This window comes from Solea senegalensis, linkage group LG14, assembly GCF_019176455.1.
Source record: "Solea senegalensis isolate Sse05_10M linkage group LG14, IFAPA_SoseM_1, whole genome shotgun sequence".
Classification (NCBI taxonomy): domain Eukaryota; kingdom Metazoa; phylum Chordata; class Actinopteri; order Pleuronectiformes; family Soleidae; genus Solea; species Solea senegalensis.
In genome coordinates this window covers 18,611,604-18,683,692 of record NC_058034.1, presented here as the reverse complement: position 1 = coordinate 18,683,692, position 72,089 = coordinate 18,611,604, and positions in this window count along the sequence as shown.

The window sequence follows — 72,089 nt, the reverse complement described above, 5'->3', positions numbered from 1 at the left end:
GCAGCCTCTGACAGCCTAGAAGCGGTGGGTGAAAAGTCAAAGGGGTCACCAAAGTAGATGAGGTTTGTCCACTGGGGGACATTTACATCTGCACCAAATTTCATGCCCATCCATCATCTGTTCAGGGTCCACAGAATGGCATCACCCTCCTGATGGCCGAGCAAGTAACATGGCTCAAAATCAAATTGTGTGTCATTGTGCGTCAACCACGACACCCTCATCTGTACCACCTCACCCTTCTAAAGTCTGTCTCACCCACTTCATGGCAAGAGGAGAATCAATGAGGCATCACACGCATGATTCTCTGGTGCATGTGAATAAACAGAGTCTGTAGGCAAGGTGTGTCTGCTTCCTGTGTCTAGTATGACCAGTCACGTTTGAGCAGGCTTTGAATGCCCGCAGGTAAACAGGCTGCACTAAGGGCGACAGTGATTGAAATCAACTATCGGCTTTTTAAATGTACACTATATGAAACAAATACCAGCTTCCATTATTCTTGGAAAATTTTCCCTAAGATTTTGAAGTGTTTCTATAGTGAATTTGTGTCCCTTCATGCTGTATTTCATTTATGAGGTCAGGCACTGATGGGTTGGACAAGAAGGCCAGGCTCACAATCTCTATTCCAGTTCGTCCCAAAGGTGCTCGATGGGGTTGAGGTCAGAGCTCTGTGCGGGCCAGTCAAGTTCTTCCACACCAAACTCAAAAGTCAAACCACGTCTTTATAGTCCTTGCTTTGTGCACTGGGGGACACAGTCATGTTGGAATAGAGAAGGATCTTCCTCAAACTGTTGTCCAAAATGTCTTGGCATGCTGAAGCGTTACGATTGCGATAAGGGGCCTGGACCAAAGCCTGATTGAAACACCTGAATTAAATACTGGCCAAATGCTTTTGTCCATATGTGTGATGAATTCACATGCAGACAGCTGTAACCTGTAAATCTCCCAAGTCCAACTCCATTCACACTTCTAGTCCGACTGTAAAAAGTGAAATGTTAACTGGAAATGTCTTTGCCTGCATATCTTCCATCTAATTTGGATGCCCGTAATACTGGCTGTTGCCCCCACAGGCTAATTTATCATCAGACAATAGAGAATGGACTCTCAAGCAACAACATTATTCAAGTCTTTAATGTTGTCTGCAAATGGACAGACTGCATATAAGAGTGGCTGGAAACGGAAGCCCTCTGAGCAGCCTCATGCTCCACTGTCTCCACACTACTCAACATTGTGTTTCTGCCTGCCACATCTGCGCTCAAACCTCCGTGGCTCTTGACTGTCCAACAGTTATTGATGACCATGTTTGGCAATATTGCAAAAAAAAAGTGTTTACAACACGTTTTTTTCCCATATTATTGATAAATTATACTTTTTTCTTTGCTGTTGGAGCCAGTTCAAAGAGCTGACTGAAGCCTGGCTGAAGCTTAATTATTAAGACTTTTAGAATAATGCACTACGTGGTGACGGATGTCTTCTACTCTCACAGGAACATGAAAAACATAGAGGGGGCGAATATGGTGATAGAGAAGGAATAAGGAAAAAGCAGTAATAGAACATTACAGGTACTGATTGCCATAAAACACCAAATTCATAGATTATTAACATAATAAAGAGTTCATAACAGCTGATCAACTAATGCTCTGGACCAAATTTGTTGGCTATATGTGTGTGTGTGTGTGTGTGTGTGAGGAGTGAGGCGGGAACATTGAGTCTGTTCTCAACGGGATGGTAAGACAGATTTGTGAACATGTCACATGTCCTTGTTGGCATCAACTGCCGAAATAGATCTGCTCCTCAACAATAAATCAAATTAAAGTCACTAACCAATATCCTCAGGTTAGGACATATCTACATTTGTTTTTTTCACAACTCACACACTTGGAAGTGGGTGTACCCTGCATGTAAGCCAAATGGGGAGTCTTATTCCTGCTGAGTGTTGCTGGGTAAATATGTCCAAAGTTTGTGATCGTTATTGAGCTAATTTTAATCATGATCCACTTTCAAGATTGTTTTATTGCCCAGCCAGATCTCCCCATTTCTCTCTCTCTCTCATTTTTCAAATGAGTGGGACTGGGAGTAATTACTTAACCACAGCAGCTCATCCTCCTGTCCACTGGTGGAAAGCGTTCTGTTCCCATTAAATAAACCAAAGAGAATCACACACACACACACACACAGAGCATCCCCACTCCTGCTGCATTTCCTACACTTTCCCCTTCATCTTGCACTCATCTTTGTCACAGTGTTCATGTTCTCTTTTCATTAGGCACTGACATCACGTGAAAGCCAGGCCTGGGATCTGCAGGCTGGCAGACAGGAACTTAGAGAGGAGAGTACAGGGAGGAACATTTACTCATTCTGTTTGCAGCAAAGGGGATGGGCTTCCTGCTCTGGCTCCCTTTGACTTGTAATCCTATCTAGGCCAGCACATGACACTGGAGATTTCATCCAATGAATCTCCATTAGCATGGATAAACAGGAGATGGGGTCCAACAGTGTGCCATGTTTTTAGCCTTTCAGCAAATTTTGCCTGCTTTGCAGCTCCTTTACATCAACTTTACACAATAAGTTGTTGTATTAAAATCAAATTGTTGCTTTGGGGTTTGGTGTTGTGAAGCATTATGATTCTTCCTCTGCTCCCAAAAACACCGTCTTTAGATAATTGGTCGGAACAAGTTGTTGCTGTACTGACGCAACTGGCACTAATGCCCTTGAAGAAATATAAATACACATCGTCATGCTCCCATCTACACATAAGCTCAAAGCCTATAGGGAAGAAAAACTCTGATATCCTTACCCAGAATCAATTAAAAGTTGTCCCCCCCCTCCCCCGTGGGACGATTGTGCCAAAATTCTGCTCTCATATTTTGTGAGACAGTTTGATTTAATTTGTTTGCAGCATTCGCAGATTTCAATCAAATCCAAAACCACAACAGTGTGAAATGAAAGTATGAATTATTCATAAATATACACTTGAGGATCACAGAAGGCTCCTGTGGCTCGGAGCCTATGCCGGTTCCCCCACTACTCCCGCTCACCACCGGCATTACAGCCTCTCCAGCAGCTCAACATACTGGTCTGCAGTCGTCTGGGATTTTTTTCCTTTTTTTCCCCACTAGATCTTAAGAAGTTCAAATATTTTTAACATTACAGTGCTCGCTGTCAGTCAGTAAAAGGCCGAGCAAGTGTTGTGGTCGCTGTTGCGTTTAGCCTGTGGAGCCCAGAGACTTGGCAGAAACATGCATGCAGCGTCTTTCCTCCACTCTACTGTGAAGTCATTTAAAAAGTAATGAAGACACACACAACTCTCTCTCGCTCAGCAAGCAAGAACACCGTAGCATGGGCCCATCATCCATCATGCATACGTAGCCCTCATGTATAATATATCCAGTTCTCTCTTTGCACTGCCTTAAGGAGGTGTCTTCATGGTGACCGTTGGGATGACATTGCGCGTGTGGCATGACATGACATGACCTGGTTTCATTATGTGTTAGGAGTTTGATGATTGATGATGACGTGAAGCAGCAACAGAATGTGCAGCAAAGTTATCATCAGGAGACTTCGGTGATCGCCATAAAATGCAGAAACAAAAAGCTGACACACTGGCTAAATAGTAGTGTTGAGGTGCTTCTTTGGCGGTAGCCCTTAAAGTTTACAAATGAGGTTGTGCATCTGCTACGTGCTTTAGTAGACACAGAGGCAACTGGAAGTCAGGCAGCTAGTGGGGTGCTGTCGGAGAGTTGAGTGTGTGCGCGCGCTGCACATGTTGTTGCCTGCGCAACACTCACGGATTCAGTCATAGTTCTGCGAAGCCTTCATGGTATTTTCATAATAGCAGAGACGAGTGAAACCGTATATTACCTTAAATCAGATTATGGACTTTGATGGGCTACAAAATGACTATCATGAATCTTGCCATTTATAGATATGTGGATGCAGAAATACTACATACATCTTTCAGCCTAGTGACCAAGGGAGAAGGATACGAAGGATAACACATATGCCAACTTTCCCACCTCCCATCCCACGTGTAAAACAAAATTAAAAGCTAAACTTACAGTAAACTGAAAATGTGCATAGTCTTACTCAGCAACACCATAAAGTTATATAACATCCTAGTTTTAAGAACATTATGATTCCCTCAGTTAGGTCAGTTTCATAAATGACAGATTGCAATACATGAGTAGATAAAGAAGACTGTCCCCCTCTGTACTAACATCTCGTTTGGGTTTGTTTAGGTTAAAAAAAAAAAAAAGCTGATTATACTACTTTTAAAATGACGAATAAGTTGTTGTTTTTTGTGTGGAAATTACCTGGAGCAGTTTTTAAGCTTTAAATATATTAATGTTGTCATTATCAGCAACATTTTAATCTAAAACTGCATATGCAGTATCTTTCAGGGCTTTGAGGAAGTGTGGGAGAAGGGCTTACACTGCATCAACACTAAGTCTGAGGGCAAATTAAGAGGTCAGAGCGGGACCAATGAGCAGAGGCTAGTGTTACAGCACAGTGCTTCCAAAAATGTGAATGTGAGATAAAAGACATAAACAGTTAAATTCTGGTGGTCACTTAGGTTTACTGTCACATTGAGCTCTTTTTGGATTTGTATAATCCAGTTTCAGTGGGGACCAAACTTGATGAGTGACAGGCCATTTTTTAGCACCAGCAGGGCCGAGGTGGTGTGAAACCAACGTGAAAGAGAGAGGCCTTATTTTATATGTAACTGTGTCACAGAGTGCTTCTGCAACATTCATCTCTTCTTCATGACTATTGTGAGTGACAGCGACCTGTGGTACAAAGAAAGAAAGAGGAAAAGCAAAGTTAAAGCATGTGCACTCTGGAGAACATTGGAGCAGCAGATGAGAGCCGAGCTGTGAGGGGTGTCATGATCGCAGGAATAAAGTTATGTGGAAAACAGCTCAATAACATATCGACACCATCCTTTAATGCCTTTCAGCGAGCAAACAAGTGGTGCAGCCGTGAGGTCTCACTGCTGTGGCCCATGTTAAGTGGGATGATGTGACATTTTTCACTTTCAGTGTTGCTTCACACCCGGCAGTAAATGCATCCCTCTACAGCTATGCATGTCACCATTGAGGCTTAAATACTTACTCTAACGCTGCTCCTTTATGGTATATATATCCATATATACTACATTTGATGTATTTTATTGATACTTAGCATTGCATGTGCATGATTAAACTATTAATGAAGACAGCCGACTGTTGATGAGGTCAGAGGAAAGTGATCAGACAGAATTAAAATGATTGAAAGGAATGGCAACTCACAACAGTGACTCAAAAAAATTAGAACCAAGGTAAGACGCGTGTTGAATGCACAACACAATGAACCTTTATAGCAGCTGAAGATCCCGTTAGGAGCCTATTATTCTGCCACTCTATTAGGTTTCCTGTGTACCTAATAAAGTGGCCAGTAAATTTGATCCATACGTGGTCGTATATACATTCGACGCTGTTGCAACTGTTGCAACATGGAAACCAAAACAAACTTGCACATGCATTGCATCATAGACTGTGTATATAGATGGATAACATGAGAGCCCCTCTATGTTAGTGGATTGAGTAAAAATCATACATTTTTAATATTCGGTGCTAGTTTAAAATGTGTTCCATGAAGTGGAACCTTGCCAGAAGCACGGTGGGATTACAGCTACCCAAACTCAGGCTCCAAATAACATCACCATGTCATGTGAGTACAGTCGGAGGATGTTTGGCTGTGCTGACCACCTTTATATTCAGGCAATCATGTTCATTATGGGGGTCTGTAAATACTTATCGTGCTGCATTTACATCAAGGTAAGCTTCAGTTTGAAATGGTAAAGTCCTGGGTCAGGCTTGAGTTTGGATGGAGAGCAGTAACTTTACTTGAGGGTGACGTCGTACCGGTGAGACGACAATGAACGCTGATAGTTTTGTATGAGAATAGACTGCAGGTGCCTCGACTTCCATGGGATATTGACTCCGATCCCAAGGGAGTGACACTTTTCTACAGCCGTAGCAGCTGACTGTCATGGGTGGAGCCACCCTGACCATACTGCAGCATTTTACTCTGGTACCGCAATTATTGGGTGCCAAATATTTAACGGTTTGGGGGTGGTTATTTTTGTACTACCAAACTGAACCATTCAGCTCAGTGGAAACACGTGGTTTCTGTTTAGTCGTCTTTTGTACTATAAAAATGTGGATTTATGCATCACTGAGTGTATTTTAGCTCGTTTTAAGGCTATTCTGGGCTTATTATGTTACTATAATTATAATGAATTAAACCTGCGCTGTTCAGGTCCTAAATTAGTGCTTTGGAATTAAGGGATTAATTAAAAAAATAAAAAATAAAAGATAAAAAAATAGTCCGTCTTAATGATGTTTTTGGGATTCTCAGCCTGTGGTGACTGCAGCTTCCTTGGCTGGTAAGTAGACACTTTCTTGAGGTACTTTAATTGCTTCTGTGCTGCTTATTTGATACTTTGAACTTTTCGTTTTTCCTGCACAACACCTCAGTTGAAGGAAAAAGTAAAAGCAGCTCAATCCGGGGGAGGGGACAAACATTTGTGGCAAAGTGGAATGCATTATCAAGAATCCTGCGAACCATTTTTATCTTATACTCCTGACTCATTTTTGACTGTTTTTTTTTTCTCTATGTATTTCCAGTGTGACAAATACAAGCAGTACTGAAATTAATAAAAAGGCGAACGTGACAATGAAGACACATTTAAAACAATAATGTCCTCCTAACTGTCCTTTTACATTAAAGAACCATTTAAATAGTCATATCTATTTCACAGCGGTATTAACGTACATATTAACGCTAAGTGCCACAGTGTTTCAAGTGTTTAATGTGACTTATTTGAGGAAGAAAAACTAATTGATCGGCAGAATAAATCAAAAGCATATTATGCAGAGCACTAACACGGCACTGAGTTGGGAAATGACTTGTGCTATTTACTCACTTGCTGCATGTACACAGTAACAATTAGCGGGGGGAAAATCATTGTGTAGTCCCCACATTAAATACCTCTTTCAGCGACGCAATATGTGCCTGTTTATTTCAGCCCCGGAAATGACTTGCCATCAATATCGCTGTAATTAAAACATTAATATAACACCTTAATAGCCACATCAGCGGAGGGATTGTGGGGACAAATCATGAAGTTCCTGCTGTGACCAACAATTTACGGGAGCGGTGTCTTCATGAAGGCAACAAAATGATGTGCTTCAAGACTCCCAGCTGTTTCAACGCCGAGCAATAGTGGGTGTTTTAGAACCTCGCACATCTTTTACTCGTTCTTCCCGCAGCTTTACCATCAAATTTCACATATAGTGTTCTTTTTGTCACTTTTTATCAATAACTACAATTGGAAAAACTGACTAGATGGGATAAGTTAGTAAAATATAATGTTTTTTTTAGGAAAATTGATTATTCTTTAAGTAGAAGTAAGAAAAACATTGGGCATAAAGAAAACTGCATTGAATAGGTGAAATTAAGGATTCACTGAGTAGAACAGCCAGTCAGCTCTTTCTCAGTGGCTGCCTCCAGTGTCGATTCACTATGTTCAATTACCCAAACTGCTGCTAATGAGGCTAACAACCGCAAAGGTTGTCAGACATACTACAGAAAGCCGGTGATCCCTCAGCCAATGGGCAGCTGCATACACCATAAGAATATGTATAGTATAACAAAAAGTACAACTTTCCAACATCGCTTCGCGTCTTTAAAATTTACTTTTATTAAGTCCCTGTTTTCACTGGACAAGTAACAGCCAATGTCCCAGCACTTCTCTAGGCCTTTTGATATGCAGTGTGCCACTACCTTTCAAATTTCCTGTGCTACAATATGGCAACTTTAATTTAAAATTAAGGGAGGTGAAGAGCTCTGCGTCAAGAGATAGCAGTATTTGAATGAGAACACCTGATTAAACAGAAGACAGAAAATGCAGCTATCATCTCAAGAGGATTTAAGAGCACCCAGCCCTTCATTCTCTCAATCGAAGTAAATGACCCTTTTTTTTCTAATGATATGGAGGAGCCTTCTCCTTTTAGGCAATTTCATTGCAAATACAGCATAGTATTATTATGAGACAATGGAGTCTGATCTGAATTCGGGTAAGGTTATCAGACGGGCAAAACTCGGCAGCCCCATTTCAGACATGAATCATTCTGATTATTTCTCAACAAAGACTTGAGGTGGCGCAGGGAGGTTGCCTCTCATTAGCCAAGGAGAAATGATGTCTGCTGTGGTGGAAAAAAGAAAGGAAAGATCCTTTCTCTCTCTTGGTGAACCTGCATGAACGTCTGGACCGTGAAAATTGAGCAACAACAATAGTCCTCCCTGCCAAAAGTCCACATTTGTTCGGCTGCACAACATTGAGCTGGTGATTTCTGTCCATCTGTTCCCCAGCACAGGCCGATCACCAAGCTAATCACCATGACTGCTGCTCATCAGCGCTGGTCAATGACTTTCACACAAAGTGAAGAACTATCTATACACAAGCAAGATGGGAAAAATAAATAAATAAATCAATTAAAATAGAAAATAAAGCAATGTGGAGCAGCGGCGGCAGCAGCCGCAGCAGCCGCAGCAGCACTGTTTCTCTGGGGTCTAATCACATCATCCTGAATGTCTGTTGGACACAGCAACAGATTGTATATCACTGCATTTGCCTGAAAACAAATTTCAATCTCACATTTCAATATTCATGAATTAACTAAGGTTACCATATGGGAAGTTACACACACTGATAAACAGGATTCTAGCTTGGAGTTAGATGAAGGGAAACTCTGCCGTGCACCACATTATCGCATGTAAATGTGACTAAAACTGAATTCATTACACGTAAAACTTAGTGATTGCACTGAGATATTGCGCAGACTGGAAGTTGTGGCTTGTAGATGCTCGAAAGACCAAATTCTGTCCCTTAAAGGAAATTTATCCGCTTAAAGGGAAAAAAAAAGAACTGTGATGACAATCAGAATTTAGACAATACACATTTGCAGATAAACAACGCCATATTGTTTTGCCAAGTGTCACTAATATACAGTAAGCAGTGCATGCTAGCACCAGCTGCCACCTTTCCTTGCAGGATCTTCCACAACTTGTCCTGACTTGATTTGCATATTTAAACTTTTTGAACAATTTAGATTAAAATATTTCAAACATAAACAACTACTTTACAACAAGGCACAGTTAAGAGCTCATAGTTTATCAAGTCACGAGAGCAAACAGAAGGTTTCTACCTTCTGTTTGTAAGTGTATTTAGGTGAGACAATTATTGCCTAAATGCCTCTAACGCTGTATAATCACAGTGAGAATTAAATAGGTGAATGAGATGTAAAGAGCGATGAGTAGTTGAAAATTGCTATAAATGTTGTCAATTTACAAAGCATTCTCTTTCTGACACCGAAATCACTGAGAAATCCCTTTCTTTCCTTTTAGCTCATATTTCAAAGGGAGTGAGACCGTTCAGATGTCTGAGGCAAAGGGTTTTCAAACAGAATTTCTTACCGTACAGGTCTGATACCAACCACTTACCAGCACACATTACTGCTCCTCCTCTTATCTGTCATTCTAATCTGGCCATCTGTCAAATTTTAATCCCGCTTCCTTTTGCATGACAACTAAATGGGTTTGATGTCACTGCTGCCCTTTAGAAACCAAACTTTCTAAATGTAGCTGATGTGCAGAACCCCCATAAACCTGAATGGTGAGGGCTGCAGACATGTCAGACCCTAGCAGAGTTCAGTATCACCTTTTGTTCTTCTTTTTCATCACAGGTTCCTTTGTATTGGCTTTTGCGAAGACCTCTGGGTGAACTGTAGCCAATTTGTATTACACTCTTGTTCACACTATAAGCATGTTTGATATGGTGGTAAACTCAGCTACCTGCTACTTGGCTATAAAGATTATTATTTATTTCCTCATTAAAAGCTCCAGTGTGTAAATTCTGTTGTCAAAACAGTGCACACATAGTTGACATAGTTGATATCAGACGGATTAACTACCGTGCCAATGAGGATCTCGCAGAATGAGCAGGGCAGTAAATCAAATACAATAAAAGTAGATTGTTTCTACTGCAGGAGCGACAGGAAGTAAACACGGAAATGAACTGAGCTTCTGTAGTGAGTGACAGAGATGCTGCTGTGAGACAGACCCACACAGGCTGTCTGTATGAGTCAGGACTATGAGGATTAGGAGGGAACATTTTGGCCTGCTTTACATCTGGCATTAAAATGTGTTTTCTGTAATCATATAGCGATTGGATTGCTCTTAACCACATGTGTTTACACCTCTGTTAACATGCATCTCTGGTGTCCACATATAGATCAGATCGCTATCCAATCACAGTCATCCCCCCTTAGTCACCTCCTTCTCTGTGTTTGGTATCGTATGGACTCCTCTTTAATTTTCAAAGCAGGGGAAGATGTCATGCTTTGACAAGTGGAAAAAGCAACAAAAGCAGACAAGACTGTGCAGTTTTGTCACTGCTGTCGCGTTAGCTGTGCTCGGAGCCACCAAGTGCCTCCGCTCAGTTGTTTTGGTGGTTTGGTGGTTTGGCAGATCGGCTAACAATCCATCCACAGGTGGGTGTATTCACACCTGTACTTACAAGTGGTCAGGCAGTATCAGATGCTGTCTGATCACAGATTTTAATACCAGGTGTAAAGGGGGCCTTAGTGGATCCTTCTTGGCAGGCAGTGACATCAGACCTTCCCCACTCCTTATGTTGAAGCGGTTTTCTGTAAAGGACAAGTCTTCTTCCATATTCCAACCATTCACAGCCATCTTGTCTCCTTTCTGTATAGCTGCTGTGCCTTGGTTTCTGTAAAACCAAAAGCAGATTCCAACAGCGTTGCTGTGTGGTCATTAAAGAATGTGGACCTGAATATTGGTGGCAACAGGTGTGAAGACTTGTCATGTCTGGTCTCCAGCTGTATAATTGAATGTTGGCAGGTTGAAGACAAGTACATGAGCTCAGTGACTGGAGAGGAAGCCTTTTTCAGCCACTCTGCCACTTTGACTTTAACAACCTACGATAGTGAGCTAATTACAGTGTCGCTCATCTTTCTGTTGATAAATCTTTTTATTGCAGAGTACAGTTGCATGTACAGTTTCCCATATGCATATGCACATTTGTGCAATACATGTTAAAATTAAAGTTATTATGTCAATGTTTGCACCTTAAATATGAATTGCAGTTAAATAGTGCACGTCATTGTGGTAGATTCAAGGTTCTGACTGGAGCCACAAACCCAGCAGAAAACTCATGATTGCAATCAGATGTAGTAGTTTCAAAGCATGTTGTGAAGGTGATGAAAGAAAAAGACAGAATACAGATTTGTTTACCAACCAACCCTAAATCCAGCCTTTGAAGGGCGAATATCAGCACATCAGAGGAACATAAATCATTCGAAAATGCAATTAGCAACTTCTCACTTCATTATTTTATTGACAAAATAGCTCAGAAATTAGTCATTAATCTTCATTATCATTTTATAAACACATCATAATAAATAGACCATAATAGGTAGATTAAAGTAAAGGTACTTAGAGGTAATTCAAGAGACACATGGTACATGGTAGACAAACACTGATTCAAGGAGCAAGTTGACCTTCTTCTTCTTCTTCTTCTTCTTCTTTGTGGTTTCTGGTGGCTGACAAACAACAATTTGGTGCATTACCACCAACAACTGGTACAGAGTGTGGAACAGAATTTTAACTCATTGGTAGTTTCCAACAACACACTTTTCATTTTCACACCCAGTGCCTCAAAGTGACCTCAGAAGGTAAAGGGTAAAAAAGTAAGATGAAGTACTCTTCATCCCCACACATACTGCCTCCTTGAGATAAGGAGTGGATTCTTTCCTTTCTCTCTTTCTGTGTCCTCATCTTGCAGGTTGCAGGAACCAGATCCAGTTTTGTATTTTTAGTATTATTATTATTATTATTATTATTACTATTATTATTATCACCATCACCATATTATATCACCATTATTATTATTATTATGCTATAATTAAAAGTCGATGTTGGTATAATTGTTATCAACAATTTCTGCTGCAGCTTATATAAATGACATTGTAGTTCTATAATCATGTCATCACTGACTCAGAACTGTCTTGTATAAACTTTTAACTTGATACAATTGTTGTATATCTGCTCCTGGTCCATGTCTTCGGTCTCCACCTCATCTCCCTCTTGCCCTTTCTCTCCCCCACCTCTCCTCTGTCCCCCATTTTTCCTTTCACCCCAACCTGTCGAAGCAGATGGCCGCACATCTTTGAGTCTGGTTCTTTTTAAAGGGAGTTTTTTTCTCTCCACTGATGCCTAGTGTTTGCTCATTGTGTGAATTGTTGAGTGTCCCTGCTCTCCATGATGTTGTCTATGTGCAGTGCCTTGAGATAATGTACTTTATGATTTGCTGCTATACAAATAAAATGGAATTGAATTGAGTGTAAATCTGTAGTGTTTTTTCATGTATAAATGTTTTAGTTTTATACATTTATAAATATACATCACATATTGTTATTTCTCTTATTACAAAATACAGCAGATATTAGCCTAGTAATTATTACTCCATGTCCACTTAAAAATCAACACAGTTACTGTGTTTATTTGGTGTTTACTGTGCGCTTAAACAGTACACAGAAAATGCAAAGGAAGTCATGTGACTATTTGCATGCATTTTAGTGCCGCTGATGCAATTAAGAGATAATGTAGTGGCCTGCAGAACAAGATTGGCTCACACTCCCTAATGATGGCCATTTTATTTTAATTAAAACCCCATTAAATCAATGCTTTATTGTGTTTTATTTAATGGTAAAATGGAAAAAAGAAAAAAACACACTGCAGCCCAAAGGCAACTGGGTCCATGAGAAAAGACTTGTATGATCATCTCCTTTGGAATGAATTCTGCTTTGCTATTATACCACATGTATTTGATTTTGTCAGCCCGTTGTCATTTTTCATTTTCTTGTTGGCTGGCACGTTACAGGTTTTTTCTACTCCTATCCAACTGTGAGCTGTTTGGCAGGTGCAATCAGCATATGTTATCCTTCTATCTGATGTTGCATAATATCGTACCAGTATTACTTTCCTCTCAGTGACTGCCTGCAAAACACACACACCTTTTTTTCTAAAAAGTTAACTTTTTTTCATTAAAAAAGAGAGGGAAACATTGATTTAGCCTATCAGTCGCACGGTTCAGGTCCAATGTTTCAAAACCTTTCCCGTGCATGGAAGATAATGTCAGCTGTCGACAGCAATAGAAAGGAAATAAACTGCCAAAAATGTGAGATGACAGGTTTTTGCAGGACACCGGCAATGATGAGTGGGCCTGTTTGTAATCTTCCTCTGTGAGCCTTTCAAGCCATTATTCATCGGCACAGTTCTATGGCTCGAAAGAAATTGCAAGTTATTAACTCTGTTCCCAGAGAAATAAAAGTGTCTTGCTAAGCCATTAGAAATGTATTATATGAAATCACAGTTTAATCCTCTTCCCTGATGTAATCAGTCGAATGGCACACATCTGAAATCTGATGCTGCAATTGGGCTGTCTCCAAAGTACACTCAATGCTCTGGACCACTGATGCCAGCCAGCCCGGCAGCCAGCTGTGTGTTCTGCACTTTGTGCCAGATGCTCAGCACACGGTGGCCCTGGATAACGCTGGATATGGAGGATTGATTAGGTCTGAGCACACTGCACCATAGTACAGGCACACAGCCTGATTTAGATTTCAAAGCCCCTTTCCCCTGCTGAATTATACCCATGTTGGAAGATTTCAGCTCTTCAATGTGCTCCCTTTGACCCCATCCAGTCATGAAATTTGGCAGTTTAAGGCCTCCGACTGGCCTGAATTTCTCTGCAGCAAGTATTTCACAGGGTCTCCGCTATTAGGCACACCGTTTGTCTTCAGGGCAAGATGAGGCTTAACTGATACTTTTGCACAATTTGCACATGTTCTCATTCCTGTCTGTGTGTCAGTATAATGAGAGGTCAAAGTGACTTTTAATGGGAATATCACTAAATGGAAGAGGGGTACAAGAAAATGACATGTAAGTGTGGAAACGGATTTCTACAAGACAAAAGAAATAAAAAGATGTTAAAATAAAAATAATGTACTTTTGCATTTGTGTTTTTGGAATTTGTAAAACTAAAAGCACGTTTTCAAACACTAGCAAGCCAGATGTCACATAGACAAAGATTTAAAAGGGTCAATTATCCTCTGATAGGCTGTCATGTATCAGCAGTCTGTGGTTTTTATCTTACTCCCAAAGATATTTAGTGAGGCAGTTTTGACTGACCTTTTCTGTGTCCTAGTGAGTAATGCCCACAATGCATTGGTGGCTCCGGCAACTGTCAGGAGCCAGAAATCCACAAAGGGGCGGTGAGGTTTTCAGTTGGTGAATAAATGTTCCCACTCACCACACACAGTCATAAAAATAACATACATGTAGGTCGGTGAAAATGAAATGCTACACAAACAAAACACAAATGTTGCCTCAGCTATGCTGATCTGTCTCAGTGTGTATTGAGTAGTTTTCATTGTTTACCAAGCTACACTATATCCTGAATCCTATATCCAACATGCAGCAGTTTTCCCCCAGTTATAAATTACGTGGAAATAGCAAGTCAGCAATAAACATGCATAGGATCTCAGAGCATGCCTCACGTTTGACATTGCACACTTGTGTCGGTATAAGTTCACGAGATTGCCAAAACCTGGTATGTTGCTCTCCAATTCTATGTGCTGAGAAAAACAACATTTGAGATGGCAGTGAACAGTGTGGCACCATGCCTGGATTAGGCTGTGGTATGCAATTGCCAGCTAAATGAAGAAGGTATCACATAAACACATTAGACATAATTTTCATGAATTCTGTTAACAAAATGTGTTAATAATCTGTATCAGTGAGCACCTCGACTGTGCTAAGATAATTACTCCATGTGGCAGGTAAGGCATATCAAGATGCTGATTAAATAGTATGATTTTTACACATAATTGCCTTCCAGTTGGCAATAAATCATATTTTTGTTGATTGTAAGTACTTTTTTTCCAAAAAGATTTAATTACCGACAGAATTTTATTTATTATTTATTATTTTATAACAATCAATAATTAAATCATGTGCCTAAAATCTTCAGTTTCACATGGGGTCACATGTGCATGTATGTCCTCTCAAGATAGTGTATATCCTCAGCACCTGGGGTTTCCATATGTGTGACATTTTGATTTTAACAACTGTCCAGTGTAATCTCAATTAGATCCTGTCACGAAGCAGTATGGAACGAGAGAATATTCACAACCACTGGGTTTGTCGTCAGTTTCTATAGTAACCACAGAAACACAGTACCTGCTATATTGCAGGTACAGCATCTTTTTTTGGATATTCAAAAAAATAAATCTGACAAGATCATTACTTTGCATTGACCGCCATTATAATCTCATCAGTTTCATTCCACAAATGTCGACATATATATATATATATATATTTCAAACACTATGTGTATATACATATATATATATATATATAGAGAGAGAGAGAGAGAGAGAGATAAGCCTTTTTAGTGAACACCTGGAAGACAGTCACACTGCAGGCTCTGTTGGTGCAGAGATTTATCTAATGAAAATCACACCCACAAACTTACGATCAGAATTACTTTGGTAAATATGCAAATGAACTGTGGAAAATTAGCCCCAACGCCGAACATTTCAATTAGTTTCATTGTCAGTTGTATTACATTTGTCATCATAAATAGCACCATATGCTCTCTCTGCTTAATGTGAGTTGGGAAGAGATTATGAGCAGATGATTTAGCAATTGCACCGCTCCTTTACAGCGACGCGGTATTGGCTGATGTAAAGTGAAATGAAGCCAGACATTCGTATGAGTTGAGGGCACCGTTTCCTTCCCCTCTGATTAACTAAATAGTTAGCTGGGATATAATTGGCTTGATAACAAAGTTGACCATGGGGCTTGAATAAAATTGTAACAGCCCCTTGATCAGACTCTGAGGCAAACTGGCATCTCGAGCCTCCCAGGATGTGGCGAGCTGTCAGCATTGTTTGGTTGGTTGTCAAAAGCGGGCACAGAACCACAGAAGGTTCACTTGCCTCACTGTGCCAGCCTTTTTTTCCCATAAAGATATAATATGAGGCGTTTCTGCTTTAACGCTCCAGTGTGTAAATTACGTACGTCACCAAAACGCTGCTAAAACCCAACCACATTTGTAATCTACCATACATGACAGCTAGAATGTCCAGGGCAAATCCGTATGAAACATCAGAGTGTGGGAGGAAATACTTGGTATTACTAGTTAGTTGTTTTTTTTAGAATTCGGGTTTCTTTGCACACACAGACCAATTTGTGAAAGTGAATTTGACCCATTCTTTTTTTGGTAACGATTGTGATTGTTATGTCATATAATTGATTACTTACACAACTCAGGTGAGAGTTGATCCCATAATCCCCAGGTGCAGCGGCTGAAGCCTTATGCTTTAGACCAGTCGTTCTCAAGTCCCACCTGAGAAAATATTGAGCTCTCAAAGTAACACCATTAACGCCTTATACAACGTGGTGGTAAAATACAGTGGTGTAAAAAGGCCAAACAAGGCCAAAGTCAGCTACAGAACTTTTTACAGGAGGCAGATTTAATCCCAATAAAATAATTTCTACCGCTTTATTGCTGGTGCCAATCTCCCTGTAAAACCTGTCCACAGTTCACCAGTTCATCACACGGCAACATGTAGAAAAAAACAACCACATTCACACCAATTTACCCAATTACCTACCAATATACCTAACCTTGAATGTTTTTGGATTGTGGGAAGAAGCTGGAGAACCCAGAGACATGAGGAGAACATGTACACTCCATGCAGAAAGGCTCTTGTTCCAACCGGGGTTTGAACCCAGTTCTTCTTGGTCAAAGGCAAGACCACTAACTGTGTCCTACAGTAGAACAATAGTTCTGATTTTCCTCCGAGTACCACCAGAGGAAGCTTGCATACCACTGGTGGTACCCTTACAGAACCATGGCTTTATACCACTGGGTCTGTGAGGGTCTGCCTATACAACAAATTCCCATAATTTCAAGACTCATAGCAGCAACAATTGCACATACTGTGTTTAAAGGTTACTGGAGCTAATTACAGTGTAGCATGATTTGGTATATCTGCTATATTTCAAATAATCACCTAGTGAAATTCTAAAACAAGCTACAAAATGTACTCCTTCACCTGTTGGTGGTCTTGTCCCAGAGGTTAAATTACCATTCAGGTCCATTTATGGGGCTCTCACTAAGTGAACTATGGCAGCAGGATATCTGGCATCTCCAAGCAACACGGGTGAAATTGTCAACTGCTGTGGTGGGAACTGCTCCGCAGTTGCCCCCGTCGTCTGGCCTGCTCCGCTCTCTCCCACTCCATCAGAGACTGGCTCACACACACACCCCGCCTCCCTCCCTCCCTCCCACCACTCTGCAAATCAGCAGATCTGTAACCTGTCGGCAGTGATGAATAGAGGGCGTCTGCCATGGCTACCACCACAGGCACAGATGGATGATAGTGGGCTGTTAAAGTGTTTCCTGCACCACAGCAGCCAACATAGTCAAGGAGAGTATCAAAGGAAAGTGTTCCTGAGTTTAATTTCTCCTCTTGGCTGCGTCAGTGACTGGCCCAAATGTCCTCAAGTGAGTGAAACAGTGATAGAATTGAGTTCTTGCTTATGTTACACCAATACATGCCCAAGATCCATATGACATGCACCTTTAAGAAAAGAGTCATTATCACTTTTCTGCATGTCTTCCTATCTTCCTAACCCTCATGGAAAGACGGGAGTCTGTGCACCGGTATCAGACATGCACTGCAAACCTGAACTTTTCTAGACAGCATCTACTGTATATAGCGCTGTTTGTGTGAACACAAATGTCAGAATGAGTTGAACTGGACCTTAAATAGACTTTGCCCTGCCCTTGTACAGAGTCTGTGTAATGTCAGGCTGAGACAACAGATAAAGGCGGAAACCATAGATTATATGTATGAAGTGAATGTAGTCATGGTTGCAAGACAAGGTCATGCCTCCAGATTTAGAATTTGACTGGCACCAAGTCAGTTTTTTCAATGTAGAAGTTCACAGACCTCACCTGCATCCAGGTACCAACTGGATGATACAGTAGCTCATATGTGCTGTTTTCTTCTGTCGTCTATCATCTGAGAATGAAAATTACAAACGTGAAATCACTTTCTATTGAAGAAGACCCAAAACTAATGATTGATACTTTTACTTATCCTGGTGGCTATTCAATAAACAGTAACTTCCTGATTGACTCCCTGACTTTGTAATTTCACCACAAAAGAGAATGTGACGCAATTCATCCAAACTGAGTGCCTTCAGGTCACAATACTTATTTTCCCACCTGCACCAGGTTTTTGTATTTTATATCAAAACTACTTTTTTTTAATTTTCTAAATTAACCACTTGCATTGTGTAACAGCCCACTTAACAAAAACTGCTGACACTATGTGTCAAACCACATTACAGGCTGACACCATCCATGTAATTCAGCTTTGTGCTGCACTTCATCAAGTAATTACATAACTAATTGCAGGGCTAATTGAAATGTATTTAGAATCAATTATAATCCGTTGTCTTGGATGACGAAAACCAATTGTTAAATTATATGCACTTTTAAATCTGACCCATTATTTCACCACTTAGCCCCAATGAGCAGTCAATAAAAGGCAAATGGATCCAGGCAGCTCATCCGATTTGACCATAATATTCACAATAATATTGTTTATACATGCATTTAAAGCTGCAGTATGTATCCTTTGGTTATTTTATATTTTGTTGTTGATGTTATCAATCTGGTTGTGTTTATTCTTCATACGGGAAAACGATGTAATATTATTGGTTTGCAGTTTCCTATATCTGAAAATGGGCTCTGTCAGTCAGATCTGACTGAGGGAGCATTTGTATGTATACTGTAGATTGGCAGTACATTGGGACACTTTAATCCCATCAAATTGCTGAACAACCAGGATTTTGGAGCAGTTCAATTCCCTTCTGAAACTTTTAGTAGGCGCCTCTTTGCGTTCTCAGACATACTTCAACCTCACTGTACTGGAACAGTGATGCTGTTGCCTCCATCTTCTCTCATCTCTTCCATCTCTCTTCTCATCTACTTCCTGTGTACAGCAGAGGGATGTCGCTAGGCGACATGAGACTGTGTGAACTCATCTGACAATGATGTGAATGCAACTGACATTAATTCATATTCAAAAGTTAAGCACCTAAGTTTTAATGCATAGCCTTAAATACTGCTCCATCTCGAGGGCAATTCTTGGGACTTTCGGTAGCCCCAGGCAAACGTGGACCTGGAGAATCCTACATCAAATCAAACCAAAGCAAACTGGGCCCAGTAGGGGAATTTCCATCCATATTGTAACTGCAGTGTAATGTGCATTGTGAAAATAGGGGGAAAAAAATTGAAAAGTGCCTCTAGTAAAAACATGAAGAGTGGTAGTGGATCAACAACATCTCAAAACAAGCATGAAAGAAGAAAGATCTGCACAGCTCTGCTTGTATTTAGACTAGTCTCATGAACAAAGCCGGTTATGAAGTTTAAGGGGGTTCTCAATAGATTATTGTTGCTGTGGACTGATATAATCAGCTTTTCGCGCAGGCCTCCTCTCAGCAAGGGGTTCCAGGTAATTGCCTGCTCTTCCAACTCAATTTCAACACCCATTGTCTGATCTCTTCAAAAAAAAGTTTACTGTCTTCTGTTTTGCACATGGAAGCAACAGAATGGATTAATTTTCGATATAAATGGTGAATAATATGCCAATGGTTGCTCTTCTGAGATCACCTCTAAGACCCAAACTACCACTTCCTGTGCTAGTGAGGTGAGTGTGAACCTAATCTCCTACATCTCATGTAGTTACTTCAAGCTATTGTGTTAAAAAGTCCCAAATGAATAATGTCTATGTAAATAAATCTCACTCAGCTACTTTGCAATGTTGGTTCTTGGGGGTAGAAATGACCTCCTCACAGCCCTAAATCCTATTATGCGGCTGTCACAGATATTAGACCCAATAATGACCCCGGGGAGGGATAGAAGCATGGGCAAACATTTGAAAGAAAACATAAACCATTAGACATGCTGTTATAGTGTTACACTAAATCGTCTGGTGAGCTCTCTTACAGCCATGCGGGCGTCCTGCAGAGTTAAGCGTGTGCCTATGACCGAGCATGTGGCAGTGTCATGATCGTTCGCTAAACAGAGCAACTGAACCTGATCGGTCTTACAGTATGTGTATAATGTGGAATTACATTCACAGAGGTATTTGCATGTCAGACCTGCTGCAGCAAATGATGTCTCTCATAAGCAATCGTAGGAAACAGTAGCAACATTGGGAATGCCTGCCATGTGTTCATACATCAGAACTGTGTGTGCTGAAGATTGAACCTGCCCTTGTTGTCGGCTCCTGAACTGCACAGAGACAACAATGCCCAGATGCTGCAGCTTTGAAGAGGATACAGTATCGCTGTAGACCTATACCTCCTCACATATGCACACACACACACAATTTAATCCTGCAAATATGAGTCACCTGTTCCCATAAATTGAAACAGGTGCAATTAAGGATCAGGTTTAATGTTGCTACTGTGTTAATGTGATAGTTACAATGGTTTTTTTTTCTGAATTGGAGACGTATGTGTCCTCACTGAAAACATGGCTGCTAAATATGCTTTATTTCGCTTCCTCGCAGCCTTTTCCAACTAAACACAGCTTACTCTCCCGTACCAAAGTCTGTATTTTTAGCTCATGGACAAAAGTTTGCGCCCCTTTTTCTGTTTTCTTGAGTTCTGTGAGGTTTCCTCTATGGACATGGCTGTGGGGAGTTATGAATAAATAAGTACATGTATAAATATATCAAACAAATCCTTGGATCTGGTATGCCTTGAGGGCAGTTCTTTACATGTCAGATTTGTTTCATGTACTGTACAAAGTAAGTAACGGCACTCATCACGGACAATTTCACATGTGGTCAGTTGTGTGAGAGGTGTCACATTAGCTGAAATAACAGGACGCACTGGGGGAGCTGCGGCTCGGGGAGAGAAAATGCACATAAAAGTGTCAGATCTGTTTTCACAAAATAAGCCATTCATATAATTAGTGCCAAAAAATGGCTGTATGTACTATGTGACTGTGTGTTTTCGCTTCCAATGGAAAATGTAAAAGGCCTCTCTCTATGTAAAACAAATACAAATAAATCAAAACAAAATACCTCTCCGATGGCAAAGTGCATTTTGTGGCATGAGGCTCATAATCAGCTTCACGAGAGGCACATGTTGTTACTAGGATACACTGAGGGACACAATGGCTGTTCCCTACCAACTCCTATGAGTCACGGTCCAATTACACAAGTCTTATGTACAGTGGATCAAATGAAGCCAGTCACCAGCACAAAGTGTAGCTTTATCACACCTTTAATAGAGACAAACAAAATATAAAATTGTTATTTGGGTGCTTTCACAATAACGATACTCTAATGATTAAAAAAACATTTTAGGGTTGAAAGTGTTAGGCTTCCATACATGAAACACATTGTGTGACACTAGGTCCCTGCTTTTAATGTCCTCTTTTACTGGGCAGTTGTGGAGAATGCCGATATTTTGATTTTATTACCGTGGTTTAAGCTGACACAAGGGAGGAGACAGCAATATCTTATTATATTTATAGGCTAACCCCTGCTCAGAGAAATCTCTTTCCCCAACGTGACTGCATATTTCAGCAAACCCTTCAGTGCCGTCTGTCTTTCACTGTTTCCCGGGCAGAATTTCACAAGGAGGGGACTAAACTGACCAGGGTCAATCTTTTCAAATTTTATATGACTGGGTGTTTGTGCAGAGCCTGGATTTCCAGTGGATGTTGTAGATCTTCAGTCGGGACATATTGCTTTCACACATGCACTGAACTCTTGGAGATTGTGCGGAGGGGCTGTATGTGTTAACATAAATGTCCACAGATGTTGCTTGGGAGATTCTCCAGAGATTCTTGTAGCTCATGTGAGAATGCAGCACGGGAGACTCTGGAGAATCCACAGTGAGTGAATGGGGCGAGTATCCTGCTTTGCTGCGTGTTCAAGCCAGACAGCAACCCCTCGAGTGGATCCTCTGAAGATTTATCCCGCTTATTTAAAAGCATCGCACCCAGATAATGCTCCGCTGCATTTGTTATACGTCAACGGCAAAAATCCAGAGAACGTGGAGTTCATATTCGAAAGAGAGTTTGCCGCTGCTGATTACATAATGTGTCCGTTGACCGGCTGCAAATGTGGTCATTTTTATCTTGCATTATGAGAAATGTTAGACCAGAAAGTGGGAATACATTCAAGTGGGAGTCCAACCGTCTAACCCATATGAACTTTATCTTGGCAAGCTGACAGTGAAGGTGGAAGACAAGGCCAGTGTTGACCAAAGCTACACATTCCCCCGGGAGTTCCTTCTCCAGGATGTCCTGCTCCCTCAGATGACAGGCTTCAGAGAGCTGCTACTCCCTTGTAGCGGCTCCCTTGAGGTGTATCACCAAGGTAAAATAAGATTATACATGCTAATAATGCAAAGATTTGGGTTCCAGGTAAATACCTAAATTATTTCATATCTTAAAAGCATCCACCCAGTTTGAATTTTGGCTTATTTAAAAAGGAGTGATTTGAAATGCAGAGAGAATGCCTGATCATGCTAACCAAAAGCTTGACTGACAGCTGAGTCCAAGTTGATTCCTGAAGAAATCTTGAAACCTTTTCACGCAGCGATGGTTGATTTGACAGCTCAGCTGAGTTATGAAGCTCGCACAGTTGCTGTCATAAAGCCAAGGTCACAGACATGGTCCTTGATGAACACACACGTACAAAAGAGAGATTTTTCTTTTTGTTTTAATCAAACGCAAAGATTTCGACCCACGTACATGAAAAGTCAAAGTTTAAGCGGATGCTGTAAGAAGCCATTCTATACATCATTAGTTTAATTGCTTTTAAAAAGATTTTAAAAAGGATTAATGAAGGGGGGGATAAATCAGCATTTTAAAAGACTGTATTTCTTTTACAGTTTTCATCAATCTGTCTGTTTAAACACATGAATGTGTCGATATTTCCCTCTGAAGTCTGACCTTGATGAAAACAGTTACTCCCAGGGAACCGCATCGAGCTTGGAGGTGAAAAAGTTGAACTCGCGGTAACGAGCGTTTCCTCAACTATTTAATATTTAACTGGAGTATTTTAACGGAATAGAAGCCCGGGCAACAAGGCTGCATTATTCAAGCAGACTGCTATGTTTGTTTTCTCCATTTCTGTCAGCAGTCATTAATCTTCATTTATTTTCTTCTTCTGGTGCCCCAGAGCAAAAAGCCCAGGAATCTTCCCCACAGAGTATAACTCAGAGCAGCCAAAGGCCGACTGACTGTCTACTCTTCCTTTTTTTGAAGCATGACTCAGTTGCTCAACACAGTATTGACAGTGGATTGTAAAACGGTGTAACATTATATACTCAAGTCACCAGGATGAAATAGGAATGTCTTGAAATTGATACAGACTATTGTAGATGGTAGTTCCTGGTCCCAGACCATGTTGTGTGATCAGCGTGATGCAAGTTCAAAGTTCAGTTCATACATTCTTTATATGAAACAGGAGAGGGCTATTGAGAACATGCTTCATTTTCAGGTTTGCCCGGAAACATTAGAACACAGATCATACTAAATGAACAATACACACCAAATCTATACTCAAAAAAAGCACAGTGTTCACACTGTTCCAAGTCTGCTGAGTATTGAATCGAGTGAACGGGACAATTTCCCATAAAGTTTTCCAGTCTCAGTATTAATATGATACTTTTACAGACCCAGATCATTTTGTAATCCACTGAATCACAATCAGAATGTTTTCATTGTTTTTTCACATTCACTCTGTTCAACAAAACCGGATGCAAACTTATCGGGCACCAACATTCAGGCAAAAAAAACCCAAGAAGATATAGAGAATATAAAAATATGTCTATGCAAAAGAATATAAAATCAAATAAATACAACTTTAGGAAACAGGCAAAGCTCTCCTTGAAATTCCTGAAATATCTCACATTTCACTGCATGGTGAACTTTACCAGCTTCCCCTGTTTTGATTGCCAACAGCTTATACCCAAACTTTCTCGTATAATAAGCATTTCTGCATTTGAAAGCCAGCCCCGGTTATGAATCATGGGGCAGAATGACAAATGACTGCAAATTCAAATGAACTGGGTGTCACTGATTCTCCAGTAAGAAGTGTTCCCAATAAATGATGACTGCACCACAACTACTACCTTATATACCCATACATAAGGTATATAACATTAGTAACTATACATAAATGTTCAGTAAAATAAGCAAATATACAGAGAACAAAACTGAAGACTAGTAGTTTTATTTAGATGAACTTGTCACATATCACAGTGTAACAGGCGACTAAAAAACATAGTTACGAAGACTTCATGTTGTTAAAGTACTTCATACTGTTAACACATGACTTAATGTATTCATTTAAAGCTGATCCTCACTTCATACTCACTTAAACAGGACGTCAAACTTCATCAACATCAAATAGTGATACAGTCTTTGGCAGTGTGCCCTGCGTTGCTGAAGGGCAATTTGAAGCTGTCACGGCCAGTGAGATGAACCTTGTACCTGTGTGATTCCCTGAGAAAAAAAAAGAAAAAGAGAAAAGAAAAAAGGCTAAATTAGCCATGTTTACAAATCAAGGGCTGTCAAGGTGATTAATTACCACCTCTGTTACCAGATAATGTCATGTGACATCTGCCCTCTCCCTTCCTCTGAGGCTGTGGCAGAGATCACTCGTCTTCTTGATTAATTAAAGGAGCCTCAATGGGTTAACATTTGCAAGCAAACCTTTGGAGAGTGGCTTTTAATTTTTTAAAACCTGTCCTGGACACACACAAACATGTTTTTATAGCTCAGTGAGGACACATCATTGACATAATAGCCCCTTACCCTAATCTTAACCATCCTAAACTTAATCCTTACCCTAAAACCAGGTCTTAACCCTGATAAACCCCTTTAAGACAAAATGTCCCCACAAGGTCAAAATGTCCCCACAAAGACAGTTTTTTTACGTGGACCTCACAATGATAGGAATACAAGTAGACACAGGCACATGCACAGATCCATGGAGAGTGTAGAGGACAACAGGGAAATGACGCAGAGGTGAAAGTGTTATGTCAGATTTGACAGCAGGCTTCAGGAGCTGCATTAGAGCCTGTCAGGACACAACTGCTAATAATGTCACTTTGATCCTCTTTTTCCCTGAGGTTTGCTTTAAGTGTGAAGCAAACTGAGATAATGACTTCCTCTCTCAATATTGGAAATAAAACACAAGATGAGATAAAGATGAGAGGAATCCATCTCCAAAGCAGATGTGTCTTTTTCTTTCCGACTGTCTAATTCTACTTTTTCGACGATTAATCATCACGAGATGAAAGCCGGCCAAAAAATTACAAATGTACTCTGTCACTTTTTCCAGAAATCAAGTTCAAACAAACTTGAAATGACAAGCAATCTGTTCAAATGATTTCACACTCCTGCTGATGCTTAGCATTTCCAAATGGCAGGCAGTCAGACGAGAACGTACACTTGACAATGCTCGTCTCGTCTGCAGACGCCGCTGTCTCACTTTGGTGGTAGTTGGTGAGTCTGCATCTTTAGTGATGAGGGATTTGTACAGTGTGCACAAACAGCCTGATATGTTACCGTTCAGTGAAATCACACCCATATGCTTTTTGAAAGTGTTCTGATGATGATTTTACTACCCAGGCTACATCCACAGACACAAACTCTGCCGTAGACACACCTCTTGTACCATCCACACTACCCTGGTGTTTTCAATTCTGTTTTCGTTTGAAAGCTGCCAGGCTGTATTTGGCAGAAACACAAGCCTTTGAAAACAAATGATGCATTAACATGCATTTGCTTCATGATTGGCTCTATCAGCCCAGTTAATACTTTCAGATTCAGCTTGTTGGTCTTATAACAGAAATCCCCACAATTTTTGTTTCTCATTTGTAGTTCTTTCTGCAGTGTTCCACAAAGACTACGACTAAATCTGCTGACAATTTGTCAATGAATAAAAACTAGAGGAACATGTTAGAGTGGGAAATGGAAATTCAGTTTGTGCATGCACTATCCACACGCACACAACACTCTCTTTGCGCGCAGTTCCAAAATCTGGGCTGCACGTGTTGCGACATGATGATTCAAATAGCATCATGCATACTATGAGTGTTGGGTTCACGCACGCTGTGCAGAGAAGTATACCAGGGCCTTTAGTCCCTCAAAGGGAGGAGCATGACAAGCGTGTTTTCAGATGTAGTTTACCTCTGAAACAGAGCTGAAATGCTCACCTGGACCCAGACTGTTTTCATTTGATAACAGTGTTTTCGGCTCATGTAAATTTCAATGCAATTTGCATTTTTAGCCCATACTTTATTGCTGGTGCCCACATGTACTTAATGTCCAGTCTATGCTGCTGTATTGTTTTCCCCATATGCACGATATGCTTGAACGGACCCGACAATAAAAGTAAACTTTAATTGTTTAATTAGTTGATTGCCCGAGGCTGCGAACGCTAGAGCAGTCCGCGGCCTCGTTGCTTCATAGTAAGCAGCAAATTGAATTTTCACTGAGCATATTTTTCTTTACGATTTTTTGTGTCATCACTGACAAGTGTGGAGTTGCCCGAAAGTAATTTAGCATTTATTAAATTAGACTAACTGATGCATGGCACTGTCAGCAGAAAGAGGTGTGAAAGCCACTGAAACCATGCAAGCTGAACTTAGTTACTGTTTGGTTAATGTTGGTTATTACCGGCATGCATACAGAGAAGCATCGAAGAGTGTGCACTCGGCTCTCTCGGGCAGTCAGTTAATATCCATTAAACAAGCCAGCAGTTCATATGAACTACTGATTTATTGGTAATGAACCGAGATTAACAGAGAATGCGGCTTTGCTCACCACCCCCACTTTGGGCCTGATATTAAAAATACCATTACCATATTTCATCACTTATGACAAGCCTTTGAAAGTGCTGATAAACCATGACTGTGTCATTATTTCCACCCTGACAAGCACTCTAATATATTCTCAAGCAGTGAATTTCATTAGATGTGTCATGACACACACTGTACTGCATTCTAGTGATTCCAGAACGAGGGGAAGCTTTCTGGGTAATTTATTTATGCATGCAATGTCTGCATTTTCACTGGCTTAAAAAAAAAAACACTATTTTTCTGATTAACAGTTTGATCCAGTCTTAAAGGCAGAGAGTAAATCTGAATGTTATTCTTACACTAATGAATAACTTTACATAATTATGTAGGTAACGTTTGTGCAATGAAAACAAAAAAGAAAAAAATGTGTCTGGTTGACGGATTTTATTGTAATATTTTTCTTTGCTCGCAGGATTAAACTGTAGTCGACGCTTTGAATGTAAACAATTTGCACATCTTAAAATGTAATTAGTCATTGAGATGTTTCGTCTGTGTTGCTACCTCAGCCTTTTGTGCGAGGCGGCAGTGTGTTCTATCCTGATAGCGGCTTCATTATGAAAAGGAATACCAGTCTCATACATTAAACGCTTTGATGTTTCACATAATCTACAGCCTGGCAAAAGGAACTCTTCCATCTACTTCCATGAAAACATATGGGGCTCTCATTAAACAACAGAAAAAGAGAGCCTTAATTTAATATTCGGTTATTAGGTTATACACTTTCTGCTTCCACCTCAGTCCACATACAGTACACAGTGGCACTTTGATGATGATAAAACAACACAGCTGAGGTTTGAAGGTTGCAAAAATCTCACTTTTGGGTCAAAAATCTTTGTGTTGCTGTCAATTCTTAATATCAAAGTGTACAACTGTGCTTGCAGTCTCCTGCAGGACATATTTTCAACTTGAGTAAAAAATAAACAAATATCTTTTGTTTATCTTATTCCACTCTTCATACATGGAGGTGTAGGCCATCTTTCACAGACCACAACATCAGATCAGTGAGGAGGATGGACCGAGGACAGACAGGATGGACGCTGTCAGCTCAGATGAGGACCATCACAACCACAGTGTCTGGAAAGTCACAAGATGTTTTCACTCACCATCCACCCGGCCATTGAAGCCGAAGTTATTTAGTCAACGGCAGACTCAATGGCCCTTTTAATTTCCTTACAGATGTTGAATAAAATACACCCAGAATAGTTTAAACTGATTCATTCCTACTATGATCCCAGAGTAAAAAAAAACTTGTGAGACAAACCCTGATCTCTTTCATGAGGAAAATGATCATAAAACAAACCAGCAAAAGAGGAAACTGGATGAATTAAGATCATACAGAAACTGATATACATCAACGGATATGTTTAAGATCGTTCCCAATCTCACAAAAACCGCTTATCCCGACGATGCACAACCATGTCACCTGGTTTACTAAAAAAAAAAACAGTGTTATTGATTGATTATAAGTGTTATTGATTGATTATGATTTCGACTTGAGGACTTCGACGTCACTGTCACGTGACACTTATTCAGACTGATTGTAACAATCAAGCAGAACTGGCTACCTGAGCTCTGAGGGACTCGCGACAGGCGGCCGTATTTCAGTATATATGATGATGAATCTGGTCACAAGTCAAACATGCCGTGTCCACTATGTGATAGATTGCACTGTCATCTGCACTTTGAGATGTCAAGTGTGGTTTCTGATAATAGACATGAAAGACTGGACTTTGTGTCATAGAACATTTTGCAGCATTAACAGTAGGAATCACGACCAGTTTTAAATGTTTGTATTTCATACAAAATTTAAATAAATGAGGATGCAACGGTGACCGCACTGTTAATAATGGGGGAATCGACTATTTAAAAAGGGTCCTGCGTATTGAGCCGCCAAATGTTTTGTGTCAGTAATTGATTGTGTACACGCAGCACAGTGCTGATCAATATAATGTTCTGCCAGACTTGCTGTGTCAGGTAACTGATGACTGACCTGTTCTCCTGAAGCAAATTACAAACCCTTATTTATTATTAACCAACTGATTTCATTTTCTCTCTCTCAGTCTTGTGTGCTTCTGATGCAGCACTGGCCATTTAACCCGCTTTGGAAAAGGATCCCTGAAGCCTGAAATCCTATGAAGTGTAGTGGATTGACTGCCCGTAGTGATTGAATGCCTATAAAAAAAAATCAATTAAACATGTTGGATTTGTGCTCAACTGGTCGGATTCTAGGGATTTGTGGTTCTAAACCTGTACTTTTTGTTTTGGGCCACTGGGGTGGAACGGAAACATGTTGTGAACACACCACCTGACATGTCACCTTTTAACACACACAGCATCAAAGCTCAAATAATACAGCAGACCATTTTTGAATGCTCTCTGGATTGTGTGACAGAGGGAAATGAAACATTCAGTGTGTTTGGTTCTCATTCACTATTCAGTGTTGCTCAATATTGAAGCCAAGTCTGTATTATTTACCATGCAGCCCATTTTTAATCTCATATTAAAAGCTGAAAACACCAAAAAACACATAGTGTATAAGACATACATTTCGTTCCACATAATTTTGTATTACAAGTAGGGCATTAAAATAAATCTTTTCACTTAACAGCATATATAATATAACAAAAACAACATCCGATCCTATGTGGTTCTGGCATTTCTTCTTCGAAGTGTCTACACACATATCCCATTCATAATTCATAAAGGGTCAGTAAGTGGTTTGTCTAAAAGCAAACCATCAATGGACAGTTTAATATCGCGCTTAAGTGTTTTTGCCGTCTAAGTGCACTTTTCCGAGCTTCCGTCTTTATATACCTACGCATTACAGCACTTTACATTGAAAAATATGCCTACTTATAATCATAAACGTGGATGACTGACAGCTTTCCAGAATAGGAGGCCAAAACATAGACAGATCATAAAGCACACCCCATCCATGTTTAGTAGATATACAGTAATTAAAAAATAATAAATAAATGTTTGATAGTTTGATGTAGGGGGTTCATGTTTATCTCATTATTTTTAATTTTAGGACTTCAAATCAGGATTTGCCTGCAGGTCCTGAAATCATACAGATTTTTTCATTTTCATTATTAAACCATCCATCCATCAACCCTGGACAGCTCACCGGTTTACCTAATCCCCATATTGCATGTTTTTGGGCTGTGGGAGGAAGCCACAGAACCCGAAGAAAACCCATGCACACCTGGGGAGAACATGCATGTTCTGACCAGGTTGCGCACATGGGTCTTCTTGCTTTTTTGACAAAATTTTAATTTTTACACCATACATGTGCTCAGGGGAAAAAGAAAGGGAAGTGTCACAAGCTTAATTAAGAAGGAGCTATAGGTCAGGAATAAAATCTGTTTCATTTCTGAGAGTGATTTCCATCTCACGACACCCATTCCTTGCCATTAAAACACTAGGGGCAGAGAGAGCACTGTGCTACCATGTAAGGGAAAAACAGTGTAATGAGAATGACCTTTGACGATGGAGGAACCCAACATGTCCTCAGCATATTAATAACAATGAACTCTGACCCAAGACGTCAGCGTGCCATCGACACTCTTCGGCGCCTTCTTCCACATCTATGACTCACCCGGCTTCAAGAAAAACTCTATTCATTTTGATGCAATGACAACACACACTCACTCTCACGCTGAGTACATATAGTGAGTGAAGACAGACTCCCCAGAGGCTTGTGGTGGCGGCGTTAAGTGTTTACTGCAGTGGCAGATCAATGCAGCGTGACTCTCAGCCATACAGACCACTGGCTGAGATGTTGATGTCGGAAACTGTTTTTCTGTCTTGTCTGAAGTTACACTCAGGCTCGCGCTAAAGGGGAACATTGCACACTCGGAAGCAAAGTCAGCATCGACGCATCCATGGCACAATTAAGTCCCAGAAGTGGGTCATACGAGTTCCCACGAGTGTCGGCTCGCACATTCGGTGATGAGGATCACGGCCCCTCAGGCCGCTCTGCCTGAAGGTCCCTCACTGCACACACAGTATCTGTATCTGTGTGTGAGTAGTTAATGGCCATCCAAGAACATTTCATTCTGATGTTGAAAGAGCAAGACACACAAACAAACTCCCACAGGGTTGTAGGGATTCATGATGCTGTTTAAGCTGCAGTGTGTAACCTTTGATTGTTTTGCCAGTGCAGGGGCAGGGAGGGAGCTTTTTACCCTAATTTAACAGCTTCAGAGTCATTGTGATGGTTAAGTGACTTGTTGCAAGGCGATTGAGGGCTGACACGAGTGTCTTTAAGCGGAAAAGCAGCCTTGCAAGATCAGCACTATCAACCCGAAATCGGAGGTCTTGTGAAGACTTGGGTGTTGGTAGAAACATAAACTGCTTCATGGTACTACACACATCTCCCAATCAGGTACTGGCTATAATATCAAGGCAGCGATAGCGTTATTTTAGATTTAATCGTCTAAGAAGCAGAGAAGAGGAAACGACTGTCTGGCGAATGGTGAGCAATTCGGGGCTCCAGGGCTTGTGTTCGCCGGAGGGGAAGTGAGCGGGGAGTGTCAGCAGCAAACACAAGGGGGAGCTCCGTAGCGAAAAAGATGAAAAAACAACCAGAATGACCGTGGATTTTCTGAGCAGCAGAATTCACTGAATTTATAACTTTCACGGACACCTATTTGTGTTTGTAGACACAATGTGGCTATTGTCATCCATTTGTGAACAAGAATTCAAACTCTCTCATGATTATCAGTTGGGGATTTTAAGTTATCTTTTGCAATTTTGATATGACAGTACAGTTGTGTAATAGCAAAACAATAATGCAACATAAGTTGATCGATATTCTTTTCAAACATTATGGCAAAACTATTCATTATCAAGTCAATTGAAACACTTGTGTGTCTACTCAATAAGAAACAATGATATCCTAACAATCTACATCTACACTAAATAGCCAAAAGCATGTGGAAACACCTTGTTAAATATGTTTCTTGGGGCTGTATTTCTCATTCTTTTGGCGTCTCATTTTGAGGATGGACTTCACCACCGAGACAGTGTCTCCAAACAAAAATCTGCATTCATGAGAAAAAATGATTTGTGTGCACAGACACTGACCTCAGCTCAGCCCCATCCAACAAATGGAAATCTGACTGTGAGCCAGGCTCTGACCTTTCCCTTGTGCCTGATAAAGATTTTAATTACAGACCATTTAAATCTGAATTAGGCAGTTGTGAGGAGGGGAAAAAAAGAAGTTTAAAAAAGTTTGTTGTTGTTGTTTTTGTGTGGGTGAATCACTAATCACCATTATTGTAACGGATGAGGAACACAAAAGACAGAAGCTCCAGTTTGCCAATTCTACAAGGAGGATGTCACTTTCACTTTATCTTTCTTGTAGCATTAAGATGTTTCTGGTTAACTGTACACTTCATATACAGTACAATGTACTGTGCATTTACACACAAAATAAATAAACCAGAACATAATATAAGCATTCCAGAACTTGGTCTACACTTTCCAAACTCAATATTAGAACTTGTAGCCACAATTATCTCTAAATCAACACTGGACCTGACCTGACCTGTTTAATTTAAGTCCCATGCCCTGTAACATTAATTAAAGCACAGAGATTGCACAGTCAGTCACTTTAAAAGTCAAACGTGTTACGTTAATGCAAGGTGGCACAAAGATAACCGATTTTTGGATTAATTACCTGTCCACATATCCAAAGATACTCCCTGTTGCATTTTGACTTCTAATTAATTAACAGGTGAAATGTTGTTGTAGGTGGTTCACAATTAAAAAAAGTTAATAAGGCTTGATATAATTATGTTGATGTTGGGGCTTTATTTTCATCTCAGTTTGACCATCAGATCAGTCTATTAAGATTCAGTGTTTTTTTTCTGTCTACAGGTCATTTTAAAGCAGGGGTGTCGAACTCATTTTAGTTCAGGGGCCACATACAGCACAAAAGATTTTTTTCTTCACAAAAGATATTATGAGCAACCTGAAATCTCTTGAGAAACATAAGTGCAATTTCAACAATATTAGCCTAAGTTTACCATGTACACATGTGCATAACAACCTACAGATCACAGTGGATCCACAAGGGCACAAAACATTTACTCATTTAGGTATCTGGAACTGAAAATAATAGTATAATATGTTCACAAATGAATATATGTGACCTAAACACACACACACCCAGAATGTCCAAATAAGGAGTTGTGTATTATTCCCACAGCAATTTACCAAGGCTGCGCCTGTGGCAGGGCTCCGTGCCCCATGAGCACTAAGGGTTAATTAAGGTTTATGTTCAGGTGCATTTTTTAAAGTGTGTCATCATACAGTGCATGATGATGACAGTAAATCTGATCTTGCAACAATTTATGATGAAAGGATATTGATGGAAAGTAGTCTTAACATTAGATTACTAATAAAGTATGTAGCCCGTAGCACAATAACAAATCCATACACTGTATAGAACTGCTGTGTAGGCGCGCGCACACACACACACACCTACTGTCTCTATGACTCAGGGAACAACAACACATTTCCTTATGTTTTGTTTTTTTTTACTGCACAATGAGCGATTGAACCTCTGGAGAGCTGGCAGCAGTAATCAAGAGGTGTCTGGTTCACATCCCATGTGTGAGTGTAGCCGAGTGGTCCAAAGTGAGAGCTATTATCTGACCTCTCATTCACAGATGCTCCTGAAAACTGTGGCTGAAGGGTAGAACTATCATGGTGGGTAAATGCATCATCGTCCCCAGGTAAAATAATGAACTTCCTCACAGCGGTGGTAACAACTTTATGTACTGAATTTGTCCGCAAAAAGGACAACAGGAAACAGGCAGTCGAGTGGTTTTATGTTCTTTGGGACAAGAGGGACACACTATAGTGGTACTTAAAGACCATTAGAAGAGGCTTGTTAGAAGAAAGAAACGGTGAATGAGACGACACCTCTCAGCCACTGATTTCTCTCTCTTTCTCTTTGTCTAACTTGTGTTTCACACCCTGAATTTCCAAGTCTTCTTTCTTTGCCTCATGGATGACAAAGCCTGTCACAAAAACAAAAACATTAAGGTTGGCCTTCCATGCTGCTGATGTCTCACTCTCTGATAATTTAAGGTTTGTGTTAATTATGTTCTAATTAACTAATATATTAATATAAATGAGAGATGACTGAGTTCAATTTGGCTGCCCCAGTTTCAAAATGCATGCTGAGTCACTGTCACACAACTGACTTACCTTTTCTTGTTTTTCTTAGTCATTTTTTCTTGACAATAGTAGAATATACTAATTTTCATAGTGAAGGAACATAACAAAGAACCCTATTTACAGTGTAATGGCTTAGACAAAAATACAAGCACCAAAAGTTCGATGGTAAAACACAATAGCATGACAATGATTTAGATTATGTAATTTTTCTCCATCTGATATACTGTAGTTTCAGGATCAGGCTTTAATGATATGAGAGAGCTATCACCTCTTGCCTGCTAAAACATGTCAAAATGGTTGCAGTACAAAAGCTCTATATTCTGACAGCAGGAGGAGGATTATTTCCAGTATTTGTCCAGTTGTGCGGCCATCACTTCCAGGTTCTCTCTTCTCCTCACGTGTGGATGTTAGATGAGAACACTGAGGCTGTAGCCATAAAGGCTAAATCCAGTGAAAGGTGCAGCGAGAGAGATGAACCACTCCATATTCACTTGCAAAACCACCTATTTCAAGTGGACCAGAGTTTGCGGTCTTGCACTATGTTCACACTGACCAAAACAAACCGTATAAAGGGTGGTACACTCACAAGGGTTTGATTCAACCGCACTAAATAAGGCTGGTATGAATGCACCAAAAAAAACTTTCATCTTTCATGGCACTCATTCACATTTACCTTTTCATCAATATAGTTAACTTCCCCACCTTCCTCAAGCATAAAACCTTGTAAAATTTCAAGTAGTTCAAATGTCCAAATCAAAAATGTGTAAAAACCAGGCTGATGAAAACACACTTTGTTCCATTTTCCCTTGACCCCTGACGCCCACAATTACAAAGCCACATCATGTTAACCACAACATTTGACAGCAAAGGCAGCTTTTCTTCCTCTAAAATTTCATAAAATAAACGGCCAAATATGTACTGTTGTATTTACATCACATTTCATTACTCAAAGTTTGTTAGAACTCGATCAAGTTTGACAAATCATCTGACACGTTTTTCTTGTCATACATTCCCAGTAAGCTTGAATAAATGCGGCAAAAATGTCACTTCCAGGGAAGCTCAGCTTCTCTGGGAGTCAATGGAGCAGTGGCCGCAGATGCATGATGATTGGAGGAAATGTCTGGAAGGGCGGAACCACTTTTTGACTGACAGCGTTGTAGAAATATACAAAACACTGGAATTTACATTAGACAGTGAATTACAGTGTTGATCAGTGCTATAGTGTTGGTGGCTAAACTTCAAAAACAGCCAAATTCCCTGAAATTCAATATTTTTTATCTTTATATCTTAGTTTTATTTATTTATCCATGGAATTGAGGCTGAACAATATTAAACTTGAGTTTATAACAACCATAAACATATGTATAGAGGAGCACAACCATTAGGTCCATATTTATACTGATACTTGTAATTTAAAAAAGAAAAATCAATATCGTAATTTCTTTCCAACCATTTTATCACAGAGGAGGCAATATTTACTTTTAGGTGCATAAATGTAATTTAGCACAGTTAGTGTCTCAACAGCAGCGGCGTGTCAATATTTGACCGGGGACAGCTGCGATTTCAGTGTGTTCAGCATTCTCTTTCCAAAGATGAAGAGGAGTTTTTTGGGAGTATTTTAATGCCGACAGCCCAAAGTTGTGCCGCGCATAATGACGTGAACACATCTGACAAGTAGACACCTGGTTTATTGAAATTCATAAGGCATAAATGTATTCTGTTTAAACTTTGCTAAAGTCTGAGCGGAGTTGCTTGGGAGTGTTTGATTTCACGGCATTAAAAATATGAACTGTCGGGGATCAGAGGCTGGGACTCAAATGCGCGACTCAACACACAGAGATAGATTCAATAACTTGACTTGATCACTCTCAAAAACTACAAGGCAACCACCAAGCACCAGACTTAAATACACAAGGGAAGGGGGAGGTAAAGACACAGGTGAAAACAATCAGGGCGGGGCTGCTGCAAATCAGCACACCGGAGAACATGAGGGCAGGAAGTCAAGACACCTGAAAACGAGAGGAAAGTGTACAACAAAGTACAACAAAATAAAACAGGAAGACCAAAAACAAAAACACGTGACCTACAGTTTCTACATGAACACTATCAAGAAAACTTCAGATGTCTTAACAGGGATGTTATTATTAAATCCAATAGTTTCAGTATTGAATTTAAATGTATTTATTAGCCGTATACAACAGCCTTTGTAGCCTTCTCAAACCTGCATTCAGACTACATGTATGCCAAGTAGAATTGGCCTATTTATTTCACCAGTCATCCAAATATAAGCTTAAATAGAAATGTTTGCAGTCTTGCAACACAGTATCATGCACCTTTTGTTATAGGTTAAGAAGATACACATCTAGTATACATGAGTAGTCACATGATTTTGCATTCTCTGGTGTGTTAGTATGGACGAGGCTTGCTTCCAATAGCGACACTTAATGGAAAATGTTTTATTTGAAAATGAAAACATATTAACATAGATGAAGGCACAGGGAGAAAATATGCATCTGCAATGGCTACGTGTGCCAGGATTTCTCTGCTATATGTGACATTTTCTCATTTCCCTTATCACTACGAACTGAATAATGTGAAAAATTCTTGTCTTGCTCCTTTAGAAGCGAAAAATAAAAGTATCTCAAGTGCATTATTTGGCCCTGTGTAGTCTGAGGTGTGTCAGTCCGAGCCAAGTGTTATTAAGTAGCCTATCGTCTCTGTGAAACAAGGGCTGTGATTAGTGTCCGGGCTGCCATTGAGTAATTCTGCTCCTGAGGGTTCATTTGCTCTTTAACACCCACTGTCATTAAACACCAGGGCCCAGTGAAACGATTATTCAGCGATAAAGTTTTAATTGTGCCATTGTCTGTGAAGAAGTTGGTGGGCACATAATTAGCAGTCCTGGCAAGAGCAGAGTGACTGCAACAGCAGCAGTGATGTCTCCAAGACAAGTGTCTCACTGAAGAAGGGAAACTTAAAACTGAATTTGGGGTTTTTAGCTTTTCTTAATCACACTTCAAGAGATATCCACACACCAGCGTGTACAAGTTTTATACTGACAAATATTATGTTTTATCAGACCTGGAAAGTGAGCATAAGTTTAAAATGTGCGGGTAGTTAAGCTCTTATTAACATCTTTACTGAAGGACCCACTTGGTTTTAAAGATACAATTCAAGTCACACTAAGTCTTCTTTTTCCTCCATTTGTTCAATCCTTTACAAGTCTAAATTTGTAATTGTAAGTTAAGCTATCCTTCAGGCTTTTTAGTACAAGTGAACTGCTAAGAGTAGAAGAGACATTACTGTTTGTATCTCTGGGCTCTTTTAAGCCAGGGTGTTCAAAACACACTTCACAAAAGAGAAAACACATGGTTCGGTGTCAAACACATGGCGTCAAATGCTGAAATTCACCCCACAGTCTAAATAAGGATTATGACAAGAAAACCAAATCATGTGTGTGTGTGTGTGTGTCTGTGTATGCGTCTCCTACAAGGCTTTCAGTCACACTTTGGATTACCTGTGAATGCCTGTGTGTTATCTTATGACAGCACACTGTTAAACACGCTGCGATATGGTACCAGTAGCAATGTGGCATAATCAGCATCGTTCCCAGCAGCAACCTGGATCCTGATGATCCGAAAATGTCTCCAGTGACAAATGTTGGTTATTACCTGCATCTCGTAGGCTACTGACTGCCTTCACAAGAGGGAGAGGGGGTTGCTTTTAACGACCTATGACAGAGAAGCATGTGCTCGAACCTTCAAACTGAGAGAATGTATCATCGATTTCCCACCTTATTTAATGATATTTAATTGCCTGTACAAGTACAACATGGTGTTGAAAGGACAATTATATGAAGAAAATAGGAGCGCGCGTCCACTTTTCCGAGCTCATTTTACTAACACATGGAGACGTAAAATTGTAGCAACACTGATTTATAAATGGGTTGGAGGAAAAAATTATTACAGTTCATTAGCAGCAAAAATGATAGCCTGCAAAGTGATCTTTGCAATAAATCAACACCTCCTTCAAACCAATTCAGAAGAGTGTCACAGCAATCCTTTTAAATTGTGTTGTGCGTGTCAAAAATGTCAGTTTGTATCTTGAACATTAGACAGAAAAGCCCTAAATGTTTGATCTTCCTTGATTTCGCGAGAATGTGTTTGATGTGCATGACGTTTAATAAATAGAAATAAAACGTGACGACCAGCTCTGCTCCGGAAACAATGGGACATGCATAAAACAACACAGATACCGACTAGCATGCAAAAAAATAGCTTCACAATCAAATGGGGGAAGACTGACACACCAGTTAAATGTGTTTTTAGGTCAAGCTCTTTGTGTAGATCCAGTCTGATCTTCTATTTATCTTGTGTGATTTCTCCATAAAAATTCAAACAAAAACAAGGCACTGCACATTCCAAATGAATTACAACAAGACTGAGGAGTTGCTGACAAATGTCAGTTCATTTGTACTCAAACAAGCCTAAATGTTGTTAGAGGCAGCCAGGTGGAAGCACACAAATTAAAGGAACAGTCATGATTGAGGACAGTGACAAAAGCAGAGCAACTTGTGGCAGAGCAAAGGAATAAAGAGGCCGAGCACTGCACTGGCCTCTCTATGTGACCTGTGGATAATTGTCAATGAGGAGCAGCTGGTGAGGCAGCTGACTGGCCCAGGTGACACAAACTGGAGGAAAAAAAAGTCTCAGCAAAGGCAGCAAGAAACTAGAGTGAGAAGAAAAGCCAACAAATCATGAGTCTGGGGCAGACGAATGTACAGATGTGTGTATGTCCTAACAATGACGACAAAAGGGAAGATTGGCAGTTGTTGGCAAAGTTCTAAATCAGAACTTTCTCTCTCTCCCACACACACACACATGCGCACACACAAACCTGCATGGCTGTTCTTCTCAGGACTCTGCATTAACTTTCAGTCATTTGCACAGCTTTATAGAAAGCATTACCCCTAACTTTAAACAAACCACAATTCAAATTTTATCCCTAAAATTAACCAATTCCGCAGAAATGAGAGTCTGAATCATTAGGAGCAGGTTTTGATCTCCATGAGGACTAAGGTCTTGTGTTTGCAGTTTGTGTTGTCTTATTAGTATCACTGTCATTAAGTCAGTTTAAAAGGACTGACTATGCACTAAAATATTAGGCACACAGTGTAGCTTAAAAATTGATTCTTAAATTAAAACAAATCTCACATGAATCTGTAAAACAACAATTATTACCTGCAGGTTAAGTAAAATGTGGCAAATGAAACCATACAAGAATAAACCACCACAATTATTATTATTATTTTCTGTTTATTTAAGAGCAGACTGGTTCTCAGATAGCAATCAGTACCACTATTCTCATCAGATGAGAAGAAGAACTGAACATGATACTTCATTTTGGGTGTCAAAATGTGGAAAAAACCAAATGTGTTGGTTTTGTTTAAGCCTGGCTTTGGCGTGTACATGTGCTAATTACTGACACCTCTCCACAGTTACAGTGTGGTAAGATCTCACCTCCAATAAGTGTTCTTCACATCCTCATTATCTCGCACCACAGGATTCCACTCTTTACATCTGTAACTCTCTTCTGATCTCATGTCTGTGCGGTTATAAAAACCACAGTGAGGTATGTGTGTCTCCAATGCTTAATGTCCTGCGAGACTAAAATGTAGTTACTTTCATGGAATGTTTATGTTGGGTTTTTTTTCTGTCAGCTGACTGTTGTGACTGTATCATACCATATGACTCTGGTAGGGGCTGAAGGTGCCGAATGGATGCAATGGTTTGGGCTTGTTATTTTGGTGCTGTTCCGTATCATATTGTATCGAACCTGAAACACAGCTTTATTGAGCTCTCATTTGGTTTTGTAGCATATTGACAGTGTAAACATTGTGTTTTCTCCCTTGGAGAAAGGAGAGGTGTTCGCTGTAGGCTATGCCAAACAGCAGTGAGATAAACAGTTTGATCTTTGATACTCAGGGTTTTGGCTTGAGGCAAGAGGACATGTTTTGCCTCATCATTGTTTAAAGTGAAAAAAAAAAAAAGAAGTAAACAAACAGTTGTAATGAGTTTGTAACGTTGGGTGATTTTTTGTTGTTCTTCTGAAATTGGATTTAAACGAAAATTTGGTGTTGGTATAAAGAATCAGACACTCTACCAACAGCCTGAGTTTCACGCTGTCATCCCTACCAGAGACTGTCCTCCAATAAAACGTACATATAGGTCGTATGCAGGAATTACGACCTATATTTACGTTTTCAAAACATGCGCCCCTAGCGGTTATATATATAACAGCAACCACTTCCGCCTTAAACGCTGTATCAAGTGGCTTCGCCGCTGTCGGCACCGGCAGTCGGCTCAATAGACTATGGTTCGGTCCCTTACTATACCACCTTTTTAATATATTTAGTTAATTTTTACTACCTAACCCTGTCTTTTTTGCCCTAACCCTACCCTCAGTAACATCTGTGCATATTCGAGTTGGAAAATACTACCTTTACGTCGCATTCAGGGGTTTGAAAAAAACGACCCACAGGCACGTTTTCAGAAAACGACCTATATGTACGTTTTCAGGGGTTGAAAAAACGACCTATATGTACGTTTCAGTTGGAGGACAGGTTGCCTACCATCTCCATAACCCTAATGTATGTTTGGCCCTCTGTTAGCAACTTCCTGTCAGTAGATAATCACTCCATCTTTTATAATGGGGAAACTGGGGGAAAAAAAATAATAAATAAAACATATCTTGGTCAAAATCAGATCAGATTTGAACAAAAGTTGGTGCAAATATTTCAAACTAGACAATCTACCAACATCCTAGTTTCACCTTGTGATCCCGTACCATCTCGATAACCCTAACCCTAATCGGGTAGATAATCACCCAACTATGTTCCCATTAAATTTTGCTATGAATCTACCCACTGACATCACAAAAAAAACATATCTTATTTTCAAGAAATCCCTATCTCTTATCGTAGGCTACTTGAACAGAAGAAGAAACATTATTTATATGCTGCATCCTTCATCTGAAAATGACCTCTGTCAGTGAGTGTGAGTTTACAGTAGTAGCGCGGAGGCAAGTGGAGACATCTCGTCAGATGACTGAACGACCAGGGTTTTTTTGAGCAGTAGAATTAATTTCCCCTTCTCTGTGTTTTCAGTCACTCACTAACCTGTCGACTTGCTTTCATCGCAGCGCTGCCGTTCCCTGTGCCTGTCTTGGCATAAAACAAATCACTTCCTGTGTGCAGAGTGAGAATGTCGACGGGTTACACAAGAGCAAAACACAGCTGTACTGAGAAACACAGACCCCCGTAATATGTCTTTTAAGGCAGCTAATGTAGAAGTGTACATGTCTTCTTTTTGTGTGTGTGTGTGTTACTCAGAAATGATGGTTTATGATAGAGGCTGTTTCACAGGAACTCTTGTCACCCAGTGTTTTTTAAAGATCACTCTAAATGAACAGAACAGAGCTGAGAATGGAGGAGCAGTGAGTGGAGATCATTATGTGTCATGTCCTGTGTAATTTAGTGTAATGACGGCCCAGTCTGAAGTGACTACTCCTAACCTGTGCTGCACAATTAAGGCTTGAGTGTTTGGTTGTTGTCAGCAGCAAAAAAAAGAATATATATTTTTAAAATGTACTGGACTGATTTTTATTGGACGTCCTAAATAACTGTCTTTACAGGGAAAAAAAAAATAGCATCGAGAAACCAAGCCAGTAATGGTGCTGTTGATGCTGTCTTCAGATATATCCTTGCATTGTGATTCAAGACTTTAAAAGGGGTAGTCGAGGGTTTTTGAAGTGTGGTTAAGGATGAGGTATTGACACATTATCAACACTTATTTCGCCCATTTCTGTGAAGCAGCCTGCGAGCTGGACACTCACTCTCACTGAAACCATGGCTACCAGCAGGGACAGAAGCAAAAACATAAACACCATCACAAGTCCAATATGTCTCAAAAGCACGTCCACCGCTTTATCTCACTTTTAGACAGCCTTTTCCAAGCTGGAAGCTAAAGTTTGTGAAGCTCTCACATTACCACATCGGGGAAATTGGGGGTTTTAGCTTGCTGGGACCCAGCCAGCATGTCCTTGTAGGCCCCACAAGGGTCATATTCAGACTGACAATATTGGTCCCAAGGAGGTTTGGCCCCACCTTTGTTTGCACACATGGGCTTCTCATTTTGGCGCCCATGTTACTGGAACCATAGGATGCATAATTTGTCCACTTCAACCCTATGCCCACCTAGTACCACTTAGTACCCAAGTAGCCTGGAAAAGGGGCTTGAAGTTAGCAAACACTCTCAAATACAACCCGTATGGGGCCTACATGGACATGCTGGCTGAGGAACTGCTGAGCTATACCACACTCTTGTTTGGTAAGTTTTTGTCTCTTAGGTAAATCTGAACAAATAATACCCAACACTGAAGTCACAAATGCACAAATCTGAATTATACAATGGAGGCAGCAGTGAATTAACCTCACCAAAATCCGTAGACAATATCATTCATTCTAATTCACAGCACACAGGACATAATAGGAATGTCATGTTTTGTCTGGGACGGCTCAAAATCATGCCATATAAACAGAAATGTAAACTTCATGGGTAAACTGCAAACTTAGAGTGGAGCTCCATGATAGGAATTAGAAGCAATGACAAGTGTTGACAGATGGCACAAATTTGGGAGATGTTAAAAACTTTCACCGGGTGTCTGAACACTTCGACTGCTGTGCTGATGGCACAAGATTAAAAGCCAGGTGATCATTAAAGTCATACTGATTAATCCGACAGGCTACTGCATGTAATAATACATCAAACTGCGACTGAGACCAAAGGATCTGGCCAACTATCTGCCTGCCTGGTGAAATGAAATAGAACATGAAATTGTGTTATTTGTGTTCAACAAATAAAGTATCAAGTAAATATGTATTCATATATATATATACATGTATATATACTCTACCACACCCAGAAAACCCACTGGGTTTATTATTCTTATCTCGCACACGTTTACTTGGACACTTTTGTCATAATTGCCTATCATTGCTGTGAGCGAGGAGGTTTTATTGACTACATTTGCCTCTGCTCCCACAGGTGATGAAGTAATGGGTATGAAGAGAACTTGTGTCAATATCAGCCCTGCAGCACAGACCATTCAAATATGTACATGTTCAGACACGCTGGCATGTAATGCGGATACTGTCCTGAAGGTTTCTTTTCCTAATCTCTGGCTGCTAATTCTACTTTTATCAATTTGTCTCAACATCTGCTATACTCCCTAGAGAAATTAACAATGATTGATCTGCCTTTCCTCCCCCCAGTTGTCTTTTTTTTTTTTTTTTTTGGTACTCAATTTTCCACAAGTAATGATCTAGATGCATTTTCCCTCCAGGTGAAAAGAAACAACCAAGTGCAGTTTCATTCAGGAAATTAATTTTCAGGCAGAGAAGTCTTGCTTGGCTCCTGGCGTGGCTGGGGAGCGGTGCTGATAACTTGGACTTGACCTTGTTGTAGAATACTTCCAGGTAAGGCATAAAAACGCAAGTGGGCTGTAGAAGCCTTTTAATGAAGGAATATGTTGGCATTTACAAAAGGATTTGATGTGATTCATGTAAATATTCATGTTACTACTTCTGGCCCTTTTGGCGTAAAAATATAAACTTGTAAACACATGCACTTGTCTAGAAATAACAGCACGTAAGTGTCTATGTCTGACCATCTCAGAAATGTTATTTTATCACTTTGTGGCCAGGAGGAGCAGAACTGGAGATAATACCCATTTCTGATTGATACGGTGATATGATTGATATGAAGTGGGCTAATCCTGGCTTGCAATTACCAGCAGTCCCATGTTCTCATACATAATGCATTATGCAAATGGACGGAATATAAATATCTTAATCATGTGTGTCCTAAATTGTTTGACTGCTGGCTTCAAAGCAGCTACCATTTGGTTGCATAGAGGATGTCACTGCTCTGCACCTGTTGTGATATTTTATTTTTTGCACTTGAACTGAGTGTCTCCTCCGTGAGCATTTTTTTGTATTTGACCTTCAAAAACAAGTTCTTATTTTTATTATTTTGTATATTTATCATGTTTTCTTCAATGTAAAATCTTAACAGGAAAAAAATAAAATGCACTTTATGTACAACATGCAAGAACAACAAATTAATGGTACATTTCTATGTAAAAGAGCGGTTGTGTTAGTTATGTGTAACTGATCAGATGGACCTCAAAAACGTAACCTTTTTTTTTTGGGGGTGAATCTGCATAACAAATGCTTTATGTTCAGCAAGAATGACCTTGTTGAGTTTCAGCATTGATCAGCACGTCGACTCGTCCTCCCCGACAACTCTGAAAGCCATTTATCATTGGTTTTAGTCTGCCACGGCCACATTTACTGACAGAAAATCAATCCGTTCTAATCAGTTAATGCACTGATGGGCTATGGTGGGAATATGTGAACATGTACAGTACAAGCCAAAGCTCTGATTAGAAAAGATGGAAAGTAAAGGGGAACCAGTCAAATCAGACCAATATTTAATTTAGTATAACCCAGCAATAATTCTCTATCATGCAGTACATCTCTCTGAAGTCTCAGTTGAAGAAAATGTGGAATTAATGTTATAAAATTCAGTATGCATGGCCTCCGTCTCCCAGGAAACCTCCACACTTCTAGTCTGGAAAACAGGGCAACGTTTTTATTTCTATTTTTTTGCCTTTTCAGATACTCTTGTTAGTAGAGTGGAAGTACAGATGCCCACAGACTCACAAAGCAGGATTTAAACACAATGGCAATATCTGTATGTGTGAGATTTGCTTTGATTTGCATTCTGTAACGCATGTCTTGCACACACGCGTTCAACTTAGGTGTGCAAATGTTGACTTTTTGCAAAACACAGTATCGGCTTGTGTATTTCATATAGTATAATCATAAATTCCCTAATGGAGAAATGGGTTGTTGGCAGGTGGGATTATGTGTGTGCGTAGTGGGTTTAAGACAAACAGGGGAAGCAGGAGAGGTTTTTTTTCTTTCGCTTTGTAGTTTTGGCTGGATTAAGTAGTCTCTTAATTACATGGTCTGCTTGTTGTGTTTGTTTATCATACCCTCATTAGCTGTTCGTTGGGGGGGAATAAATAGCAAGCTGCATCTTAGAACAAAGCCTATGTAACAATGTGTCATTTACAATCACAGTTTACAGCATTCGGAGAGACAAAATCAATATTTCCTAATGGACACAGGAAATCTGTTACCTGTCCAGTAGTCTGGGCCGCAATGCTTATTTAGTCCAGCGGTGACAGCGTTATTTATTTATGTATCTGCTGAAGCTCATCAGCGGCATATTTACCTGAAGGTCAAAATCTTCATTTGAGTTTTAAAGTGACGCACGATATTTATGAGCACAAAAAAATCACTAGTTATTGACTCATGCTTACAGATTTGGTTTTTATGCATCATTAAATACTATTGCAGAGGGTGTTTGCTAATGCAAGGGCCTCTATGTCCAAATCAGCTGCTGTTAGTCAGTAAGTAAGTAAGTAAAGTTTATTTATATAGCAACTTTCACTAATAAAAATCCCAGTAAAATGAAATGAAATAATGACATAAAATACCGAATACAGAACAATAATACAATACATAAGAGTCACAGACAACCCTTGTTCTACAAAAAGCCTGTTTAAAAAGCACAGTCTTCAGGTGCTTTTTAAAGGAGTCAAAAGGTAAAAGGTAAGGCTTTCCACAGTCTGGGTGCTACTGCTTGGAAGATCACCCTCCTTGTTTTAAACTTAGTTTGACGAACAACTACGACCCTCTGACCTGATGACCTAAGAAAGAGATCAGAGATAAAAGAAGGAAATTGACCTTTTAAGGCTCTAAAAGTAAGAAAGATAAGTATAAGTGTGGGGGGAAATCACTGTGCTGAGGGCTTCACTAAGTCTAAAATGTGCATTAAACCAGAGTATCATCCTTCTTCCTATTTAAAAAGCCAGCTTAACTTGCACCTTAATGAATTTTCCTGGTGGTAAGAGAGAATGTCTCGCTATAGTGACAATGCTTTAATTCCCCCTCGCGCTGACCATTTGTGTGTGTGTGTGTTAGTACTGAGTGTACACACACACACACACTCATGAGTCATACACAGGATTAAAAAAAAAACTTACCAATAATGGAAACGATGGGCAGGCCACAAACAATGAGACACACAGAGACCACATAATGAAGGTAGAGTGTGTGAGGCAACGAGATAGAAACAATCAGGAGCAGGTGTGGGTAATTAGGAAAGGAAAAGGGCAGGAAATCATATGAAAAGAGACACACACAGGAAAGGTACACCACCATTTAAGGGGCTTGTTTGTATGATTCTTGCTTCCTGGGTTAAGGAGAACTGTATTGGGTATAAGAGTGCATGATAAAGATGGGATAAAACTCAGTGGCACAGATTGCGTGTGCAAATGAAAGGATTCTAATTCTAAAGTAAAACATTAAGAGATATACTGTACACGTCAGTCTGAAGCCAAAGCAAGTGCTTCACACTATGCTGCTGCCTGGTTGCCACCTGGCACCAATCAGCTCAATTTAGAGCTTTGTTTTTTTTTTATTTACTTAACCTTTATTTAACCAAGAAGTCCCTTGAGGTAGACGTTTCTTTTTACGAGGGAGACCGGGAAAAGACAGCTTACCAGTTCGAGTTCAGTTGTTTTCTCAGTTGCTCAGGTGAGACCTTTAATGTGTCTTTACACGATGTTGTCTCTCCCACTAAGTGTCACCAAAGTAGCTTAGCAACAGAGCTACAGTTGCGAGGGGGAAAGCTTTGCACAGCCTTTTTTGTGGAGCCCGTGTATCAGAAGATCAGGATCTCACCATTCAACACTGACGTTAAACAAAATTCAGTGATAATGAATAATATTCGGTTTCCACATTCATTTATTTATTTATTTATTCATTCATATGATTAAAAAAATGATGCACCATTAAGCTGGGTTCGGAAGGATATTTTTGGCGTTACTGCTATAATAACCTTTAGAATTATATAGCTAGGCTTGTACATTGACTCTGGGCTCTTTTTACAGCCTTGGGGTAATTTGTCTGTGACAGGAAATATTGACCGATCACAGGACAGTTGAGAAAGTGGCAGTGATCCTGTTTGTTGTTTCTTTGAAGTGGTAAAAAAAGGCCTTTATTCCAGGGTTGGTATCCGTGGTACAAAGACACTTATAGACATAATAGACATAGGGACAGAGAGCCTTTCCTCTGTAAAGTCTATCAAGAAGTAATACACCAGGGGGCAACTCCTGAAGAGTTAATGATCTCAATTGCTAGTTCCAGGTCTTCTCAAATTGCACATGTTGTCAGAGATGTAAATAATGTTCTTGTTTAGAGGAAAATTGATGATAAAGTACATAACATATGAGTGAACAGCCGGTATTGTAACTTTAAGATGGAAGCAAAATGTCTCTGAAGAAGTCTTATGGGTCCCGTCATGGCATTTCCTGAGAATGAGAGACATCTAATGGTTGGACAGCAGAAAATGTCTCCACTCCTTTGCATACTTGTGTCATCATCGACAAACACGTCCACTTGTCCATCAGCTGCTGATGTTCCCTTAGATACAGATGTTTAGAAGTTGCTTGAAGCGTTACGTTTGTGTGGGCCAATCATTTTAGTGAGCTTCCCGGTCCCGGTTTGTCCGCTCAGGCTGCTGGAGAAAATCTGCGGTGCAAGATGGTGGACTTATGGAAGCACTTATCCACTTATGCCCGTATGGAGAGTATATTCAATTTCTGCCAATAAACCCTCTTAAATGTTACACACTAGATCTTTAATTAAAACCTTTATTATCAACTTAAAAACCACAAGGAGCAAAGCCAGAATCAATAAGCTCCCAATCTATCATAGTTAAAAGGAGTTATTGCACAACCAAAAGAGCTCATGGCAAAGAGACAAAGGCAAATGCTGTGTCTTGTCTAAACAGTTGCATCCTAATTTATTCGCTCAACCTGTTCAAGAAAGGTACATTGTATGGAGGACAGGCATTACTGACCAATACCAATACAGTCTGAATGATTATTTTAGTCCCCCATGTTTCATGACCTGCAATTACTCAAAGGGTCAAAAAGGGACAGAGGATATTCTTTTAATTGGTTTATTCTGGGCTGCAGGGAAACTCAATCCAATGGTATCAAGGGTCCATGTAAACGGCTTAACCTCAGCGAGACCTCAATCAGAGTGTGACCTGCAGCCTGTATGTTCCTCTGACATGTAAACACAACAGTGGCGATCAGGTCGAAACTCGAAGCCGCCCTAAATTTTGCCCATTTATCTAGTCTTCTGTGACTTATGAATACGAGAGGTGGAAATTTACTGAAGCCAAGTGCGGTGGAGATGTGATCATCCACCCTGAACACATCACGCTGCTCTCCAGTAGTGTAATAATGGATGGTAGATGGCTGCCATTACGACCTTCCCTCTGCACGGCAGAGCACTGTGAGCCACATGAAATCAAATTACTGCTCAAGAGGAGGTTCATTTTCCTCACCCAACATGTGCACTGCAGCTCTCTTTCTCTCTTTCCTCCTCTCGCTTCTTCCCTTTGGCCTGTTTTTGCTGGCTCTCCATCTACACCCAGAGGTGAGTTTTAGGAACCTTTAAATGTGTGTGTGTGTGTGTGTGTGTGTGTGTGAAGAAGATGTTTAGTTTTGGAGATAATACGCTGTTCAATATTAAAGTCACAGACTATTCATACAGTGTAATTACATGGCCCATAGTTGTCTCAACTTTAAAATAAATGACAGTATGTTCAATTATTACTTTAAATAGCAAATGGACAATCAAACAATCAGCCTTATGTATCCCGTATTGGAGCAAGATGTCAAACATGATCTGTTTGTGGTCAGGTAATGACCCCCTGTGCTCATTTTGTGTCCCTTTGTGGTCATTTTGTATAATTTCTTGGTCGTTTTGTGTGCCTTTGTGATCATTTCTTGTCATTATGTGACCATTCCGTGTTCTACTGCAATCATTCTGTGATTTGCCTCTGTGGTAACTTTCAGTGTCCCTCTGTGATCATTTTGTGTCCCTTTTTTTTAGTAGTTTCATGCGCCTTTGTGGTTGTCTTGTGTCCCTTGAGGACATTTCTCTTAGTGTCTCTGGTTGTTTTATTGAATTTCCAAGGAGTGTTAACTTCTTACAGAGGTTCAGTCAGAAGCTCTAGGTCAGTTGATCCGTTCAGTAATCCATCCGTGACACAAATAAGAAATACCTCTCATCTCTTGAACCCTGTAGGAAGACAACTCCTGGTCAGTCAGATTCCAGGAAGTGTGTTTACTACCCCAGACAAACCTTCTGGCCCTCGCCTTTCATCGTTTTGTTTTTTTTGTTCTTTCATCAGTGCTGTCTGTCTGCTTTGTAAAAGGCACAAAATGGAGGAGCAAACACAAAGTGCAGTAGTCCTCCGAGCACTCCGTCAAAGCATTCATATTGCCACGTCTCCCTAAAAGTGTGTGGGAGTGCATTCAGAGACTCCATAAGTCACAACATTGTCAGCCACACAACAGTGATGCATGAGGATGCCAGCGCTCACTTCATTCCTGAACAGGTACTCTCCGTCAGATAAGCGCAAACCTTAATTCCTTCCGCTGGCCTAATGTGTTTTTAATGCAGCCCTGTGACTTATGTTGCTGTCAGTCCCTGGGTCTCATAGGGATGCCGGGATGCTCGTGGGCGGCTGACAGGGACCAGGGAAAGGTGGCATAGATTAATCACAATGGCAGAGGCATTATAGATTTGATCAAATCCATATTGACTCTGGGATCAGTGAGAGAATTCAAAGAATCCAGGAGGCTCACGTTGTCTCAGCCACAGGATAAATGAGCTTGGTTCGCTCAAGCGTGCAGATGAAACAATACGTACTGACCTCAGAGGCAATTTATGTCACTGATACCATGCAGAGGCAGGTAAATCTCTCATTGTTGTGAGGTTCGCCGAGAGCATTATTAATTGTTGGTTTGTTTACAAGCTTTGAAGACTTATTGTGGAATCAGCACACACTAATAAATCAAGAGGCATGTGTCATGCTGTGATCAGCGGACTCTTTTATCTAAAACCAGAGGGAATTTACAATGTATGGGTCTGTCCTCTGAAAGGTCCCCTGGGAAATACACAGAGCACGAATGTTGCTTCCCTTCTTCCACACGGTCCACATTTACATGTCTTACCCTTTTTCTTATTTTTTCTCCTGTTTTAGATTTATTTGTTTTCACTCCAAAATCAGTGATAGCCATCACAGGAAGTGTGCAGGGGTTTTCACACACTTTCCTCCAGTAGTGCAGGATGTAAAAAGGGGCTTTGTGGTGCAGTAAGGAACAGCTTATACCCTATACCCTATAATTGTTCCTTTGTTTGTATTTAATAGGATAGATCAATTCGGAACGATGTGTGTGCGTGGGTTTTCCTCCCACAGTCCGAAAACATGCAGATTTGGGAATTATGCAAATTGAACACTCTAAATTGACCATAGGTGTGAGTGTGAGGTTGAATGGTTGTTTGTCTTTATATGTGTTCCTGTGATGGACTGGCGACCTGTCCAGAGTGTACCCCACCTTTCGCCCTAGGTCAACTGGCAGCAGCGCCCCCCCGCAGCGACCCTCATGTGGAGGATAAAGCGGTAGAAGACAGAAGATTCTGAACGGAAGAGAGATAGATAGATAGATAGATAGATAGATAGATAAGGTAGATATGGAGAGCAGAGGGTTGCCAGCTGATCTACAGAAAGCCATGTTCTCAGCCCATTCCCACTGGTTGCTTTATTAAAGTTACACCTTTAAGTCTTTACAGAATGTTGTCTTTTCCCACTGAGTGCCAGCAAAGTGGTTGTTGACTGTTGACTTTCGGCCCAATCAGCATTAATGGAAAGCCAAAACCTGGGTGAACATGCTTATTGCAGTTACTGGTGCAAAGGTGCAATGTTGTTTGCTCGCTGTTAGCCATGAATTTTTGTGTTGAACCTCACTTTTTACAACTTGAGACAATGCTCTATGGTTTATGTTGGGGGGGGTTCCCAGCACATCCGTCACAATTCATGCTCTGGTGATGCAGAGGCTAAAATCATTATCATCATTGTGAGACCAATCAATGGCTATGGGAATGGTTGTATCACCTTTTTTAACAGGTTCACAAATCCTACATAAAGCGTGTTTCCATCATGGTTACAGATTGGTCTGGTACAGTACGGTACGTTTCGATTGCACTGATGCCCGATGGCCGTGTGAGTGAGATACATAGGGTGATGTTGTGTGACCACAATGATATTAAAACCGTCACAACAGGCAACGTCAGACGACATCCAGCAGCTCTTTTTTCAGCTTGGTTTGTGGCTGTTTGTCTCAACTCGACATCAAGCTTTATATGAGAATAGACTGCGGGCGTTGAAGACACAGTGGTCACAACAGACTAACGCTTTTCTGTCGCCCAATCAGACGATTGTCGTGGGTCTACCTCTACCATACCACTCTGGTACCCCCAAACCATTCCACTTGGTGGAAGCACGTGCCAGTGTACAGCTACAAGGTGAGCTATCAGGCCGTCTAAAGTTTTCCTGTGATTAATGATTTGACCTATACATGTAGAGATACTTGTAGAGATCACTAAGGTCATCATTGTATATAGGCGACATTAAACTGCTGAATCCCTTACCTCACTCGTCTTCAGTGTACATGATTAGTTCTGTGGATGCTGCTTCTCTTTTCCGTCCGTCCCCCCCACATCCATGGCCAATCGGCACAGAGATAACAGCAGAGCGGTGCACTCAGGGTTGAGTTTTAAAAATGCATGCTCTTCCTCCATGCTGCAGCCCACAGGGGACCAGGCTTTCTCCCTCCTGTGGGGAAGAGAACCACAGGCAGATAAAAACTCCTGACTGTGTAATGACATGCATGAATACCACTTGCATGCACACACGGTGGCTCAATGCTGAAGGTGAGGACATTTTCTAAGTCGAGCCATGATAAACAGCGATGAGGCCAACACCTTGGAGATGTCAGAGTGCTTATGTCGGTGTAGAAATGAGGGTTTAGGTTGGGAAGTCTTCTGTCTGCTAATTTTGTTTTCCCCACCTTGTGCCTGCCAACAAATTGGCCCTGTGGTGTCTCCCCCGCTGGCCAAGCAGCCACTGAAAGGTCATAGGTAGAGAGAACAGACTTGCAGAACTGCATTCTGTATGAGATGCTAAAAAGTCCTCTGTTTTTCTCTTGTAATTTCCAGCAGGACCCCATATTGTCAAGCTGCCACTAGGCGTTAGCAGATCTCCAAATGTAGACACAGAAATGGGTTGTTACCACTGGCTCGACTCACCTTACCTCGACACAGTTAAGTTGCATTTTTACTAGTGATAGTATCTGGTACCTGGTACTTTTTTTTAGTACCTGCTCTGGCGAGGTTCCAAGCGAGCTGAGGCGATACTATGCGTGACATATTAACTGCATTAACTGATTCTAATGATTCCAGTACAGTGAAAACGACTGCTTTACAAGTCACTAGTCACTCGTCTGTGTCACGGCAGTCGTGCAGTGATGACTCCGCCCACTTGACTATTTTTCTAGTGGAAAACCAACCTAAACTGTACTGTGCCCAAGCTAGGACCATAGTGGAAAAGGGTCAAAACTAGTCAAAAAATCTTTAATTTCAAAAGGCAAAATAAAGGAGTCAGTCCATAAACAACAAAACAATGTCAGCAAGGCTGCGTAACCAATAAGATCAAAGGAGACAAAAAGGGCAGTTGATCCTGGAAAAAAATGAAAAGCAAAATAAGTTACCGTGGCTGGGATCAAAAGCTGAGAAGGCAAGCATGGAGGCTGAGTGTTAGCAGTAGGAATACAAATCAATCTGGCAAATACTGGTGAGCCGGTCCAGGCTTTAAAGCAAGGCTGAGTGAGTGGTGCCAATCAGAGTAATCTACAGCAGGTGAGTTGGAGGGAAACCAGGTAAAGGTGTTTCTCAGGCCAGCCTGCAGACACACCCACAAACACACCCATTCATGCAGACAGGGGAAAAAGAGAGACAGCCATACTGAAATGATACAATGCAATCTCAACACAGCACTTGAGCAACAAGGGTTTCAACCGCTCAATGTAATCAACGTTGTTACAGAGCATTGATACATTCAAAGGTCAATCAGGCCTCCCATGTTCTACCTTCATCCCCCCACATAGCTTGCATGTGCATGTTATATAAACCTAAGAAATGCTAACAATTTACTACATGATGACAAATGATGGATGAATCTCAATGACATGACTTTCTGACTTTGTGATAATGCCATTAAAATTGGGAATATTTTTTCTTCTTATATAAGCGTTAATCATGTCTATATTCAGGCTCAAAACATCCAGAACATTATCTGAAGGCACTTCACATGGTAAGGTTATTGTACAATTATTGTAGAGGAACCCAACAGGAACACAATGATCAAGCACTTGGCAACAGTGGAAAAATCTCCTGTATAACAGGAAGGAATCTCTGACAGAACCAGACTCAGAGGCCATCTGCCTCGAATGGTTGAGGTAGCAGAGACGAGAGAAAGGAGGGGGAAGGTGGTTAGTGAAGGAGAGGTGGGTAAATAGAAGAATGGAAAGGAGAGATCTTCTGAAACAATATCCGAGGTAATGCAGGTCAGTGCCACTATAATCCAGGTTTTAAAGTTCTTTAATTATTTATTATATGATGCCTTATGTATACTTCATCAGTAAAGCAATGCTTTGAATGGACAATTACTGGCCACTGTATCAAGTATTGGTATCTGCAATTTAAAAACACCAGTCCAAGAGCCGAGAAAGAATCACATTGCGGTTTGTGTGAGGTTTGTGCCAAGCAGCACGTCAGCACTCATGCTGTGAGAGGTGAACTGGCTCCATGGTCCAAACAGACACAGCAGCACACATACTTCAGAGTCCAAGCACAGTGTGATGGACAGGTACTGTTATCAAAACCAGGATTGTTGGATAATACGTGATATTAGGTCCATGTAGCACATTTTGCACATAAAGGACAAACCAATGTCAGCCTGTAAATCAGACTGAAACAGGTGTAAAGTGGTGACATTATCCAGCAAATCACAGTTATAGTATATCGTGTGTATGTACAAAACTGTACTAAATCCTTCATAATCAAGTAAACCAAGCACAAAAGCAACAATAATCCATTTGATTATAATGTTTCTGCAATGAGGCACAATGCTAATGTGTCCCTCTTCTGTTAATGTTAACAATGTATGCATTACGTCTGGTTTGAATTTTCTGTGGCTTCATCCAGAGGGGAAAATGAGATGAACGTGTCACATCCACCAGAGAGGGAGAGTGATGAGATCTCAGAAAGAATTTAATTAGGTGAGTATCGTACATCACTGGGTTCCAGACACATGCTGATCCCACTGCTGTCTCTTGTATCTGACAATAAAGTGCATCCGCATCCACAAATTCTTCTGACAGCTGTCGGTCTCTTTGCATATCTCTTGGAATTTTCTGGAAATGCAGCTCCCGAGGCAACACTGCAGGGAAACAAGCACTCACTGGAAGTCCTTGTTAAAGCCTCAGAGTCTCATGTGATGGATGCCCCACTATATTTGTCTCTGTTTGTGACTGATTCAAATCCATGCCACCATCAGGATGAATGACAGCTGCTGAAGAATCACTGTCTAATGAAGACTGTAGTCCACGTGCTGGCTGGATGTTATTCTTTAATTACACAAATCATTTCTCTTCTCGTTTGTATTTCCATGCATGTGCTGAGACACTCATTTGTGTTTGCTTATGTGTGGCCTCTTTGGCTCCAGCAGTGTTCCATCGAGATTCTCATTTCTCTGAGCTTGTATTGTTCTCCAGAGCAAAGCTGTGGACAAATAACAGCCTTATTTATCTCATTAGCGATAAATATAACCATTGCACTGCTACATTTGCAGGTAACAACACTGATAATGGCGCCTCGGCAGTGTTGAGCCCTTTTCTTTCCCATCCTTTCCCTCTTGCGGTCTCATTGCTGCGATGGGAGCCATTTCTGTGAACAACAGGCACACAGTTTTATCTCCAGGCCATTTGGATTTTCACTCATTTTTTTTCTAAACCTCATTTCATCTGGGCTGAATAGTGCTATCTTTAGCTGCAGGCTACAGGCTGTGACTGCCTGCTAGAGAGGCTGCAAACGCAGCTTCGTGTACACTGAATAACAATCAAGTGTTGCTTTGATCGGACAGTTCATTACTGCCTGACGTCACCGATGCCACTGACTGTCCATCAACATGATCAAGATGGATAAAATCATTAAATGGGAATCTGCGCGGTGTGTTTCATCTGCTGCGGGGATATGAATTCAAAAACTATTTAGAATTGATTTTTTTTTCTCTATTGATTTTTCCCTCTCTTGTGCCCAAGGCGAATGAGGATTGTCCTGATTGGCTACATAGTCTCTGAGTGTGTCTAGGTTAAATTAAAGCATCTGGATCAGAGAATACACCAGCCTCTAATCTTCTCAGCCAGGGGCTGTCTGAAGCAATCTTTAAAGTGGGGAATTTGATCATCCCAGGTCACCCTCACACAGCACCTGAAAGTAGTTTGTTCATGTTACAGATACCAGTTTGGTGAAGATTGCATCCAAATTGAATTATGTTAATTGCAAAACGTCTGTGACTATATTAAAAATAAGTTCAATTATAATTGTTTTAATGATTTAATAAACCCCTCCAGGGTGATCCAACAAACACGCCAACAGGTCCAGAGAACACAACAATAGCATCATTAATTAAAGAAGCATGTTTTGACTACAGGAGGGAGATAAGTCTGCATGTGTTTTACCATATTCATAACACAAGCCCAATGATGACTGAGCTCTTTGTCTTTGAATGGCAGTAAAAACCAAATCATGTGACTGCTTTATCCTCTTTTTCAACTCTTTGCTTTTTTGTCGCTCACCAACAACTTATGATTTAGAGAGGATACTTTTTAAAATGCAATGAAACAACACAATATTTGCTCAATATGAATATTCTTTTTCAATTACTAGAAACTACTGCTTACCTTCAAACTGATATTTTATGAATTCTATTTTGATTGATTTTGAATTCTAACTTTGATTGATTGCACTTTAGCCACCGCAGGATACAGTTAAGAACATGAATCGTTTAGCAATTATAACTCCTTAGTGTGAAGCCATGGATCTTTTGGCGCTGCAAATATTTCACAATAAAAGCCTTGATGGAAAAACATTACATGCAAACAGGGAAGAAAAACGTTTACTTTGAAACACAGGACACATGTGACAGATGAAGGAAGCAATTAATTAATTTCATTCATCATTAAATCAAGGAGTTACATTGATTGTTTCATATTGCAATTGGATGGATACAAGTAATATATTTGTATCTTTTACTTTATAACCAATTACTAATTTGTGTCAGTCAACTTTTACAACTCCTAAAGATTATTATAGTTGTGGATTCACATTATCCATGTTTTTAGCAGTAGCAGCAGTACACACGCAGACGCAGGTAAGGTACCAGTCACGCGACATATAAGAAGACCCATGACTCATTCTTGCTTTTGTCCCGTCATTGCTGCACAGGTTGACTGTTACAGAATGACCCTCACCTCACGGGGGAAAAGTCCCAGTGCTCCTGATGAGCGGCTGACCACTGCTCCCGGCAAAGTTAAGCAGACACTATGCTGTGAAGTTGACACACAGTTAACCTTAATGTTGCATTGGGAATCCATTCAAATGTGGCACAAAGTCAGAGCTGCAGTAGGCAGAAATACTGAATTTCATTAAATTGATTGTGCTGTGCCCCGTTCATCAGATCAGCTCGTTTCATTTGTGACAGATGACCCAAGGCAATGTCTGTACCTCTCAAACTCTCTGCTATTGTCAGGTATTTAATTGCAATTATTGTCAGACTGACACTTTGTTTTAGGCTTCTTTGCAGCATAGGTACCTCCAGCACCAGAGGGCACTTGTATGCGGAGGAGAACAGCAAATAGGAGCAGCCGCTCTGTCTCTGAAATGGAGCTCCATGTGTTATGTGATTCATTTTGTTTACACCAGCATTTGGGCAGGACAAGCTCAAAATAAACAGCACTAGTGTCACTTTCAAGCTGAGCTTGGAGGGTTACCAATAATGCAACTTGGCGTTGTGACAGATTTGGAGTCTACCAGAGAAAGATATCATTGGGATCACTGGAAGGGTAAGTGTCACTGAGCTTAACATTCATATGGGCAGTGTATTTTTAAGTAAGCACTATGATAACATAATAAATTGCATGAAGCACATCAAATAAAGAAGAAGTACAAGTCTGTACCTGATATGAAGTCATCAGTACACAACCAGAATCTGTAGCCTGTGGATTCCGATCGATCTGTTTTCTATGCTCGCGCTAACCATGTTAGATGGCAGTGATCCATCTGTTGGGATCTTTGAGGGTCCTTTTGCTTGTCCATGACTGTTTTTGTGATTCACGATCACTTTTTATGAATACAGCCCAGGAAAGAGATGGATCACCTGGCAGAATTGAGCATGAAATCCTGCCAAAATGGCCTTATTGAGACTAATGGTTCTGCATAGGCCTAGTCTAATGGTAATAACAGTTGTGGCACGTCTCAGCACCACTCGACTGTACACATTTTTTTTTTGCTTTTTCATTACCTTTAGTACTTGGTACCTGATACTTTTTTAGTACCTGCTCTGGTGCGGTTCCCAGCAAGCTGAGCCAATACTTAATGTGATGTTGACAGACCGTGTCGTCACTGGAAGAGTCATGAGCATGACGTCCAACACAGGAATCAAATCGAACAATGCCGAACTGTAGATCAGTCAAAAAGACGTAAAATCCGGAAAATATGCGTTAATCTCCAACATTTAGCAAGTAAATTTCTAAAATCTCTGACTGTGTCAGATGGTCGGCAGGAAGTACTGAACTAATCTTTTAAATTAACTTTTTAACAATTCTTATGATTCAGTTACACCAAAAACAACTGCTTTGCTCGTCATTAGTTTGTGTATTTGTGTTGCGTATAAACAATGTTTCGATGTCCCATTTTTGTGTAACCACACCGCCCACTATAGTAATGGAAAATGACCAATGATTTTTAAGAAATAAAATATACTACATAAAAAAGTAGGATCAAGACCAGGAAACAGTGCAATTAAAGATTACAGTATAATTAGATCTTATAAAACAATGTAAATGTTGGTCTTCGCATTGCTTAGTTGCCTTGGTTTTAAAAAGTAACGTTATTTGGGATTTGTAAGACTCCAAACACTAAGAAATTTAAAATTGCCGTCAACCAAAAACAAGGCTTGAATTATTATGGGGCCACGCTGAGATACAGATGTGATAAACAAAGCATCACATCCATCCTCCACTGTGGTTTGAAAACAAAAACATTTCTTCACACAATAATGTAACTGAGGTTGAAATGAAGCTTAATGTTATTATTTCTCAGCCTCTGAATAGATGCACACTCCTCTTCTTTCTCTGTTACAGCTTGATCTTACTCACTGCACTCACTTCTTTATCTCTGTCCCAGCTTCTCTCCCTCCCTCCCTCCGTGTCTCAGTTTCCAAAGGCTAATGCAGTGAAGCAGATAATTACAAACACCCTCAACCCACATCTAAACAGACTCCGCACACTGCATCCCTCTCCTCCATGTGTGCACAGTGAACCTGCATTGATGCAGGGGTAGAAAAGACAAAAATTGCATATTCAGCGTACGGTGATAAATGAGGACACACATGTGACAAACAAGCTGACGTTGTGACATTGCTGTGGGCGTTTCACCCCATTACCAAAATAGATCTGGGTTTTTTTTTTGCCTTTTGGTTTCTGTTTTTCCCGTCATCAAATCATATTGTTGGACACAATGTGAGTTCAAACATTATTTGAACAACAGTGTGTGCAATTGTTATTTTCTGAGGAAGTTAATGCTTCAAGTGCTTCCAATTTTATGTGTAACAAAACTTTGGAATGTCCTGAGAGTGAAATGAAGGTCAGAGATGAAAAAACAAAGCCAGGGCAAAATGCTTCTCCGTACGCAAGCAAACCACATTCAGAGAATTTTTTTTCCAATATTGAATTATTCTTACAGAAAGCTCTTAAACAGGAACTGTGAATGCCATTCCTCATCTCGTCTGCTGCTAATGTTTACTGAAGCATGAAAAAGATGACATGGTCCTCTTTTCTCATTTCCTCCTGGTTTCCCCCGGTTTGTGATTCGGCAGCTTTAGTGCTCAGTCCTGAGCCAAATTAACGTTTTGTGTGACATTTGAAGTAAATCTTTTATTTTCTAGGGAAAAAATAAATGTGTTTTTCCTCTGACCTTTTTTTTGTGAGTGTGCCCTTTGTGTGACCAATAATGAATGTGACATAGCGCTACAGGTACTAACATGCATGCATGTCATGTTAATTTTGCAGGACATATACTCAAGCAGAGATGAGTCACAGGTGTGGGCAGAGCCTCGAGGATTTTATTCTCTCTCTCTCTTTCAATAACACATGAATTAGTTTATTTAGATATGTCTAATGCTCTTTGTTTGTTTGTACTTTTTATGAAAATGTGTCTGAGAGATTGACGCGTTCATTAAAAGTCCTTTATTTCTTTGCTTATTTTTGGTTTGCAGTGTTATACTTCATGGATCTCTAATGGGTACTTCTGCAGGTTAAAGGAAAGAAAAAAATTGGGTCATATTTGTTCATTTTATTTATTTCTGATGTGAGACCATAAAGGGAGAAACTTCCCTCAGTTTCTCTTAAATGGATAAAAACTGGTCCAACAATAGAAGTCCACTTGGGCACTTGGGTAGGAGTTTTCAAGGACTTTCTAGGACCACTTGCCTCAAAATCAAGGACCCATTGTGCTGACACAGCTTAAGATCCACTTTTTTTGATTTGCATCTGGATCTTGGTCAAAGTCAGTCTTTCGTAATTTTCTATCATGAGCCAGAGATCTTGGAATTGCTTGCTTAACGTTACTCGCTCATTGTTCTGCATGGAATCTCGCGTCAACGGCAGAGAGAAACACTGCTAGTTATGACTCGACGTGTGTTCTGCATAGGCCTAGTCTACATACATCAAGCAATGTGGCTCATGAAACAATAGGTGGCGTCATAATGAACAAGGGAGACATTTATCTTCATATCAACTTATTGCTGAAAATTCAAGCAAAAAATATCAAATTAACAAACTTTCAAGGACCCCTGAGAACCCTGGTACCGTCACTTTACTGGGTGGCAATCACAAACACTTCTCCTTTTCTATTTCCTCATCTAGAATCTGGGTAAAATAGATATAAAGTGTGCATTCTGTCAGGATTAGGTTTTGCTGCAGGGATTGTGAGATGCTTGGTATTCATTACAGAGGGACACTGTGATATAATCAATAAACTATCAACTACATGGTTCAGGAAGGAACATGTCAATCTGTACAACTGTTGGATTCTGTTGCAACAATGGAGCTTTATGACACAGAGTAACAACATAAATCAGTCATTGGGTTTTCCACATGCAGAACTTCAACTGATGTATTCATTGTTGGTCTAAACCTGTTTTTCCTGGTGATGTTATGCGAGGGAACATCCGTTTTCATGCTCGGTTAAGCTCAACTAAGCCATTTAATTGGCAAACTGCCCTTGACCCAATATACAAACACTAGCAGGTCATCAATTCATCGTATGAAGTCTGTCTTCCTCCACTATGCTCGGGGCCGTATGCTCTTGTTTTTGCTCGTTAGAATCCGGCAGGTTTCAGTTTAGCTTATGGCTAGTCGGTAGCATTTTGATCACCTATCTAAATCTTAACACGTTGCCATTTCAAGAGCATCATATATTATTTCTCGTTCTTGTACTAACATCAAATTCAAATGCTAGCCTACAAAGACAAAGTCCTTCATGGGTCTGGTCCCACCTACTTAAATGCTCTCCTAAAGGCTTATGTTACACCTCGACTACTCCGTTCATCAAAGGATTGTCGTCTGGCAGTGCCAACACCCCGCACAAGACAATCCAGACTCTTTTCAAGTGTCGTTCCATGCTGGTGGAATGACCTACCGAGCGCTACCAGAACAGGGGCGTCCCTGTCTACCTTCAAGAAGCTCTTGAGAACCCAACTCTTCCAAGAGCATCTCCTAGCACTTACCCTACCCTTATCCCCCTCCACTTCTGCATTTGCATCCACCTCGGCTCTCTCACCCTCTATCAGTCCACTGTTCCTAGCTTATTCGTGTAAATATAAATGTAAATATGCTGATGCTATTCAGTCCTTTCCTTGGTCTTAACCTCAGTCATATTCTGGTGCCTAATCCTAACCTCAGTCCATTTGTTGGTGGAAGGTTGTCCGTGAACTTTAAAATATTTAATTCTTTGAACCTAAACTAAGTCTCCTCATCAGTCCAAAATGTACCAGCTTGGATTTTGCCATGTTTTATTCACTATTTTTAGCATCTTCTATTATTTCTGGGGTGCGAGGGCTGCAGAGCATGCACAGAGCACTCAGGCCAGCTGGTGAATGACTGAACACATACATGCAATAGTAATTTGTCTTCCAGTTGAATTATCTTAGTTCGTTAGTAAGACATTTGCAACAAACTCATAACAGTACAATTTCAATTGCACTAGTTTTCAACAGACTAACACAGTAATTATTTTTTCCCCCAAGATCATGCAAACAATGAACAATGAATGTCGGATTTGTGACATCCTAGTGCATCTGTGAACGTCTTTGTCCTGCCTCACAGGTAAAGAGTGACTCAGATCAGCAGGCCGACCATCTGTGCAAGGTGACTTCCAAGAGGAGTGTGTGAATAGTTTGATATCATCACGAGATACAATCTCAGACTTTACTGCTCTGCTGCAGCTGCTGAATGGCACCTTACATGCATGAGCACAACCGAGGGAGACACGATTACCGGACTGGATTAGCGCTCTGGGGTTCGCAGTGCTGTCATCCCAGCAAGCCAGCTGGAGGAGGGCAGATGAAGAACTGATTATAGAGGACAGGACTGAGAAGAGTGAAGGGGGGAAGGACGGCGTCTGGATCAATAATCAATGTTTACAATTATCATAACCAACAGAGTCCATATATCACTGAAGAAGCCCCTATTGTTTTTCTTCGTCTATCGACACAGCAAACAAAAGAAACCCTCTCTTGTTTGAAAGTGATAACCCCAAACATTTAAATAAAAAACAGTTCCTTTGCACAGGAGAAACGACAGAGGAACGACTCCGTAGTTAGTGTGCAATCAAAGACGTGAAAGATAAATATAAATACGCGAGAACCACCCGCAAGTGACAATGATTCTTTGGGAAACGAAATGCAAAAAACAATATTATGAGACGACAAAGGGCCTGAGGGGGGAAACAAAAACAAAAACAAACACTCACCCAGTGTGAGGTTTTCACTGTGCCTTTATTGTTTGCAGTGTAAGTCATTTATCTATATGTTGTCGAGCACTCGGAGCAAATCAGACATTTCCACACTGATGATGTAACATCAGGAGGGGTTCTGTGTCTTGCTCGGGGGCACCTGGACATAGGACATAGGAGGGACTTCTCAAGGAAAAACATTTTGATCACTACATGCCTTCTCTCAGGCAAAGGCATTTAAAATATTAGACCACAAACGAAGGAGACGGATGACCCGTTAGCCGAAACAGCTTCATCAGTTATTAAGTGCTGTCTGTCAACTTGCTGATTTATTTATATGACTTTATGTCATTTAAATTATATTAATTGTTATACACTGTAAAAAAATAACTAAATCAATAATTATGACTACGTTATTACAGGAGCCATAAATAATTTAATTCACTTTTCTGCTTCCTAGTGGCAAAAAAAACACACAAAAAACATGTCGAACCATTTTTATTTATGAAAAAGATTTTAATCTTCCTCTCTGATTATATACAAATACTGTCATACTTTTCCCCAAATCAAATTAAAGTGTTTGAGAGGATATTGAACAACTGAAATACTAATGGAACATCACAAACCAAGAGGTGTTTTAGTTAAATAAAGCCCCTTTTCCACCTATGGTCCTAGCGCTCCTCGCATCGGCACAGCACGGCACAGTTTAGGTTGGTTTTCCACTACAAAATAGTACCTACTCAACATGGGCGGAGTCATCACTGCACGGCTGCATGAAACTGCTGTTACTTCGTTTAACACGCGAACGAGTGACTAGTGACTTGTAAAGCAGTTGTTTTCAATGTAACTGAATCATGAGAATCATCCATCCATCCATTATCTACCACTTTATCCTCCACCGGAAACTATTTGGGTCACTTTCGCATGATAAAACTTAATCTCTGTCTTCATTTCGATATGTCTGATATGTTCACCTGTCATGATGTGTTTACCTGTCATCCTGTTACCTCCAAAAATACCACTACTTTTGGGAAATGCAGACTACAGTATCTCGGTGTACAGATAATGTGGCCAGACTACAAAAGGGAGGGGAGCTAAGAGTTAGGGAGAAGTTTATTATAGAGTGGAGGACGCAAATTTTACGTATGACTAGAGAGAACATCTCATAATAATTAGCTCTACATTAACGGCACACAGAGACGCGGTCGCACATCGATGTTCTGTGTGTATTTTCAGTCGTGGTGGGTGGTCAGATTGCAGTGATTACCAGACCGGAGACAGAGTGGCACCAATCAGCACATCAGTGCTCCAGTGAGTGGGATCAGGGTAGGAAGACGTACGTATAATGTATGTACTGAGTAAATCAGTGAAAACCCTCAAGCAGTTTGAAATGGAAACTGCGGATTGTGCACACGCTTACTTCCCATATCCTAAGAGATAATGCTAATTATTCCCTTATTATATATTTTTTTCTTAAGATATTTACAAGTTTAATGTTCCTTTATTCTACAGGAGCCGGTGTTTGGTTGTGTTATTGATGACACTGCGTGGTTTCACTCCCTGCTCTCGGTTATATAAGCATATAGCTTATTTATTATTTAGTATAATTCAAAGTGAATAGTAATTAGCCATGACCCTGTTTGATGTTGCAACTGAGGCCTGTTAAATTGACGCTCTGGAATAACTGTGGGACCAAAATGAACTCAGTTCAAACCTAATCATTTATTGATGTGAAGCTGATCATCAGTGCATTTACATTACACTTTTCTCCTCTTCTCACTGTTGCCCGTCTCACTTCTTAAGTGTATCTGCATGTGTGACGTGAAAGTGAGCGGTGAAGCCGCTGGTGGGAAGACGGAGATAAAGAGTATGAGATACGATCAGAAATGATCATCATTACAAGACTTCAAGTTGTGTTCTTTTCCCTTTTTTTTTTCCTCATTCACAATAGGATTATTAACAAAAGCCTTCAGGTTTATCAGATAACTGTTAAACATCCCAGAACTGAAAATGAGGCTGATGGGAAACTAAGGGGCTATTTACAGACACCTGTTTCAGATTATGTGTCTCATTATTCTTCCATAACACTTGAGTTGTTATGTTCACAAATTCATAACCCCTGTAGACAGTGGATGAACGAATGAATAAACAAAGAGCAGTTGCTGAAGTCCAGTTGTTATAAGGAGATGTGATTGCACAGACTGAGCCAACAGAAAGCTATTGTGTTCATTCTTTGCCAGTAAGGAGCCAATGACAGGCTCGTGCAACCCTAAACATAGGCTGCATTTACACTGCATCGAACAAGTGACCCAATTCTGATCTTTTCCTCCCATGTGAACCAGTGGACTTGTGCTGAGCTTTCATGCCTTTTAGACATTTTCACGCAAGGATTGCTAAATTTCTCTAAGATTTAACCAGTGGGTCACTTTTTAGAGACAATGTAAGCAGGTCCTCCAAAGAAATCAGGACTGATCTTCAGAATTGAGGGAGCTGTGTACATGCCGTGTGTTGATGTTCCCTCGCTTACATTTGTGGAAGGACAAACACAGCATTTAGTAGGCATTATTGATACCCTTTTAGCATAATGCAAATCACGGGGGACTTTGTCCAATCACAAAGCAGATATTGTTGCTAGAAATACTTCTACTCCAGCACTGGAAACAACTTTCTAATCTAAAACAACTGGCAAGTCAAAAAGAGAGTTTTCGATATGTTTGCACCTGGTCATTTGTTGCTTCTGAAGCAAATACATTATTTCTAATCTCCTGCAAATGGCCTTCTTGTCTTCCTCTGATGGGGGTGTCACATCATTTAAGGTATATACAGTATTAATAGATTAATTATACGCTGTAAAATGCACACACAAGGGTAGTGAAGGTTATGGAAAAGGCAATCAACAATGCCAAATGAATATACTCCAGCAGAGCTCTGGGGAATAATACATATTTATTCAGAATTATTCATGTTCATGAGCCGCTCATGACTTCCAGAGTGGAAGAAGACACACACTATTTATGCATTTTAATCTTCCACTGTGGATAGAGAATCTGAGAGAGTTCAACTATTCACTGCCTGCCAGTGTTTATATATCGGCAAAACTATTCAGACCGCAGGGGACTTGCTCAGAGACAGAGCGTTTTCCAACCCTGCACAGACTAAGCACAACAATAATGACCTGTACACTGTTATTAAGAATGCACAGAGACAAGTGCAGAGGTGAGCTTTTATCCAAAGCAAGTGGGAACCGGAGGACGTCACCCATAACAATCAGAACTCCTGTTTTTAAGCCTTGACATTTGGGCTGGCATCACTTTGTGGTTTTTCATCTGCATCCAGGCTCAAACTGGATGACACCAGCTGTCAGTCATAATGGTGCCCACTCATATTTATTTTTGTCTAAATGGCAACATCATTAACAAAACTGACATCATGAAGAAGTCCATAGAGACCGAGACAATTAACTCCTCAGGAAAACATTTACTGCCGTAAATCTTGTGAGAAGTAGACTCATTTTCTAATAGACTTCTGTCATGGGGGTGAAACCCCTGTTTCATTTAGAATTGTTCTCTGGGGAGGACTCTGTTCAAAGAAGGGTTTTAAAAAAAAAAAACTATTTATTTTACAATAAAAGCAGAGTGTACAGAGCCCATAAAATATTACTAAAATCTATACTAGAACAAAAAAATCTAGCTAAAATCGATAATAAGATCATGGGCTAAAGGAATAAATACACAGGAGGCTACAACAGGGCACAAACGTCCAAAACAAAGGGAGGTCAATGACTGTCTCAGTCAGGCTTCAATCGGCACCTGAGAAAACAAACTCACTCTCTAACCAGAGCATCACTAAATACCCACAGGGCAGGACTCTGCTTCTGTCTGTATACTTTGCATCGTGACGCTCTGGTGTTCCACATCTTGACGACTTATTGCTGGCTGCTGCTGCCCTCGTGGGGACTAATGATCGACCGCTTCTCCACTCCTCCCGTTTGTTCCTTTGCCTCCATTCTGTTCTTTGTTTTTGTGCCAGCATTGTCCTCCTGCTCGGCCTCCTGTTGTCTGTCTCCATTGCGGTGAAGAGGAACTAACGCTCGCACAGGTGCAGGTGATCCGACAAATAGGTTTCTGAGTCACAGCGGAAGTCTGAAAAAATAAAGAAAATGCAAATAAAAATCACCTTTAATCATGCAGACGCTACGTATTATTGAAAGAAAATACAATACAAGACAACTTGAGAGATTTTAGGCACTAAAGAGGGTAAAAAGCCTTTAATTATTCATGGTTTATTGAATAATATCAACAGTAAAAACATGCCAATGCATTTAAAGACCTTGAGGGCATGTGAAACCATCAAACTTCTACCCTGTGACACTTTTTTTGGCTATTCACTGCGTCCGAATGTCTAATTTTTATGTACGGCCTATGATCTACAGTTGGTTAATTTCTCATAAATGCACAGGCGTGTGCATGTTAGCTCCGCAGCGCTCTGTGCAGTCAGTAAAGTCTTTTCTTCACATTATCTGTTCATGGTAACTGTGCGAACACATGAAGTCTTTTTACAGGTGTTGCCGTTAAGCGTCTCCACGGGGAGCTGTGAAAAATAGCCTCAAGTGATGTCACTAGAGTCAGAGTCACTTTGGTCTCAAGAGTTCCTGTTTGAAGATTGTAATAAAAATGTAATAAAAGTTACCTCATCGGGCCTCAGTCATCCACGCTTTATGTCTTCTCACGGCTTGAATCAACACTTGACGCGTGGAAAAAAAAACCAGTGTCCGAAGTTGTGTTGCATTGTGGGTGATTAGGCAAGCAGGGTCACGGTGGGATGAAAAGGCGTGCAAAGTAAAAGTGACGACGTCTCCGCCATCTGCTGCAGTGGTTTTGACACCTTCTTGGGGACAAGGTTACAGAAACGCAGCACTAAATCTGAGCAGAACTCTTTAAAGGTTAGAGAAAGATTGTGAATACCAATCATTACAGACTCAAGGTGTTCGCTTCTTGAAGAATTGCCGCTGTCACAGACAAGAAATATACACAGGTGCTCAAAAAAATAAAAGGGAGCAGTACCCGACCTTTTAAGAATGTAAGGGATGTACCCTGTACATGTCCCGATCAATCGGTTACGGTCATTATCGGCTGCTGATTAATTCAGGTGCAGTGAGCACATACATTCAAAGTAAGTGATGACTGGACATTAAGTTGTAATTAGATTTTCTTTAAGCATTCATTTTAAGATTAGAAATGCTAATGGTTACTTAGAGGGATTTTTTAGCTCCCCCGTGATTTGAACACTGCTACGGTAGGAGGTCATATGGAAGGACTTCAGCTGACCCCCGTGCACTGACCATAAGTCTGGCTCTAAATTTGTGAAGGTGACTGGATTCACGCTCCCTCGTGAAAGCCCGGTGTGCTGCGGGTCTGTCCGCTGCATTCTCTGGTTCTGCTTCGCCATACTAAGTGTCATTACTTCCTCACACTAAATACCGTCACTGGTCATCAATTTTGTGTCGCAAATTTGTACAGCGTGGAAGGTCCTTTCTGCTTTCGTCCCTCTCGCTCGTCGCCCGCTCTGCTGTGTCACATTCGATCTTGCAAAAACACATGGACCATAGCAACGCTCTTTGGGAATTAGCACAAGTCTCTCCACTGGGAGGTCAGAGTTCAGGAGCGAGTCGAGTAGCTTGCTAAAAGGCTATGCAGTAAGGAGGATGCTTGCCCGCCACAGAAGACCAGACCAGATCCCTCGCTCTGTCTCTGAGCCTCGTCTGCTGCTGTGCTGGAAACCGATGTCTCCTGATGTCTGCAGTGAAGGTCGTGCATTAGACACTCATTAATTTTAATTGTGCCGCATGAGCTTAACATTAATGGATGCCCATATTCTGTATTTGAACAGCAAGTGTGACCGGGCCGTGTATCCACTTTCAAAATTATGCTGATATATTTTCAAACATGGTGTCGAATTACAAAACACCATTTATACTGTTGCTACAAAGCTGTGCTCATGTCTGCGTCCACTCAGGAGAGAGGAGAGCAAAGTCTCCTCTGTTTTTTTCAGGGTGATCAAAGCACAGCAGAAGAGAGTGCTGAAGCAGTCGGGCCAGTGTGAAATCCTTGAGCCTGTAATACAGGCTGTGTACGCCTGACTCCGCCTCCATAGTTGGCGCTGTCATCTCTCTATGAGCTAGTGCTACTGAATCAGTTTCTTGTTGAACTTTTTTTACGTCACAGACAAACAAACAGTGAACGGCGAGATAGACGTGGCATGGATCATGCTGCGGTTCTGTATGTTTTGTACCCGCTGTACACTTTAATCACAGCAAAGCCTGAAGCGTGTGTGAAGAAGTGAAGGATGAGCCAGCACCGGTGCGCTCACAGCCCGACAATGTAGTGACATCGTACTTCAGCTGGCGATCGGCGACGCAATTAGCAAGCATGACGTTCACCACATGTAACTGAAAGTCATGTGTAAACGAACTTTACGGGGGATTATTTTATCCATATTGCCCAGCCCGATAACGCTGTGTAAGAGATTTGATTGTCAGGTGAGCCGACCAAGGGTGGAGTTTCTGGAGTCCAAGATGAGTTAAGTTGAAAAGCTTTATTGGAAGCAGCTCAGATGTGAGGAGAACTGAGACAATGTTGGACATGAACAAGTAGATGTTAACAGTTGGGCATCATCTGTCAGTCTGCCTGTGAGTCCCAGAGTTAGGATATTTAAAGGGTTTTGGAGGTCTTTCTCTGCTGATACATAGAGCTGATCTTTGGGAGGCTAAATAATAAGTTATTCTCCTACACTGTGAAGCATCGACGAACTATAACTTTCTGCTCTTTTTTTGACTTTCTTCACTTTACTTTCAGCATTACTTCTAATCCCAAAAATCAAATCATCGGCTGCTCACAGTTATGGAAAGAAAATAAATTAAAATGAAAAGACAGCAGCTCCACCATGCCTCACCGCCTGGCTGCATAAACCGCATCATGTCATGCTTTTCATACTAATGAGAAACAATTAGTTTGTGAGAAACAGTGAGCCACTCCTTCATGTGTCAAACACCACATTCTCCGTTTAATGTGGACTCATTTGCACCCAGGACGTATTATTAGACGGATGGCTCCGTGGGTCCATGATTGTTGACCCAGCTACCTGGTAGAAGAATTTAATTGCAAAACACTTTCTGCACCGCCTGTACACCCGACCACGCAAGTCTCTCCCCTCCCCCGTGTGATATCAATAATGTTACATCACATCTATTAAATGTGGCTTGAAAAGTGAAAGTCGACTCAGCCAAGCGACTCTTGTGATTCGACCTGACAGGCATTGCACAAGTTGTCAGGCTTCTCTGAAACTTAGTTTGTCAGATTTTCCCTTGAAATGTTAAGCAGGGGAGATACACAAGAATCTTTCAGTTGCTGCAGAGTTTAAATGGTTCTGTAAACAGATGTTTGACTGCTGCAGCAGTGTATGCTTTAGCTTAATTACAGAAGGAGGACTTTTTGTCCATGCACCCACAGCTGCACTCGGTTGACGATAAACCATAAACCATCGTTTTGTTTGCTTGTTATTCAGTGGTAACACTGGACATAAAACAATCATATGTATATATACATATATATATATGTATATATACATATATATATATATGTATGTATATATACATATATATATATATATACATATCAATTTAAGGTGTCCAATTAACCATATTCCAATGTGCATCGTCTTCAACGATGAGACTAATCAGGTAAACCTTACATTTACATGAGAAGATCATGAAAACACAAAACTTTTTGCTCTGAGACAGTACTTACTGAGCCATCCCTCTTAGCAACTATAGCAAGATTAAGTGCATTTATTTGTGTCTAGGCGTAACAAACTGTGAACACAACGCTGATATAATATCAACTCATTTATAAGAGATACTGTATATTTACTCAAGTACTGCATGTGCATGATTTATAGTCACTCTTCTTCGAACTCTGGGGAGAGCTTGCCGACTATTAAAGAGTTTTGTTTGCTGGAAACAGCTGTCTGCTGTCACCGGGAAGTAGGGTAAAGAGACCCAACCAGAACAGTTGTGGGCCAAGAAAACAATTATCTAAAAGTAAACTGGCTCTGTGTGACCACTTTCACATTACAATGTAATTTGATTGAACTTTACACACTTTCATTTGTTAACTGCTGGTTTACGTCAAGCAGCAGGTGCTCTTGACGTCTCTTGTTTCGAAAGCCTCCAGAATTGTGACTACAAGCCGGTGCCATGTTGGCGTTCAGAGGACTCACCTGCGTCCAGGCTTCTATTGGATGACACTAGCTGTCAATCACACTAATATGTGACTTAGTTTATCATTATATCGTCATCAAAATTGATATCATGTTCTGTTAAAGACGACCCTCTGAAACAAGCGATTGAGACTTCCAAGAGATATTTTTTTCCCCCTAGTGGTTATTCAATATATTTTCCCTTCGTATTTGGCTTCAGGAAGTCAATTTCTTTTATATATACGGTCTAATTTTACATTGTGTTCGTGTTCACTTTTCTATTCCTGTTCTGTGAGCCATTGAATTGCTCCCCTGGGAACAAATAAAGTTTTTAATTGAATTGGACCGAATTCAATCTGCAGTTTATTTCATTATGCATTATGGTATTCAACAATACAGTTTACAGATTGGAAGTTAAGTCCTAATTACAAGCAGTTCATATGCTGTGAGCTCAACCCAGTTAAAAAATTAAAATGTAAATTTAGAAGAAAAAGAAATTAAAATGGCATATTTTTGATATAAGATGGAGCTGCCCACTAATGTTGGGTGGTAAATTCTGATTGGAGGCAAAGCGATTGTTGTTGGTTTTTATATTGTTTGGTATGTGTCTAATAATCTTAATCTATTTGCCACCAGGATCAAATATAATAATATGACAATCATAGCAACAACATTAGCTCTGAGGGCGTAAAATGTAAAGCAATTACATTAATATTTAACAGAATAACAAGACATGAGTAACAATACTTTTTTTTTTTAAGATAACAAGCTCAACACTGCTCCTGACAATAGGTAGGCTGTTATTTATCACTGATAAATCCACAATACACTGCAAAGACAGTGTATTGTGAATTTGAAATAACAGTGTTTGCTGCACATACAGCAGGTGTGAAACGTATCACATGCCTTTCCTATTTCCACCAGACCTCACCCTCACCCTCACAAACCGTTCAGCACATTTGTCTCTTGGAGTTGCTATATGTTGCGATCATGAGAAAAGTGTCAAATGTGATCAGCGTGACAAAGGTTACTGTGGTACAGTATGTGACTCTGCAACACAGTCACAGCTCAGAACGGCTGCGCTCTGGTGACGAACCTGATTCGATCTGACAGCTTTTACACAATCTCCGCATCG